Raw genomic sequence first — 62,900 nt, forward strand, 5'->3', positions numbered from 1 at the left:
GGCAGCAGAAATCGCCAGGTATCATCTTGATCTGCAACACAACCCGGAGGATTTTGGACAGGGACAGCAACGGGCCCCCCAAACCATGTACTCCGCAGGGGTGGATCAGGATCAGGACCTCATGTCCTCCTAAAGTTTAAAACGGGAGGAGACTGGGAAAATTCAGAAAATGCATTCCTCATTTCAACAACGATTTATAGTGGAGAAGGAGAACTTAGTGAGGAAGGAGAACTGACCCTACTCCCCCAGCACAATAGTATAGCAGCGTAAGACCTTGAGACTGAGACAGGGGGGGTCCGGCGACACTGTGGCCCTAACCGGGGGAGGCCCCGGACAGGTCCCAACAGGCAGGAAATCAATCCACCCACATTGCCAAGCATCAACCAAAGGGACACTGACCAACCGCAACCACCCTGAATGAGGGCTGAGTATTGCCTGCAGAGTACAGCCCATCGAAAGCCAGCTGGTTCCGCAGCTACATGACTTCATTCCCAAAGTAATAGAAAGGTTTGTCCAGAGGAAGAACCGCTGTGCCACCTTTCTCTTCAAGTGAGCCCTCAGCCTTGGTGAGTGAAAGCATATTTTATCATCTTGCCTTTGTGGTGCTGGTCCGTGCATTGGTCATATTTTCGTGCTGGATCGATTGATATAGATGGTGACGAGTGTCAGTGTGTCCATGCTTATCTATTAAGGTTGCTGTCATAGAATGGATCTGTTCCCTAAAAAGCTGTCTTTCCGCTTCGTTGTGGCCTTCAGTGGTGCTCATTGCTGTTCGGGTATGGCCCTGTAGACACATTGGTTCTGAGCTTGGTTGCATTCCTAATTTAGGTTTATAAATGTGACAGTGGTAATTTTACATGTGTGTGAGAGAGAAGGAGAGCAATTACACCAGAAGGTCTCTCTCTCCAATATGTGTACAACACCTGGTAGAAGCAAGCCGCTCTGTCGGTAAAGGTGTTTTGTGGAGCCACGCTGTTTGTTGATGTGTTAAATAAACACATCACTAGCATGAGGGAGTTTTGTAGCTTTACTGGTATGTATCTTCTATTTTGAAATGGTTTGTGCCCCACCAATTTTTTACATATAATAACGCCACTGGCAATCAGGCACATATTCTGAAGAAGATGTATAGCAGTTTTACTGCAGATTTCACACTGCAGATTTATTGCCATTCATTCACCTCCTGGATACACAGACATATTCAGTACATCACCAGACCAATGGACTGTTCCTGTCGGTTTTAAGCTTTCCATTTAATTATTCAATTTCCTGAAACTACCCAGAAACTGTCCTGGCTTGAGAACTACCAACCTGAGTCACTAATCTCAGACGACATCAGGAAAATGTTTGACTGAAATTTGTACCTCAGACATTAACGGTTGTCTTGTGAATCACACTGTTCAATGAAACCACAGTGTTTTAAGATCAGTGTTTCCTATGAAAATCAATATCCCTGACAAAGTGATTTTCTTAACGTTCAGTAAATTATGGCTAATCAAGGGTGTGTCAGTGTCTCAACCATTTACAAGAAGTACTGATGTTGAAATCTTTCAATGACAGCCCATTTGACAGAGTATTTCTTGTCATTTAAATAGCAGGTCCCAGTTGTACGTTACACATTCTTGGATAGGTGGCCTGTCAGCCAGTTCAGTCTGTCAGCCAGTCCAGTCAGTCAGTCCAGTCTGTCGGTGACCCTACTGGGACAATGATAACCTTCCTCATAACAGGTGTCCTCTTGCTCTTCCTTCAATCCATCCTGGGGGCTCCTGGAACAGGTATGTTGTCCCTCTCATTGGTTGATAGATTACACCTGGAACAGATATGTTGTCCTTATGATTGGTTGTTAGATAACACCTGGAACAGATATGTTGTCCTTATGATTGGTTGTTAGATAACACCTGGAACAGATATGTTGTCCTTATGATTGGTTGTTAGATTACACCTGGAACAGATATGTTGTCCTTATGATTGGTTGTTAGATTACACCTGGAACAGATATGTTGTCCTTATGATTGGTTGTTAGATTACACCTGGAACAGATATGTTGTCCTTATGATTGGTTGTTAGATAACACCTGGAACAGGTGAAGATGGTTAAGTTGATCCTACTTCTGAAAGCAGGAAAATAATCCAGCAGCAATGGGAATTGTGAATTACATGGATCATAATTAATGGACATTTTTGTACATAATTATTCATCTTGGGCAAGAAATGAAATATTCTAAATAAACTGTTGCTGTATTTTTTCTTTTGTAGATGGTCCCTTTGTTCTCTACAATACAGGCAGTAAGACATGCTTGGGTCCATGTAACTCAGATACACTGCGCTGGCTGTCAGAGGGACGTCTCTACTACACCAAAGAAGGGAAATGTCTTGGGGTGTCTGGGAAGACAGAGGGCAGTAGTGTGGTATATTTAGACTGTGATGGGAAGAGTGATCTCCAGCAATGGGAGTGTCATAACAACACCCTGCTCACCCTCAAAGGACACAGTTTGTACCTCAACAACAACAACAACAATAAACTGGTGCTGTCTAAAGACACAGGGTCCCGGAGTCTCTGGGTCATCTTTGGAACAACAGAAGGCCCCTGTACAAGGACCCACAGAGGTACAGAACAATTATCACATCTGTCTAGTCTATTTGGTTTTTACACAGTCTCAACAGGCTGCACACCGAATAAGGTTTCCTTTTGCAATATCCAATATAATTATTTCTGTAGATTCTTAGAAATTGACAGGTTTGTTTTAAATTTGTTTCCCTCAGAACTCTATACCATTGTTGTAACACCTGCCTCTGTTTCCTTCAGAACTCTATACCATTGTTGTAACACCTGTCTCTGTTTCCTTCAGAACTATATACCATTGTTGTAACACCTGTTTCTGTTTCTTTCAGAACTGTATACCATTGTTGTAACACCTGTCTCTCTTTCCATCAGAACTCTATACCATTGTTGTAACACCTGCCTCTGTTTCCTTCAGAACTCTATACCATTGTTGTAACACCTGTCTCTGTTTCCTTCAGAACTCTATACCATTGTTGTAACACCTGTCTCTGTTTCCTTCAGAACTCTATACCATTGTTGTAACACCTGTCTCTGTTTCCTTCAGAACTCTATACCATTGTTGTAACACCTGTCTCTGTTTCCTTCAGAACTCTATACCATTGTTGTAACACCTGCCTCTGTTTCCTTCAGAACTCTATACCATTGTTGTAACACCTGTCTCTGTTTCCTTCAGAACTCTATACCATTGTTGTAACACCTGTCTCTGTTTCCTTCAGAACTCTATACCATTGTTGTAACACCTGCCTCTGTTTCCTTCAGAACTCTATACCATTGTTGTAACACCTGTCTCTGTTTCCTTCAGAACTCTATACCATTGTTGTAACACCTGTCTCTGTTTCCTTCAGAACTCTATACCATTGACGGTAATGCATTTGGACGTCCCTGTCAGTTTCCCTTTCGGTACAAAGACAAATGGTATGTGGATTGTACCACCATAGACTCCTCTGTCAAACGCCTCTGGTGTGCAATAGAAACAAACTACCAAGACAATGAACTGTGGGGCTACTGTCCAACCACAAGTGAGTATTAAATCAATTACTGGATGTGGGTCAATATATTCTAGTCTTAGACAACACCTAATAGATGTGCTCCCTCACCTCTTACTTTATCTCTTTCTTTTATCAATCTCTTTATTCTGTCTTCATCTCTCTTTCATCCCTCTCTTTCTCCATCCTTCTCTTTATTTATTGTCTTTACCTCTCCTTCATCCCTGTCTTCCTCCCATCCTTCTGCAGCCACTGAACATTGGCATAAGAACCCGGTCACTGGTTCATTTTACCAGTTGAACCTCCACTCTGCCCTGACCTGGCACCAGGCTCGGACCAGCTGTCAACAGCAGGGAGCAGACCTTGCCTCCATCACTGAACCCCACCAACAGACTTACATATCAGGTAAAATGTTCTGCTAACAACACTCAGAAACACACTATCGTAGCTGGAAACGACTGATTTTCAAAGGAATATAGGAGTACAGAGGCCCATTATCAGCAACCATCAGTCCTGTGTCCCAAAGGCACTTTGTGTTTGCTAATCCAAGTTCATCATTTTAAAAGGCTAATTGATCATTAGAAAACCTTTGTGATAATGTTAGCATAGCTGAAATCTCTTGTACTGATTGAAGAAGCAGTAAAACTGACCTTCTTTAGACTAGTTCAATATCTTCAGCATTTGTGGCGTTTCAATTACAGGCTCAGAACTTTCTTCAGATTTTTAGGGTTGGGTAGGTTACTTTGTAAATGTAATCCGTTACAGTTACAATTACCTGTCCACATATGTAGCTAGTTATGTGACTTTTAGATTACTCAAACTCAGTAATGTATGCCGATTACTTTTAGATTACTTTAATATGAAGAGGCATTAGAAAACACATAGAACACATTTTGCGGCAACAGTGAATGTTAGAGTTTACATAGCTGGACAAAAACTGACTTTGCTTTCACTTGCTGCACTAAATCTGCAGTAGTCTGATGTTTTCCTCCACAACCACAAAGTCGTCAAGACGTGTCAAAAGCCCCAGGCACGTGAATGCACGTTTGCAATCGCGAACACCCGCAGATAAATGCATTTTACCCGCGCGAACGTAACCAGTGATTATTAGGGCCACCAGCGATGGATTTTCAAAACGCAAATGAAAGAAATAAACTGTGATTATACACCTGCACGCTTGAATTCAATGCGGTCAGCAGCCACAATTTTCTGAGGTGCAAATCAAAACCAGGATCACAGTGCCTACCTGTATGGACCGAGTTGAGGTGGCTGCGTCAAATGCAAATCATCATCCTTTGGAAAAGTGCTTCCCAACACATTTTCTTCTCAAATGTCGTGATAAATTCCTTTTAATGTTATTTCCTTGAAGGTAGTTACATGTTACCAACTCTGCTTGTTTTGAGAATTGAAGGCTATTCCATGTGAGAAATTGCCAAGAGACTGAAGATCTCGTACAACAAAGTGTAGTACTCCTTTTACAAAAAAGCACAACCAGAATAGAAACCAGAAAGAGTAGTGGGAGGTTGCACTGGAACACAGGAGTGATGGTTGGGAGGTTGCAATGGAACACAGGAGTGATGGTTGGGGGGTTGCAATGGAACACAGGAGTGATGGTTGGGGGGTTGCACTGGAACACAGGAGTGATGGTTGGGAGGTTGCACTGGAACACAGGAGTGATGGTTGGGAGGTTGCAATGGAACACAGGAGTGATGGTTGGGGGGTTGCACTGGAACACAGGAGTGATGATTGGGAGGTTGCACTGGAACACAGGAGTGATGGTTGGGGGGTTGCACTGGAACACAGGAGTGATGGTTGGGGGGTTGCACTGGAACACAGGAGTGATGGTTGGGGGGTTGCACTGGAACACAGGAGTGATGGTTGGGAGGTTGCACTGGAACACAGGAGTGATGGTTGGGGGGTTGCACTGGAACACAGGAGTGATGGTTGGGGGGTTGCACTGGAACACAGGAGTGATGGTTGGGAGGTTGCACTGGAACACAGGAGTGATGGTTGGGGGGTTGCACTGGAACACAGGAGTGATGGTTGGGGGGTTGCACTGGAACACAGGAGTGATGGTTGGGAGGTTGCACTGGAACACAGGAGTGATGGTTGGGAGGTTGCACTGGAACACAGGAGTGATGGTTGGGGGGTTGCACTGGAACACAGGAGTGATGATTGGGGGGTTGCACTGGAACACAGGAGTGATGGTTGGGGGGTTGCACTGGAACACAGGAGTGATGGTTGGGGGGTTGCACTGGAACACAGGAGTGATGGTTGGGAGGTTGCACTGGAACACAGGAGTGATGGTTGGGAGGTTGCACTGGAACACAGGAGTGATGGTTGCTGAGAGTGAGCCTGTTTCCAGCTACTATAGTTTACAACATTAACAATGTCTACAAGGTTTTATACATTTTATGGTTAATTTAATGGACAAATAATGAGCTTTTCTTTCAAAATCGTTAGTTTAAATATACCAAAACTTACCTTCTCTTGGGTTTTAGTTATTTATTCATTACTTTTAGTAATGGTGCAATTAGATGGGTCATGTCTTACATAAATATTAGTATTTTAAATATAAATGTTCTATAACCTTCCTGTTTTCTCTCTCCCTTCCTCTTTGTTCCACACAGGCCTCTTTGGTAAAGCTCATGTGTCGGTGTGGACGGGTCTGAACGCTCTGGAAGAGGACGGTCTCTGGCAGTGGATCAGTGGGAAGCCTTTCCCCTACTTCCGCTGGGACTCTGGTCAGTCCTCACTGTTACACTTATACCCATTTAATGTCCCGTTACCAGGGTTTATAGGAGGGTTAACACTGTGTTTATCTGTAGGTCACCCTCTCCGTGATCCTGGTCAGGTCTGTGGAATGGTGGACTCATCACAGCAGTCCTTCTGGCAGAGCTCCCTGTGTTCCAAGACACGAGGCTACATCTGTCAGAAAGACCCACCTGCAACCCACACTGTTCACCCAGGTAGGTCTGTCAGAAAGACCCACCTACAACCCTCACTGGTCACCCAGGTAGGTCTGTCAGAAAGACCCACCTACAACCCTCACTGGTCACCCAGGTAGGTCTGTCAGAGACCCACCTACAACCCCTACTGGTCACCCAGGTAGGTCTGTCCAAAAGACCCACCTGCAACCCACACTGTTCACTCAGGTAGGTCTGTCCAAAAGACCCACCTACAACCCCCACTGGTCACCCAGGTAGGTCTGTCAGAGACCCACCTACAACCCCCACTGGTCACCCAGGTAGGTCTGTCAGAGACCCACCTACAACCCCCACTGGTCACACAGGTAGGTCTGTCAGAGACCCACCTACAACCCTCACTGGTCACCCAGGTAGTGATCAGACCTCCATGTACATATGGGTTTGAGAAGGTTTGGTCAGACAGGCATGGCTGGTTCATTTGGGTCAATGCATGTGTCAAGACCCCAAACATTTTTCATTTCTCTTTGTCCTCATCTATCATCTCTCATAGTCAGAACATAATGTGTAGAGGTGTTATAAGTTGGACAAGTTACCATCACACAGTATTTTAGATGCTGTTTCTCTGTGTGATGAACAGAAGAGTCTGGGTTTTGCTCCCATCCGTGGATTCATTATGCTGGTAGGTGCTACCGCATCGAACACACAAAGAAGACCTGGACTGAAGGTCAGACAGAATGTCGTAAAGACGGAGGAGACCTGGCCAGCATCCACAACATTGAACAGCAGAGCTTTGTGATGTCCCAGCTGGGATATGGTTAGTGAAACACTGATACACTACAACTCCCATGATAGACAGTGAGTGACAGTGCTAACTTTCTCTTTCTCTTTCCTCTGTCCCAGTGGCCACTGAAGAGTTGTGGATTGGGCTGAATGACGTCAAGACACCACTACTGTTTGAGTGGAGCGACCAATCTGCTGTCACCTTCACCAGCTGGGACTCAACCATGCCAGCAGGGGGCAACTGTGTCCTGGTCAGGGGAGAGGTACAGTAAATAACCCTTCAACTCTGACCTTTACCCCTTAACCCTAACCCCACCCTGTCACTAACCCCCTCCACCATCACCCCTCCACCCTGTCACTAACCCCCTCCACCCTGTCACTAACCCCCTCCACCCTGTCTCTAACCCCCTCCACCCTGTCTCTAACCCCCTCCACCATCACCGCTCCACCCTGTCACTAACCCCCTCCACCCTGTCTCTAACCCCCTCCACCATCACCCCTCCACCCTGTCACTAACCCCCTCCACCCTGTCACTAACCCCCTCCACCCTGTCTCTAACCCCCTCCACCCTGTCTCTAACCCCCTCCACCATCACCGCTCCACCCTGTCACTAACCCCCTCCACCCTGTCTCTAACCCCCTCCACCATCACCCCTCCACCCTGTCACTAACCCCCTCCACCCTGTCACTAACCCCCTCCACCCTGTCACTAACCCCCTCCACCCTGTCTCTAACCCCCTCCACCATCACCGCTCCACCCTGTCACTAACCCCCTCCACCCTGTCTCTAACCCCCTCCACCATCACCGCTCCACCCTGTCACTAACCCCCTCCACCCTGTCTCTAACCCCCTCCACCATCACCCCTCCACCCTGTCACTAACCCCCTCCACCATCACCCCTCCACCCTGTCACTAACCCCCTCCACCATCACCCCTCCACCCTGTCACTAACCCCCTCCACCATCACCACCTCCACCCAGTCACTAAACCCCTCCACCATCCTCCTTCCTCCCTGTCATTAACTCCCTCCACCGTCAGTTCCTCCACCCAGTCACTAACCCCCTCCATCCTTACTCCACCTGGACATTGTCCTGTCTGTCATGCAGAAGGTCAGATGGTCTACCCAGGAGTGTGAGAAGCAGTATGGTTTCATCTGTATGAAGAGGTCTTCCTCCCAACCCTCAGGACCCCAGGTGGACACCAACCCAGGCTGCAAACCAGTGAGTTAACAGAGAGGGGTTCAATCTATTCAATCTATTTTATTTTTCTAACTGGTCTAACATCATCATCCTTCTCAGTGAGTCTTCTTCTTGTTCTTCTATAAAGTCTTATCTTCTCTTCTTTTTTAAGTGTCTTATTATTTAATAAAAATGTGTGTCTTTCTGAAGCATTGGATCAGATATGGCTCCTACTGCTACTTTGTGGGACAGGAGACCAAGACCTTTGATGAAGCCAATGAGAACTGCAGGAGCTTACAGTCAAATCTGGTGGATGTTTCTAGCGGGTGAGACATTAATAGTAGATTTAAATTGTGTTAAGATAATGGGTCCCAATAATGTTTAATAGTTATGTTAACAGGGTGGACAATGTTCCATTTCATGTTCATCAATATTTATTTAACTGGTCTTACTTTCTTTGAATGATTAGTGAAAGCACACCGTTTGGTTGCAGATAAGTAACACATGTTTAAAAAATACTTTATTCATATAATAAAAGACATATTTATAACATGTCCAAGATGAATGTATTAAAGTGCAATATCTACGATTTGTCTAACTTCATAAATTGCTTGTAATTGTTGGATTGTCTCTCTACAAATGCTACTCCATCATACAGAGAGAGTAGGTGTGAGCTAGCAGGAGTACAATGTCATCTGGTTATACAGCTACGGAAATAATTCAGAAAGAAAAAGGTGCAGCGGTCTAAATTTTTTTTCCGGAGCTGTATTTGTATACTGCAACTACTATGATTTATTTTTTTTACTTTGTGAAATAACAATTATATGCAGGAGAAATAAATGCTCTCACACAGCAAAAACACAACATTGGCAAACAACATTCGATTGTGATATTTATCATATACATTTTAATGTGAAGAATGATGGTTTTAAATTTGACATTTTCTAACATGTCCTCCATATAATGAGATGTCTTTCCACTGTGCATAATGTCTTGATGATAATGTGTCAATGATGTTTGGTTCAGGTTTAATAATGCCCTAATCACAATGTGTCCAGGGTGGATAATGCATTCCTGATTAGCCTGGTTGGCTACAGGCCTGAGAAGCACTTCTGGATCGGTCTCTCCAACCAGAAACACATTGACATCTTCACCTGGACCAATGGAAACCGGGTCAAGTACACCCACTGGAATGCACAGATGCCAGGTAGGAAACAATCAGTCAATCAATAAATAAACCAAGCCTGCAGATAATCAGTTTTGCAACATATAGACAGAAATAAAAAGTTCGATAATAGAGTGATATTGACATTCAGATTCGTCTTTACAATTTCAAAGTTCATGAGTGTTTGAGTCAGGGGGTCATGTTGATATGCATTGTCTCACCTCAGATGCATAAAGCTGTCATTCCATTTCCATTCATCTCAGAATGGTTGATGGGATAGTTTGAAAGTAGTTTGACCTGTGGTCAGTAAATTAGAAAATATGACATAGATTAAGCATCTGCTAAGCCCCATTTCTGCCTCAAAACCATCTGGATTAAGCTAATCTAAAAACGATGTATATCAATGATTTCATGTTTTCAACTAAACGTGTTTTCAGACAAGAATAATGTTAGCCTGATTTCTGATAAAATGTTTCCAAACATTCAGTAAGGTTAACAATACAGGTGTAAAATTATATGACATGTTAAGTTGTTGTGAACTTCAGATTTCACAAACCTTTATGTGAATGCTTTATTGTAATTAATTCAAAATAACTTACTGATACATCATTAAGAGAGAATTTCTGATTAATTTGCAGCAAGATTATTATATTGTCAACATAAAAAAAAAATTCTACTGTAACATTGGCAGCAAATGCAAAGATCAGTAATGTGTCCTATTGGAAGCGTTGCTTTTACCAAACTGAAAATTTGATCCTAATGTCACTAGCAAGTAGTCAGAATTCTTTGGTGTTATGAAGAACCATCAGGTGTTAAGAAGAATTCTCAGTTTTTTGAAGAATCTTGAGGTGTTTTTAAGAATTCTCTGGTGTTTTGAAGACCCCTTAGGTCAGGGGAGGGCAAACCTTTTGGCTCAGGGGCCACTTCAGGAATTAGAAATTAAATGGAGGGCCCCATTTTTGTTTGTAATTTGTTAATCAAATGATTTGCAGGTCAGAAAAGGGCAATCATTTAAATGTTTAGGCAGTGCAATAGGTCCATTATAATGTCTAAATAATGTACATTCTGATTCAGTTGTATAAGAATGGGCTGAAGAGTTTTTGTTTTATTTCCCCTCAAAACTATTTTATTACCTACCGCGGGCCTGAGTTTGCCCACTCCTGCCTTAGGTATTTTGAAGAACCAGGTGATTGATGACGTTCGGATGTCACGAAACCATCTAATGGGTTTTTTAAAGACATGGTGCTTTCCAACCATGCTTTAAAACATATGAAACTAAATTAGTCTAGAGCCTTATTATCAAGAACCAATGGAATTCATAAGCTGGTGAATGTCAAAACATTTCTGCTACACATTCATCATTAATAACAAACGGTTAGGCCCAATACCACAGACGGTTAGCACTGTCCACCTGGTTGATGGCTCAATGGGTAGAGCTGTGGACGGTTATGCAGTTACTTTACAAAGCCCTGGTTCAAGCCCCAATTATTACTTTCTAATACATGGTTTGGTAACAGCAAGACAAACTTCATTTGCAATTCCTACATAACGTCTGGAATATTTGCTCGTCTTTTTTTAAAATCACATCTTAAATCAAGCATTGGATCCACTATATTTTATGAATGTTTTAACTCCAGCATTAATAGAAGCCTGCATTTTCAGGGTCAGTGCAGCTTACGGTATGTTCTTAACCCGGTTACATAATGAAGAAACATTATAAACTGTTTAACAATTAATTATTTATCACCCTCAGCCACTAGCATGTCGATTTACATGTATTTGTCCTGTTGAAATGTCTCTAAAGTGTTAGCTTTATTCAACCAAGTTATGTTTAACTGAATGTCATTGACCATATTAATAGGTTCTCTTAGTAATATTTAACTGAATGTAATTGATCAATTTAATAGGTTCTCCTAGTTATATTTAACTGAATGTCAGTGAACATTTTAATAGGTTCCCCTAGTTTTATTTAACTGAATGCCTGTGAACATGCTAATTGGTTCTCCTAGTTGTATTTATCTGAATGTCACTGAACATGCTAGCAGTTTCTCCTAGTGGTAAAACAGGAGTATTTGTGTTCTATCTCTGCATCACTGTGAATATAGGTATTTCACAAGGATGTGTAGCCATGACAACAGGGATTCTAGCAGGATTATGGGATGTGCTGAGCTGCACCAATCAGGAGAAGTATATCTGTAAACACCAGGCAGAAGGGGTTGTGCCAACACAGGAACCTGTCACACCAGTCCTTCCCAGCTGCCCTGAAGACTGGGATCCTGTGGGTTCTCGAAACTACTGCTTCAAGGTAGACAATTTATATAACTCATACTTCTGCTTCTAGGTAGACATTATACACTCACCAAAAGGATTATTAGGAACACCTGTTCAATTTCTCATTAATGCAATTATCTAATCAACCAATCACATGGCAGTTGCTTCAATGCATTTAGGGGTGTGGTCCTGGTCAAGACAATCTCCTGAACTCGCAAACTGAATGTCAGAATGGGAAAGAAAGGTGATTTAAGCCATTTTGAGCGTGGACATTATATAGTCTAAACTACTGCTTCTATGTAGACATTATATATAGTCTAAACTACTGCTTCTAGGTAGACATTATATATAGTCTAAACTACTGCTTCTAGGTAGACATTATATATAGTCTAAACTACTGCTTCTAGGTAAACATTATATATAGTCTAAACTACTTCTTCTAGGTAGACATTATATATAGTCTAAACTACTGCTTCTAGGTAGACATTATATATAGACTAAACTACTGCTTCTAGGTAGACATTATATATAGTCTAAACTACTGCTTCTAGGTAGACATTATATATAGTCTAAACTACTGCTTCTAGGTAGACATTATATATAGTCTAAACTACTGCTTCTAGTTAGACATTATATATAGACTAAACTACTGCTTCTAGGTAGACATTATATATAGTCTAAACTACTGCTTCTAGGTAGACATTATATATAGTATAAAGTACTGCTTCTAGTTAGACATTATATATAGTATAAACTACTGCTTCTAGGTAGACATTATATATAGTCTAAACTACTGCTTCTAGTTAGACATTATATATAGACTAAACTACTGCTTCTAGGTAGACATTATATATAGTCTAAACTACTGCTTCTAGGTAGACATTATATATAGTCTAAACTACTGCTTCTAGGTAGACATTATATATAGTCTAAACTACTGCTTCTAGGTAGACAGCTTCTAGTTAGACATTATATATAGCCTAAACTACTGCTTCTAGTTAGACATTATATATAGTCTAAACTACTGCCTCCCATGGGAGCACATGACTGGAGAAACACGACGGTGCATGGACGCCACGAGCTTGCGGAAGTATTCTGTAGTCAACACCATACTGCCTGCAGAGTGGTCCACAATTCCGTTGTATTCCGAGGTGTAGGATTTCTGTGTTCCACAGCGGTTTGATTGGCATCCCAGATGTGTTCAATAACGTTGAGATCTAGTGACTTAGGTGGGAATGGCAAGACCCCAAACTCAGATGAGTGTGTCTCTAACCATCGTTTGGTGTGTCTAGACTTGTGTGGTGGTGCATTGTCCTGTTGGAAGAGGCCAAACCCATCAGAATGAACGCAGGACATGAACGGGTGTAACATGTCAGAAAGGATCCACACAGTGTTCACCTGTCAGAGATGTTTGTAGATGTACCAGGGGTCCCATTGAATACCAGCTAAACAAACCCCATACCATGATAGAGCCCCCACCAGCCTGTACAATGCCCTGTTGACATGGAGCCCCCACCAGCCTGTATAATACCCTGTTTACATGGAGCCCCCACCAGCCTGTACAATACTGTGTTTACATGGAGCCCCCACCAGCCTGTACAATACTGTGTTTACATGGAGCCCCCACCAGCCTGTACAATACTGTGTTTACATGGAGCCCCCACCAGCCTGTACAATGCCATGTTGACATGGAGCCCCCACCAGCCTGTACAATGCCATGTTGACATGGAGCCCCCACCAGCCTGTACAATGCCCTGTTGACATGGAGCCCCCACCAGCCTGTATAATGCCCTGTTGACATGGAGCCCCCACCAGCCTGTACAATGCCCTGTTGACATGGAGCCCCCACCAGCCTGTACAATGCCATGTTGACATGGAGCCCCCACCAGCCTGTACAATACTGTGTTTACATGGAGCCCCCACCAGCCTGTACAATACTGTGTTTACATGGAGCCCCCACCAGCCTGTACAATGCCCTGTTGACATGGAGCCCCCACCAGCCTGTATAATACCCTGTTGACATGGAGCCCCCACCAGCCTGTACAATGCCCTGTTGACATGGAGCCCCCACCAGCCTGTACAATGCCATGTTGACATGGAGCCCCCACCAGCCTGTACAATGCCATGTTGACATGGAGCCCCCACCAGCCTGTACAATGCCATGTTGACATGGAGCCCCCACCAGCCTGTATAATACCCTGTTGACATGGAGCCCCCACCAGCCTGTACAATACTGTGTTGACATGGAGCCCCCACCAGCCTGTACAATACTGTGTTTACATGGAGCCCCCACCAGCCTGTACAATGCCCTGTTGACATGGAGCCCCCACCAGCCTGTATAATACCCTGTTGACATGGAGCCCCCACCAGCCTGTATAATACCCTGTTGACATGGAGCCCCCACCAGCCTGTATAATACCCTGTTGACATGGAGCACCCACCAGCCTGTACAATGCCATGTTGACATGCTGGATCCATGGAAACGTGACTTGTCAGACCAGGCTACTTGTTTCCAGTCATCAAGTGTTGAGTGGTGGTGTTCCCGAGCCCAGGCGAGGCGCATCCCTGTGTGTCCAATATTCATCAGGGGTACTCGAGTTGGGCGTCGACTCCTAAAGCCCATTTCCCGGAGGGAACGTTGCACAGTCCTCAGGCTGATGTTTGTTGAGGGCCCAGCATGGAATGCAGATTTATTCATTTGTTATTTGAGGCTCATGCCTATCACGTGAACCGGTTCTTGCCAGCCGACACTGGTCACGTTCTCTCACAGTCTTTTTACAGCCACACTGCTGTCGTAAGTTAGATGTTTTGCCAGAATTCTTGTATTCACGGTAAACCCTTGAAATGGTAGTACGTAAAAATCCAAACTGCTCCTCTGCCTCCGAAATGCTATGACCCATCTCACAAGCTCCAACTATTAAACCGGGTTGAAACTTGGCATCCTCATGGCGGAAGCCGTTCTAGATGCTTCTACAGATGTCTATCACATATATGCACTGGCAGACACAACCAATGACATGCATAGGTGGAGTTGCTATATATTTTGTTTGGGCTCGTCTGTACCAGTTTTTCTGGCACTTCAGTGTGTATAGTCTAAATTCACTAGACATTATACACTGCTCAAAAGAATTAAGGGAACACATAATCATCACAGTATAACACCAAGTCAGTGAAACTTCAGGGATGTCGATCTGTCCAGTTAGGAAGCATAAGCGATTGTGAATCACTGTCACCTGTTTTGGTGCAAATGAAAGTGACAACATGTGCACTGGAGAGGCACCATCAAAACAACCCCCAAAAAGGGAATGGTTTTGAAGGTGGTGGCCACAGACAATTGCTCTCTCCTTGTCCTTCCTGACTGATTCTTCACTAGTTTAGCATTTTGCTAGTTTCCTTGTCACTACTGGTAGCATGAGGCGTTACCTGCAGCCCATTCAAGTTGCACAGGTAGTCCAGCTCTTCCAGGATGGCAAATCCATACATGCCTTCGCAAGAAGGTTTGCTGTATCTCCCAGTACAGTCTCAAGAGCATGGAGGAGACACCAGGAGACCAGCCATTTCATGAGTAGAGCTGGACAGGGCATCACCCAGCAGCAGGGCCAGTTTCTACTCCTTTGTGCGAGGAGGAACAGGAGAATCACTGCCAGAGCCCAACAAAATGACCTCCAGCAGGCTACTGGTCAGAATCAGAATAAGAAAGGGTTTTATTGCCAAAAAAGTTTCACAACAAATAAGTAATTTGTTCTGGCTGTTGGTGCAACAATCAATACAAAAGGAAATAAAAACAAATAAGAACTGTGGATTGAGCATTAAAAAAGTAGACTGTATTAATAAATTACTAAAAATAAACTGAAAGTCTATGTAAGGTGCCAGATTTTGGTGTGCATGTTTCTGACCAAACTGTCAGAAACAGACTCCATGAGGGTGTCATCAGAACCAGACGTCCTCTAGTGGGACCTGTGCTCACAGCCCAGCACCATGCAGGAGGCATATCTTTGGAGGGTCGCACAGACCTCCACATGCTAGCCAATGGTACCCTGACTGCTGTACCAGGATGAAATCCTCAGACCCGTTGTCACACCTTATGCTGGTGCAGTGGGCCCTGGGTTCCTCCTGGTTCAGTAGCGCTAGAGACTGTCCAGGAGCTCAATGATGCCCTGATCCAGGTCTGGGAGGAGATCCCCCAGGATGCCATCAACCGCCTCATCAGGATCATGCCCAGACGTTGTCAGGAGTGCATACAGGCACATGGGGGTCATACACACTACTGAGTCACATTGGAACAGGCTGTGATTTCAATTGTTTACATAGATTTTTGGGGTGAGTTTGAATCCGCCCTCAGTCGGTTGGTGATTTTGGTTTCCATTGATCGTTGTTACATAATTTTGTTTGCAACGAATTACACAATGTACAGTAAAGTTTTTGATCTTTAATGTATTTTGTTCATCGAGACCCAATGTGTGATTTGAGTGTTCCCTTAATTATTTTGAGCAGTGTATATAGTCTATACTTCTGCTTGAAGTTGGACGCTATTTATAATCTAAACTTCAGCTTCAAGGTAGACATCATTTGTAGTCTTGTAACAGGATCCATGGGGTTTAAGTCAGAACTACTGTATTATATATCTGTGTGGTCCAGTTCTTCACAGGGCCTCGCAAAGATGAGAAGACCTGGTTTGAGGCTCGGGAATTCTGCAAGGCGATTGGAGGAGACCTACTCAGCATCCACAGCGCAACTGACCTTCAGTCTTTAAGTCTTGTGTAAGACCTTTAAACAACCGCCAGGCTGTGCATAAACACTCAGATATTCCAAAACACATCTTTATTGCCAAGCATTATGGATGTTTCTCTGGTATTATTCTGAAATCCAAACAATGTTCATTCAAAAAGTTATTTTTCCTACAACAAAGTATGTTTGGACATACTTTCTATTTTATTGTTTTGCCACAGAGGCAATAATTTAATACTCCCCTAGATGCTGCACCATAAATATTATAAATGTTAAAATTGTTCACCTAAAGGTTTAAAATAGATTAAACCATACATAACACATTGTGTTGTATTCTTCGTTAGCCTTTTTTTGTTAATACGTAATGTGTATCAGAATGATTTGCATAATTAGAAATAATTCACCCTAACAAAGTATCTCTTCTACTGTTGAAGCTAAAAATACCTAATATAATTAATTTCATATGTCTGGGATAACTTACAATTCTTAATATTTTATCAGTTTTAACAATCACCATAAATGTATCCTGAGACAGTGTTTACTGAACAGTTCAAGCTACAGAGACCAAAGTAGGTTTATTTCACTTGTTTAGGCTGTTCCAACGTAAAACTCTTAAACATGTATTGTATATGATTATGTTAATTACTGAAATGTTAAAAATAATGAACTTGAATTAACACTAAAACAGTACCTTTTGAACTGTACGAGCTAGTTAGACTTGGTTTGGGTATCCCAATATAAAATTATGGCATGTTTATTGTCTATAACTACATTATTGAGAGTAATTTCCATAATTAGCATTAATTAACCCTAAAACACTGTTACACCATACAAGCTACAGAGTTCAAATTAACTTTGTATCCCATGTGTATGATTTCCCAACTTAAAAGGATTTAATATTTATCAATTATACTAATAGGATAAAAAAGCGTTGAAGAGTAAGACTAACAGTACTAAAACCCTGAGTCTACAGAAGACCAACAGTACTTAAACCATGAGTCTACAGAAGACCAACAGTACTAAAACGATGAGTCTACAGAAGACCAACAGTACTTAAACCATGAGTCTACAGAAGACTAACAGTACTTAAACCATGAGTCTACAGAAGACCAACAGTACTTAAACCATGAGTCTACAGAAGACTAACAGTACGTAAACCATGAGTCTACCGAAGACCAACAGTACTTAAACCATGAGTCAACAGAAGACCAACAGTACTTAAACCATGAGTCTACAGAAGACCAACAGTACTTAAACCATGAGTCTACAGAAGACCAACAGTACTTAAACCATGAGTCTACAGAAGACTAACAGTACGTAAACCATAGTCTACCGAAAACCAACAGTACTTAAACCATGAGTCTACAGAAGACCAACAGTACTAAAACGATGAGTCTACAGAAGACCAACAGTACTTAAACCATGAGTCTACAGAAGACCAACAGTACTTAAACCATGAGTCTACAGAAGACCAACAGTACTAAAACGATGAGTCTACAGAAGACCAACAGTACTTAAACCATGAGTCTACAGAAGACTAACAGTACTTAAACCATGAGTCTACAGAAGACCAACAGTACTTAAACCATGAGTCTACAGAAGACTAACAGTACGTAAACCATGAGTCTACCGAAGACCAACAGTACTTAAACCATGAGTCTACAGAAGACCAACAGTACTTAAACCATGAGTCTACAGAAGACCAACAGTACTAAAACGATGAGTCTACAGAAGACCAACAGTACTTAAACCATGAGTCTACAGAAGACCAACAGTACTAAAACGATGAGTCTACAGAAGACCAACAGTACTTAAACCATGAGTCTACAGAAGACTAACAGTACTTAAACCATGAGTCTACAGAAGACCAACAGTACTAAAACGATGAGTCTACAGAAGACCAACAGTACTTAAACCATGAGTCTACAGAAGACCAACAGTACTAAAACGATGAGTCTACAGACGACCAACAGTACTTAAACCATGAGTCTACAGAAGACTAACAGTACTTAAACCATGAGTCTACAGAAGACCAACAGTACTTAAACCATGAGTCTACAGAAGACTAACAGTACGTAAACCATGAGTCTACCGAAGACCAACAGTACTTAAACCATGAGTCTACAGAAGACCAACCGTACTTAAACCATGAGTCTACAGAAGACCAACAGTACTCAAACCATGAGTCTACAGAAGACCAACAGTACTTAAACCATGAGTCTACAGAAGACTAACAGTACGTAAACCATGAGTCTACCGAAGACCAACAGTACTTAAACCATGAGTCTACAGAAGACCAACAGTACTAAAACCATGAGTCTACAGAAGACCAACAGTACTAAAACGATGAGTCTACAGAAGACCAACAGTACTTAAACCATGAGTCTACAGAAGACTAACAGTACTTAAACCATGAGTCTACAGAAGACCAACCGTACTTAAACCATGAGTCTACAGATGAGAAGTAGAGGATACCTAGTCTGAGAGGATTATAATGGACTTGGTGGAAGGGGCATGATAACACTTTCATAAGCATACAGACATATGTCCTGAGTCATGTCCCCACAGCTGGACTTCCAGGTACTGAGTCATGTTCTCACAGCTGGACTTCCTGGTCCTGAGTCATGTTCTCACAGCTGGACTTCCTGGTCCTGAGTCATGTCCTCATAGCTGGATGGCTTTTTACTGGATAATGGGTTACCTGCTAGTAAAAATGTTGATTGATTGTATAGATGCATTTCGATTTTTATATTTGATTAAATTAATTAAAAGAAATTCTTCAATAAATTGGTTTTTTAAAATGTTTGAATATAACTACATATCAGATTAAGAATCCACAGGGATGATTATGAATAAAATGACTTGTAGAGACATTTAGCACACTTTGGTGATAACTTAATATTTTAGCCATAGTAATAATATAATATAATTTTAAATACTGTATCCATGGGGATAATATATTATTATTCTGGATATCGTAGCCGTGGTGATAATACATTAATTCTTTGATACTTTAGCCGCAGAGGAAAGGCTTGGATCGGCCTGAGTGCTCAGGACCCAAATGCTGGCTACGTCTGGACTGATGGGTCACCAGTGAGTTATATTTAAATATAAATAACAATTATAATATCTTTGGTATTGATCATAAAAACCTTAAACTTAGGTAACTTCCGTCTCTATTTTGTCCATGAGGGATAATTAATTTTGTCATGGTGGTCTGTAATGTCTTTCAATTATTATTTATCAGTAGTTCACCTCATGGTAAAGTTTCTCTCTGGATGGCTTTGTCATCAGCTGTACTTCCAAAACTGGAAGAATGGTGAACCCAACAATTACAATGGAGTGGAGTCCTGTGCTGAGATGTATTTCAGTTACAGTCATTACCGGCAGCCTGGAGGATCCTGGAATGATGCACACTGTGAAAGTTACAACGACTGGATGTGTGAGATCCGTAAAGGTACTGAATTCAGAACCAGACTAATTATAATCCCTTCATAGTACATTACTCTAGACCAGGGTTCTATTCCCTTCATAGTACACTACTTTAGACCAGGGTTCTATTCCCTTCATAGTACACTACTTTAGACCAGGGGTCTATTCCCTTCATAGTACACTACTTTAGACCAGGGGTCTGTTCCCTTCATATTACACTACTTTAGACCAGGGGTCTATTCCCTTCATAGTACACTACTTTAGACCAGGGGTCTGTTCCCTTCATATTACACTACTTTAGACCAGGGGTCTATTCCCTTCATAGTACACTACTTTAGACCAGGGGTCTATTCCCTTCATATTACACTACTTTAGACCAGGGGTCTATTCCCTTCATAGTACACTACTTTAGACCAGGGGTCTATTCCCTTCATATTACACTACTTTAGACCAGGGGTCTATTCCCTTCATAGTACACTACTTTAGACCAGGGGTCTATTCCCTTCATATTACACTACTTTAGACCAGGGGTCTAATACCTTCATAGTAAACTACTTTAGACCAGGGGTCTGTTCCCTTCATAGTACACTACTTTAGACCAGGGGTCTGTTCCCTTCATAGTACACTACTTTAGACCAGGGGTCTATTCCCTTCATAGTACACTACTTTAGACCAGGGATCTATTCCCCTTCATAGTACACTACTTTAGACCAGGGGTCAAAGGGGATACTGGGCCATTCAGGATGTAGAGTCTCTGTCTGTGGAACTCACTACATGATGAGTAACTTTACCACATCTGCTGGTCTCTTTATTCTTCTCCTCTCTCAACCCCTCTTTCCACACATATCCTCTGTCTTTACTCTTTGTCTCTTTCGTCCTCCTTTTCTTCTTCTATGCTCTTCTCTCGTTTCTCCACCTCACTGTCTCTCCTCTAATCTTATGTGTTACAGGAGTGACCCCACTACCTCCTCCCCAAAACACTGTTCCTGGTAAGTCCTCATCTCTCACGCATGTTGCTGATCCACACTAGTTGTTGGTCCTCACAGGTCTTCACTGTAGTCACACATTCCAGACTAGCTCCTAGTCTTCACAGTTCTTCACTGTAGTCACACATTCCAGACTAGCTCCTAGTCTTCACAGGTCTTCACTGTAGTCACACATTCCAGACTAGCTCCTAGTCTTCACAGTTCTTCACTGTAGTCACATATTCCACACTAGCTCCTAGTCTTCACAGGTCTTCACATTCCAAACTAGGTCTGTCAAATGTTCATCTTTTGAAGCTGAGATTACAAAGATTAAGTGTTGTCTCCTTCTTGTTTAGAGTACAATGTGACAGAGGATGGTTGGCTGGAATATGGAGGCTCCCAGTATTACTTCAATAGTCATGTGATGGCCATGGAGGACGCCAGAGACTTCTGTCGCCAGAGACATGCGGACCTGGCAGTTATCAACACACTCACAGAAAATACATTCCTGTGGAAAAAGGTAAGGGTCACTGGGCCATACTTGTTTCTTTTTGCGGGAAATGTGGAATAAACAAAGCTTTGTCTTGAGAAAAATTTTATGTAACATCAACCTCCTCACTCACTACGGCTGCATATTCAGTGAGAACAATCAGGGTTTTCTCAGAACTATTTCTATTCTACTTGTGGAGAGCAAGTCTACAAGAGGTGGACAGTGTGACAACAAAGAAGGTAGAAGAAACTATGCTTCACTAATGTCTGGTGGGAGTCGCTTTCGCACATTACTTTGCGTTTGCAAATCAAAATACATTTTAATTTTTAAAGCCCGTTATATATCGCCAGTTGTCACAAAGTGCTTTTACAGATACCAAATTTTGGAGTCTCTGTGGGAATTTGTGCTCATTCAGCCAAAAGAACCTTTGTGAGGTCAAGCATTGATGTTGGACGAGAAGGCCTGGCTCGTAATCGCCTTTCCAACTCTTTCTTAAAGCATTCAGTGGAGTTGAGGTCAGGGCTCTGTGCAGGCCACTCAAGTACCTCCACACCAACCTCGTTGGACCATGTCTTTAAGGATCCCACTTTGTGCGTAGTCATGCTGGAACAGGAAAGGGCCTCAAAGCTAGAAGCACCCAATTGTCTAAAATGTCTTTGTGTCTTGTAGCATTAAGATGACCATTCACAGAAACTAAGGGGCTTAGCCAAAACCCTGAACCACAGCCCCATACCATTACCCCTTCCATACCATAACTTTACATCAGGCACTATACATTCCAGTAGGTAGTGTTCTCCTTGCATCCACTGCATCCAGATTCCTCCATCAGACTGCCAGATAGTGAAGCATGATTCATCACTCCAGAGAACACGTCTCCACTGCTTCAGAGACCAGTCGCGGTGTGCTTTACACCAGTCCATTCGACCCTTGGCATTGCACATGTTGATGTGAGTCTTGCATACAGCAGCTCGGCCATTAACACATATTTCCTGGAGCTCCCAAGACAGTGCTTTTGCTGATGTTGCTTCCAGAGGCAGTTTGGAACTGTGTGGTGAGTAGGTGATGTTTACATGCTATGTGCTTCAGCACTCGGCGACTCCACTCTGAGTTTATATGGTTTATATGGTTTATATGGTTTATATGGTTTATATGGTCTACCACATTATGGCTGGGATGTTGCTTCTAGATGCTTGCACTGTAAGTTCTTCACATTTATAGCACTTACAGTTGACCGGGGCAGATTTAGTAGAGCAGAAATGTCACAAACTGACTTGTGGCAAAGGTGGCATCCTGTGTCAGTGCCACGGCTAAAGTCACTGAGCTGTGTCCAGAGTCTATCAACAGAATCCATCAGAATCCATCAGTGGTCGATGGTCGTGATTAAAGTTAACTCCCTCCCATATGTGTACTGGAAGTTGTTGTGTTCGGCTTTGCTGAGTATTCTCGAGGCGAAAGCAATAGGTTTTTCCTCTCCATTTGGGAAAATGTGTGTAAGGACTGCGCCCAGATGCCAGTCTAATGCCTAGCATTAGAAAGGTCCACTTTCCTGAAATGTTGTCCGCTGGCTCATGATACAAAAAGATCTGTGATGCATAGAATGGAATAACTATCCACACAGAGGGCTTGGTTTACTGTGACTTTAAAGTCACCACAGAGTCTCACTGAGCTATCCATCTTGAGGACTGGAACAACGGGTGTAGCCTATTCACTGCACTTTACTGGTAATGACATGTTAGTCTTTGTTAAACGTGTCAAAGCAGCATCCACCTTGGGTTGCATTGCATATGGAATGACACTTTAGTGTGTTTGGCTTTTAGTTGCACTGTGGCTTCAATGCATTTCATTGTCCCAAGCTACTTAGTAAAACTTGCAGAATTTCTCATTAATACACTCTCCAGTGTGTCCCAGTGCACTTGTATTTTCTTTATTTCCTGTCAGTTCAACTGGAATTTCTTTAGCCATTGTCTGCCAAACAGTGGTGGCGCATTACATTTTACCACATACAAAGGGAGCAGGGCGGTTTGTTCAATTGTACTGTTACTTTGGTAAACCTCCTTCTGGTTTGATAGCTTCCCCTGTGTAAGTCTTTAGTATGATGTCAGTTGGTTGCAAGAGGCAAATGCATCAGCATCTATTCATGTTACTCCAGTGAAGTCAATGACACTGCTGCACCCATATCTGATTCTTTTTCTATTAAATGTCCTCCATTTTGCTTTTGAACTTGTCTGACACGTCCTCTTCCCTCAACACATGCAGTCAAACTTATTTTCTGTATCAGAACCATCTGACTCACTAGTCTGGTTTTGCGCACTTACTCCGTCTCAATTTGTTTGTAGTTGTAGCATGGTTTGCCTTTAAGTCTTTTCCTACAGTACTTTGTATTTAAGATGTGGCCTTTTTCCCCGACAATTATAGCACTCTTGATCTTTGTACCAGCAAGTATTATTACTGTGATTTGTTTTTCCACAATGCATTGCCACTTGCGCAGGGAATATTAACCATTCCTAGTGTCAAGCCACTCCAGAACCAGATACCACGTCAGAAGTGTCTTACCTGGGCGAAGGAGAAAAATAATTGGACCGTTGCTCATTTCATCTGGAAATCAAGGTCCCCGAGTCTCGAGGAAGAGTGGAGAGGCGCAGTATCCAGTGTGACGTTTCCACAATTAGTGTTGATTTGGGTGCCATGTCATCTGCTGGTGTTGGTCCAATTTATCAAGTCCAGAGTCAATGCTGCTGTCTACCAGGAGATTTTATGGCACCTCATGCTTCCGTCTTCTTGGAGATGCTGATTTCCTTTTCCAGCAGGACTTGGAACCTGCCCACAGTGCCAAAATGACTGGTAACTGGTTGGCTGCCCATGGTATTACTGTGCTTGATTGGCACAGTCCCTGTGCTTGATTGAGAATCTATGGGGTATTGTCAAAAGGACAATGACATACACCAGACTCAACAACACAAACGAGGTGAAGGCCACTATCAAAGCAACCTGGGCTTCTAACACCTCAGTAGTGCCACAGGCTGATTACCTCCATGCAACGCTGCATTGATGCATTCATTTGTGCAAACGGAGCCCCGACCAAGTATTGAGTACATAAATTAACACACTTAGGATACATTTTCAGTTTTTTTAGTTAATTAGCAGATTAGAGCTCTTCTCGGGTCGACATTTCTGTATTATGATTTAATTTTTTTGAGATACTGGATTTTTTATTTCCATGAGCTGTAAGCTGTAATCACCAAGATTGAAACAAATAAGTCTTGAAATGTTTTACTTTACGTGTAATGAATATATTATATATGGTATCACTTTTTGATTAGAATTACGGGGAAAAATAAACTTTTCCAGAATATTCAAATTTTTGGAGATGCACCTGTATATATGCTGACACCATTGGACTCATTTTAGCTTTGCTTTATTCAAGGAACAATGAGGAAGTTCACATCTAACATATCTCACTGCACCACCTAGCATGCAATAACTACAGTACACATTACACATACTGAAAACAATAACTAGGTCGCTACAATATCACAGACAGATACAATGTCAAGTCGCTTCAATATCACAGATACAATATTAGGTGGCTACAGTATCACAGACAGATACAATATCAGATCGCTTCAATTTCACAGAAAGATACAATATCAGGTTGCTACAATATAACAGACAGATACTATACAGTTTCAGGTTGCTACAATATTACAGACTGATGTACATCTAAGAACTTAGAGAAGTGTTAGTTATAAAATACACATAATTGACTGATTTTCATCTGCTCAAATGTTTTGATGGAAACTATAGCATGTTGGACTGTATAGTACAGGTAACACCAACCAGTTTATAATTGCAATAATGCACCTAGAAGTTTTGTAGTATGAAGTAAAACATACAATGGCCAAGGCACTAAAACACATGATGCCTAAGAACAGACCATGGCCATTGTATATGATCGATATCCCAATATAGTCATTCCCAGTGGCTGAGGGAGAGTGCCTGCTCACCAGAGGAAATCTAGGCTTTAATGTCAATTGTTATTTTTCAGATAAAGAAAGAGGGTTTTGGATCACATTACATTGGACTAACAGTTGATCTTGACAAGTCGTTTGGGTGAGTATAAAAAATACATCATCAACCTAAATTAAACATGTAAATATTTACCAATCAAAGGCAGATAAACATTAATATGTGTAATAAATATTTGATGCGCAAATAAATACATGCATTGAGTAATAGCTTTGCCAACTCTCCAGTCACCTGTACCAGTTGATCTTTTTTGACTGACACAGAATATTGGTTGTGTCTGTATTGCTATGGACAGTAGATAACATACAGTATATCTGAATAACATCCATATTGGATGTGTAAGTCTGTGTTGCTATGGACAGTAGATATCGTACAGTATATCTGAATGACATCCATATTGGATGTGTAAGTCTGTGTTGCTATGGACAGTAGATATCGTACAGTATATCTGAATGACATCCATATTGGATGTGTAAGTCTGTGTTGCTATGGACTGTAGATAACATACAGTATATCTGAATGACATCCATAGGATTATCAGACTTGGATAGAGTGTGTTTAGACCCCTTTGTCCACATGTTTTGTTAAAGACTTAATTTAAAATTGATTAAATTACAGTTTTTGACATCGAGCTATACACAAATGACAGAGCAAAAGGACACGTATAGGAATTTGTGACAATTTATTGCATATTGTTATGGGTTAGAGACAAAGGAAATGGACAGCCTAGGGTTTCTCTCTCTTTCCCACTCCTGCCTCACAGGTGTTTCTCTGCCAGATTGTCATGGCCTGGAAATTTTATGACAGTCTACCAAAATGAATTGTTAGGTTTTGTAGACAAGGCCATACAAAATACTACGTTTTGTTAGTTGTATTTCTGAACATTCCAATATGTCTTGAATGAAGCAACTTTCTGTGTTCTGTCTGTTTTATATGTGATCTCTGTTCTGTGTTTTGAGGTATTGTGTTCTATGTTCTGTCCAGGTGGATGGACGGTTCTCCAGTAGTGTTCCAGAGATGGGATGAAAACCAACCAGACTTCAAAAACAACGATGAGAACTGTGTAGTCATGACAAGCTATTTGGGTGAGTTAAAGACAAGATCAGGCCTTATTGTACGTTTTCAGTATCTGTTGCTATTTGTATTTCATAAACCATAAACTGCAGCCCATTCAGGTTGCACAGGTAGTCCAGCTCCTCCAGGATGGCACATCCATATGTGCCGTCGCAAGAAGATTTGCTGTGTCTCCCAGTAGAGTCTCAAGAGCATGGAGGAGATTCCAGCAGATGGGCCGTTACACGAAGAAAGCTGGACTGGGCCGTAGAAGGGCATCAACCCAGCAGCAGGGCCGGTATCTGCTCCTTTGTGCGAGGAGGAACAGGAGGAGCACTGCCAGAGTCCTACAAAATTTACCTCCACCGGGCAGCTGGTGTGCATGTTTCTGACCAAACTATCAGAAACAGACTCAATGAAGGTGGCATGAGGGCCTGACATCCTCTAGTGGGACCTATGCTCACAGCCCAGCACTGTGCAGCTCAATTGGCATTCGCTAGAGAACATCAGAATTGGCACCCATTTCTCTACATAGATGAGAGCAGGTTCATACTGAGCACATGACAGATGTGAAAGAGCCTGGAAACGCCATGCTGAAAGTTATACTGCCTGCAACATCACCCAGCATGACCGGTTTGGCTGTGGGTCAGTGATCGTCTGGGAAGGCATAGCATTGGAGGGTCACACAGACCTCCATGTGCTAGTCAACGATACCATGACTGCTGTTAGGTACCGTGAAGAAATCCTCAGACCCGTCGTCTGACCTTACGCTGATGCAGTGAGCCCTGGGTTCCTCATGTGGCCAGAGTGTGTAGGCAGTCCCTGGATAATGAAGGCATCGATACCATTGACTGGCCCTCATGTTCCCCAGACCACTGGGACGTTATGTATCAGTGCATCCGACACCGTAGCGCCACAGACTGTCCAGTAGTTCACTGATGCCCTGATCCAGGTCTGGGAGGAGATCCCCCAGTACACCATCCACCGTCTCCTCAGGAGCATGGCCAGACGTTGTTGGGGAGTGCATACAGGCATATGGGGGCCATACACACTACTGAATCACATTGTTTTGCCGTGATGAAATTCACTTAAGTTGGAACAGCCTGTGATTTCAAATCTTTACTTGTGAGTTTGAATCCAGCCCTCAATTGGTTGGTGATTTTGGTTTCCATTTACCGTTGTTACATCATTTTGTTCTCAAAAAAGTACACAATGTACAATAAAGACCTTGATCTATAATATATTTAGTTCATTGTGACCCGATGCACGATTGAAATGTTCTCTTAATTCTTTTGAGTAGTGTACTGTATCTATCGTCTAGCTTTTTGACTAGACCGACATAACTATATGTGTTTTAAACTATATGTATATTTTATTTACAGGTTTTACATTAACGGTATATGTGACTGTATTTCCAGGTTTCTGGCATGATTATAACTGTGGTACTGAAATGAGATCCATCTGTAAGAGGAGTGTCTCTCATCCACCAAACAGCACAGTGGCTCCTACTGTTCCCCCAACTGGAGGTTGTCCCCCAGATTGGACCCAGTACCAGTCAAAGGTCAGTATGCAGAGAGGACATGAACCCAGTACCAGTCAAACATCAGTATGAGGAGAAAACATGAACCCAGTACCAGTCAAATGTCAGTATGAGGAGAAAACATGAGCCCAGTACCAGTCAAAGGTCAGTATGAGGAGAAAACATGAGCCCAGTACCAGTCAAATGTCAGTAAGAGGAGAAAACATGAGCCTAGTACCAAACAAATGTCAGTATGAGGAGAAAACATGAGCCCAGTACCAAACAAATGTCAGTAAGAGGAGAAAACATGAGCCCAGTACCAAACAAATGTCAGAAAGAGGAGAAAACATGAGCCTAGTACCAAACAAATGTCAGTATGAGGAGAAAACATGAGCCCAGTACCAAACAAATGTCAGTAAGAGGAGAAAACATGAGCCCAGTACCAGGTGAAGGTCAGAGATAAAAGGTGGCAGAACTGGATTTTCACCCGTTTTATAGATGATTCCTAGGATTATACTAATTAATGTAACAGATTAATTGAATAAGTAAAGAGAGTATTACTTGAATTACAAGCATCAAAGACAGCAATACTTATCACAGTTAACGAGGTAGGACAGAGTTATAAAAATACATTCCTTTAAAATGAGGCAAGCAAAACAAGAGTAGTACAACCACAACAAAATGCACACAAGGCATTTATAATGACCCACACCGCGGTGTGGACAAATCCAACTTAAATGGGTTCCCCAATTAGAGGCAACGATGTACAGCTGCCTCTAATTGGGGAGAACAAAAACACAGAAGCTGTTTGACACGTCGGTCCAAAACCTCCCAATTGGGTTGAGATCTGGTGACTGTGAAGTCTGGGTTGAGAACTGGTGACTGTGAAGTCTGGGTTGAGAACTGGTGACTGTGAAGTCTGGGTTGAGAACTGGTGACTGTGAAGTCTGGGTTGAGATCTGGTGACTGTGAAGTCTGGGTTGAGAACTGGTGACTGTGAAGTCTGGGTTGAGAACTGGTGACTGTGAAGTCTGGGTTGAGAACTGGTGACTGTGAAGTCTGGGTTGAGAAATGGTAACTGTGAAGTCTGGGTTGAGAACTGGTGACTGTGAAGGCCACAGCATATGATTCACATGATTTTCATACTCATCAAACCATTTAGTAACCTCTTGAGCACTGTGGATGAGGGCTTTTTAAACTGGAAGAGACCAAATAATGAACCTTCTTTGAAAGGCACTTAGATCCTTCCCTCTTGCCTTCTTTATCCAAAATGGAGGTCATCTGGGCCAGCTCAGCATGTTCATACATTCATTGCATTTTGATGTGTCCACAGTGTTACAAGTTGATTGGATACCGGTCACCAAGTACCTGGCTGGAGGCCAGAAAGCAGTGTCAATCAGTGGGAGCAAACCTGGCGTCCATCGCCAATAGGGGAGAACAAGGTTGGTAAGATGTTTTTTGCCTGCAGTGTTTCTGATCAGTCCTCTGTGGTCTGGTCTGGGGTGGTCTGGTGGTCTGGGGTAGTGAGTCTAGTGGTCTGGGGTGGTCTGGTGGTCTGGGGTGGTCTGGTGGTCTGGGGTGGTCTGGTGGTCTGGGTTAGTGAGTCTAGTGGTCTGGGGTGGTCTGGTGGTCTGGGGTGGTCTGGGGTGGTCTAGTGGTCTAAACTGTTGAGTCTGGAGGTGTAAAATGGATCAGGTCGGTGGGTTTAAATCTGTCCCAGTGATCTTTTATCACATCCTCTCTCCTGTTCTTCACCTCTGCCTTTAGTTATCCTAAAACATACAAAACACAGACGGATATTATTTTTCTCATCAGTACTGTATATACTGTGTATTGTATGTATTAACTTTCATCAGTTAGCTAGATGGTGAATGCCCACAGACCTCAAAAATATGAATCGTTAAATAAATCAAAGACACCAAAACACCCCACAAATACTACTTATATCACTTGGACCCTGCTTGTCAGAGGGTTGTTAAGTCGTATTAAATAATAAACAGAAACGTTGTTGTAAAATAACAGAACAGCTAGTCAGTTTTGATAGAAGTTGTCTTCTGCTCAACAATTGTCTCTCCTCTCAGTTCTACATCCTCACCATCACCTTTTGTGAAGTAATGCTTGCAATTATGAAAATGTTTTCTCTTCTATTATGGAATTGGTTGATGGCAAATTCATTGAGAAAGGTGTACTTACTATTACTGGGTTTTGTCCCATGTAGCTACTGCATCTTAAAATGAATGCACCATAAGTTGCTCTAGATAGGAATGTCTAATAAATGATGGAAATGTAAATAACTCCACTTGGAAAGAAGCTGTTTTGGCTTTGCCATATCCATTCAGGGCTTTGCACCGTTTCAAAGTTGCCCATTAGGTGGATTATTGTGGCTGGAATGATCAGCCGACGATTGTCTTCTTCGGCCTGTGGCTGTTTGAAAACACTTCATTTTTATCCTATTTAAAATGGTGATAGCCCTTTAAAGGTTTGTCAATACAGTCCCAGAATCCACTTTGACAGTTATAAATGAGTCTTCTTTCTACCACTATGTTTGCCTGCAGTGTTTCTGACCACCCAGATGGGTCCTGGTGCTACTGACCTGTGGATTGGACTGAACTCCTTAGAGCGTTCATCCTTGGTTTGGACCGATGGCCGGGCAAGGAAGTACTTCAACTGGGTTCCCAATTGGGTATGCATGTAAACACTGATTTACTTGGAAGGCATATGTGTGTATGTGGTTGTCTATAGGGGACAGACAGGGGTGTATGTGGTTGTCTATAGGGGACAGACAGGGGTGTATGTGGTTGTCTATAGGGGACAGACAGGGGTGTATGTGGTTGTCTATAGGGGACAGACAGGGGTGTATGTGGTTGTCTATAGGGGACAGACAGGGGTGTATGTGGTTATCTATAGGGGACGGACATGGGTGTATGTAGTTGTCTATAGGGGACATACATGGATGTATCTGGTTGTTAAAAGTTGACAGACAGGGTGTATGGGATTGTCTATAGGGAACAGACAGGGGTGTATGTGGTTGTCTATAGGGAACAGACAGGGGTGTATGTGGTTGTCTGTAGGGAACAGACATGGGTGTGTGTGGTTGTCTAGAGGAAACAGTCAAGGCTGAATGTGGTTATCTATAGGGGACGGACATGGGTGTATGTAGTTGTCTATAGGGGACATACATGGATGTATCTGGTTGTTAAAAGTTGACAGACAGGGTGTGTGTGGTTGTCTATAGGAAACAGACAGGGGTGAATGTGGTTGTCTATTGGGAACAGACAATATTTCCTAAATAAACCCTTAATTCTTAAACAATTTCAGTCTGTGCTCCAGCCTTTTGGGGGCGTCTCTCCCCTAGTGTTTGGGGGCCTTAAGTGACCACTAGTGTTGCTGATGCCTGGAACCGACCCTGTTTGCAATAAGATTTGATCATTAAACCAATAATGAATTGAATGAACATTGCTAATATATAACACAATATTCCTCCAATATTGTTTCATAATAACACTAATGCATACAATTTTTTGCTCTCATTTAAGGATTCTCGCTATCGTGATATTCCTAATTTATTTTGGGTAAGTACCATTTGACCTTTACAGTTGTGCTCAAAAGTTTGCATACCCTTGGAGAATTGGTAATGAGTAAGCAGGCAAAACACATCTTATATTTGTTATGGGATTCACATTCAATGTAGGTCATAACAGAATGGCACAATAATAAAACAAAACATGGCAACAAAGAAAAAAATGAAATGACCCCTGTTCCAAATTCTGCATACCCTTAGTTCTTAATACTGTGTATTGCCCCTTTAGCATCAATGACTGCATGTAGTCTTTTGTAATAGTTGTCTATGAGGCCCTGAATTCTTGCAGGTGGTATAGCTGCCCATTCGTCTTGGCAAAATGCCTCCAGGTCATGCAAAGTCTTTGGTGGTCTGCACGTTTGAGATCTCCCCAGAGTGGCTCGATCAGGAGACTGTGATGGCCACCCCAGAACCTTCACCTTTTTCTGCTGTAACCACTGGAGGGTCAACTTGGCCTTGTGCTTAGAGTCATTGTCATGGTGAAAAGTCCAAGAGCTTTCCATGCGCAGCTTTCATGCAGAAGAATGCAAATTGTCTGCCAGTATTTTCGGATAATATGCTGCATTCATCTTGCCATGAATTTTCACATGATTCCCCGTGCCTTTAGAGTTCACACACCCCCAAATTATCAGTGAGCCAGTAGCATACTTCACAGTGGGGATGGTATTCTGTTCACTAACGCCTCCAGGTCAGAGGGAATTCCGGCCGGATTTCACTACTTGGACATTTTGGATCCTAGATTCATTTCTGTAAAAGATACAACCTATTATGATGTATCCTGGTAATCAAAACCCCCTTGGCTACAATAAAAAAAACATAAAAACATACTTTTGGGTCACCATTAAGAAAACTGACCTATTGGAAAGGCAAACAAATATTTTTCAGAAAAAAATTCTGCCATTCAGCATAATGTTTTTTTTTTTAAAGCATCATAATGTTTTGTGTCAATGGTATTCACTCATATTTCTATGCCTTTACTGTCAAATGACACTGTATTGGGTTGAAACTAATAAAAAAAAATAATACTTGAAGGTAAAAAATATAGGCACCCCAAAAAAATGTGGTTCTTCTACCTAGAAATAAAACAATAAAATAAATAACAATGAATGTATATCACTTCTTTTTGCGTGTAATGACGCAGAATGGCCACCAGATCGCTAGTGAAGTTTGGACTTCTATAATTTATAAACTCAGAAAAATTACCAACTTCTTTATATCATATTTATTATACAAACGATGTATTACGGTTCAATACATCATATATAGTGATGTACACCCTTGTAATCCCTATAGTCTTGTCTACACATTAGCCTTTCTAAGTTGCCTGGTCAATGTCGTTGCCTGGTGAAAAGTTTTCTTCCTGCAGGCTGTGGTTCCCATAGCAACCCAAACTATACACAGATAACCCAAGTTATACACGGAATGCTTCATGAAGGTGGCTACATAAAATATATTATTGAAATGGACGATTGTGGCGATTCAATTATCATGACTATTTATGCAAATGAGCACAGAGCGCTCCGTCCGCGGATCTGCGGATTGAGACCTGGGAAGCCTAATGGCCTTGTTGACCCCTCTCCAAACATTGCACTTATGCTTGAGACCATAAAGCTCTATTTTGGTCTCGTCACTCCAAATTACAGTGTGCCAGAAGCTGTGAGCCGTGTCAAGGTGTTGTCCGGCATATTGTAACTGGGATTTCTTGTGGCATTTTGTGGCACAGTAAAGGCTTCTTTCTGGCAACTTGACCATGCAGCTCATTATTGTTCAAGTATTGTTGTATTGTGCTCCTTGAAACAACCACACCATCTTGTATTTCTCCAGAGGTTACCTGTGGGTTTTTCTTTGTATCCCGAACAATTTGTCTGGCAGTTTTGGCTGAATCTGAGGTTCAGGAGGAACAGTGTGGTTTTCGTCCGTTGAACACTGGACCAGCTCTATACCTTCTACGGGGTGTTGGAGGGTTCATGGGAGTTTGCCCAACCAATCCACATGTGTTTTGTGGATTTGGAGAAGGCATTCGACTGTGTCCCTCGCGGCATCCTGTGGAGAGTGCTTTGGGAATATGGGGTCCTGGGTCCTTTGCTAAGGGCTGTCAGGTCCCTGTACGACCGAAGCAGGAGCTTGGACCTCATTGCCGGCAGTAAGTCAGACTTGTTCCCAGGGCTTGTTGGACTCTGGCAGGGCTGCCCTTTGTCGCCGGTTCTGTTCATAATTTTTATGGACAGAATTTCTAGGCGCAGCCAGGGGCCGGAGGGTGCCAGGTTTGGGGACCACACGATTTCGTCTGTGCTTTTAAAAGATTATGTTGTCGTGTTGGCCCCTTCAAGCCAGGACCTTCAGCATGTATCCAGGGTGGACAGGATCAAGCCTACCGGTCACCTTCACCTTATAAACCGTGCTGTAGAGATGAGTTTTTAGTAGACTCTTGAAAGTTTGCACTGAGTTTGCATTTCTAACCTTAATTGGCAGATCATCCCACAGGAGTAGAGCTCTATGAGAAAAGGTCCTGCCGCCAACTGTTTGTTTAGAAATTCTAGGTACAATTAAAAGGCCTGCATCTTGCGATCTAAGGTTACATGTAGGTATGTATGGCTGGATCATTTCAGCAAGGTAAGTAGGAGCAAGTCCATGTATTGATTTATAGGTTAACAGTAAAACCTTAAAATCAGCCCTAACCCTAACAGGCAGCCAGTGTAAGGACGCCAGGACAGGAGTAATGTGTTCAAATTTTTTTGTTCTAGTTAGGATTCTAGCAGCCGTGTGCAGCACTAATTGAAGTTTATTTATTAATTTGTCTGGATAACCAGAGAGAAGAGCATTGCAGTAATCTAGTCTAGAAGTAACGAAAGCATGGATACATTTTTCTGCATCAGTTTTTGATAGAAAGTTTCACATTTTTTGCAATGTTTCGAAGATGAAAATAAGCAACTCTTGAGACATATTTTATATGTTCTTCAAAGGAGAGGTCAGGGTCAAGGGTAACGCCAAGGTTTTTTACAGTTTTTTGGGATACGACCATGCAGCCGTCGAGGTTCACAGTGAGATCTGCTAACAACGCTCTTTGTTTTTTGGGTCCTAAAACAAGCATTTCTGTTTTATTTGAGTTTAAGAGCAAGAAATTCACTTTCATCCACTTCCTAATATCTGAAATGCATGCTTCCAAAATAGCTAATTTAGGGGCTTCTCCATGCTTTACTGAAATATATAACTGTGTGTCATCAGCATAACAGTGAAAGTTAATATTGTGATTTTGGATTACATCGCCCAGAGGGAGCATATATAGTGAGAAAATAATGGGCCCAGAACCGAGCCTTGAGGAACTCCAAAGCATACCTTTGACTTATACACGGAACGCTTCATGAAGGTGGCTACATAAAATATATTATTGAAATGGACGATTGTGGCGATTCAATTATCATGACTATTTATGCAAATGAGCACAGAGCGCTCCGAGGATTTGCCATCCACACTAACGAACCGGTCCAGTGAGTGCTGAAGGTCACAGACCGTTGATGCCATCAGGACCACATCATCCACAAAAAGCAGCGAGGAGTTCCCCAGACCACCGAACTGCAACCCCTCCCCATCCCGACTGCGCCTCGATAAATTTACAAATAGGATTGGTGACAAAGCGCAGCCCTGGCGGAGTCCAACCCCCACCTGGAACGAGTCTGACTTACTACTGAGAACCCGAACACAGCTCTCACTTTGGACTTACAGGGACTGGATAGTCCTTAGAAGGGACCTCCTCACCCCATACTCCCGCAGCACCTCCCACAGTATCTCCCAGGGGACCTGGTCATACGCCTTCTCCAGATCCACAAAACACATGTAGTGTGGATGGGCATATTCCCCCGCCCCCTCCAGGATCCTTGCAAGAGTAAAGAGCTGTTCGGAATCCAGGAAGGAATCCGCATTGTTCCTCTTCAATCTGAGGTTCGACTATCTGCCGAATCCTCCTTTCCAGTACTTTTGAGTAAACTAGATTAGACCCCTGTAATTGGCACACACCCTCTGGTCCCCGTTTTTGAACAGGGGAACCACCAACCCCAGTCTGCCACTCCTTTGGCACTGTCCCAGACTCCCACGCAATGTTGAAGAGGCGTGTTATCCAAGACATCCCCTCCACACCCAAAGCTTTCAACATTTCTGGACGGATCTTGTCAATTCCCAGAGCTTTGCCACTGTGGAATTGTTTGACTATCTCAGTGTCTTCTGCCATGGAGATTGATGATGCTTCCCCATCAGCCTCCAGCTCTGCTTCCACTATAGAGGGCGTGTAGGTGGGATTTAGGAGTTCCTCAAAGTGTTCCTTCCATCGCCCAATTTGCTCCTCAGTTGAGGTCAACAGTGTCCCATCCTTACTGTACACAGCTTGGATAGTTCCCTGTTTTCCCCTCCTGACGTGGCGGACGGTTTTCCAGAAGCACCGTGGTGCCGACCGAAAGTCCTTCTCCATGGCTTCCCCAAACTCCTCCCACACCCGCTGTTTTGCCTCTTTCATAGCAGAGGTCGCAACCCTTCGAGTCCGTCGGTACACTACAACCGTCTCGGAAGGCCTCCTTCTTCAGTTGGACAGCTTCCCTGACCACCGGTGTCCACCAGGGTGTTCGAGGGTTACCGCCCCTTGATGCACCTAAGACCACAGCTCCCCGCCGCAGCTTCGGCACTCAGGTTCAATGCCCCCAACCTCCACAGGGATGCCAGAAAAGCTCTGCCGGAGGTGTGAGTTGAAGATCTTTCGGACGGGGGCCTCCTCCAGACGTTCCCAGTTCACCCGCACTACCCGTTTGGGTTTTCCCAGTCTGTCCAGAGTCTTCCCCCACCCCCTGACCCAACTCACCACCTGATGGTGATTGGTTGACTGCTCCGCTCGTCTCTTTACCCGAGTGTCCAGATCCGATGACACGATCACAAAATCAATCATCGAACTTCGGCCTAGGGTGCTCTGGTACCACGTACACTTATGAGCATCCTTATGTTTGAACATGGTGTTCGTTATATATAATCCATGACTAGCACAGAACTCTAACAACAAACGACCACTCCAGTTCAGATCAGGGAGGCCGTTCCTCCCTATCACACCTCTCCAGGTGTCTCCATCATTGCCCATGTGTGTGTTGAAGTCCCCCAGCAGAATTATACAGGCCCCATACATGACTCTATTCAGGGTCTCCAAGAAGCCCAAATACTGCTTTTCGGGGCAAATGCACAAACAACAGTCAGAGATTCCCCCCCACAACCCGTAGGCGTAGGGAGGCGACCCTCTCATCCACTGGGGTAAACTCCAACATAGCGGCACTCAGCCGGGGGCTTGTGATTATCCCAGCCCCCGCCCGGCACCTCACACCCTGGGCGACTCCAGAGAAGAATAGAGTCCATCCCCTATCCAGGAGTATGGTTCCAGAACCAGGACTGTGCGTAGATGTAAGGCTCACCAGATCTAACTGATAGCGCTCCACCTCCCCCACAAGTTCCGGCTCTTTCGTCCACAGAGAGGTGACATTCCACGTCCCCAGAGCCAGCTCCTGCCACCCAGGTCTGGTCCGTTGAGGCCCCTGGCCTTTACTGCCACCCATTTGGCAGCACACCCGACCCAAGCGGTTCCTCCCATGAGTGGTGGGCCCATTGGATAATCAGTCATATTTTCAAAATCAATGCCAAAATGTTTGCAATTTCTGCCAGGGAATGGAAACTCATGAGCACAACTGTAACTAAGAATGTTATTTATAGAACACATTGACACATGAACAATAGAAACATATGCTACACATGTAATTGACATATATCTGTACACACACATCCACTTTGTGATTGTAGAGGTGGTTACAGCGATATTAACTACCATTAACATTTATTTTTTAATTGTAGAGGCGGATGAGGCCGTTGAATAATCTGCATGAGGTAAGGTCAATTTAATGATTTAGAATTACTAACAAGTCAAATATAATAATCTTAATTATAATACTCTCTTTAAATCTATCATGAATCATATTTGGGGTAGAATTACCCTAACCTGGTGTTGTTTATAATTTATGTTTATACCTATATAATATACATATTTGTGTGAATATATTCATGAGCCAAGCAGGTGAAGCGAATAACGCTGATCATCTCCTAACAAGGGCACATGTCAAGGTCTGAGTAGATTAGATGGTAAGAGAATAATCGTGTGTTGGATGCAGGAGAAATAGGCAGGAGTAGAGACCTGAGTGACTTTGACAAAGGCCAAATTGTCATATCCAGACCAGTCTGTCAGAGCATCTTTGAAACAGTAAGGTTTGTGGGGTGCTCTCGGTCAGTGAGTACCTACCGACAGTGGTCCGAGGAGGGACAAACCAAACCATCTTTAACTCGATTATAAAGAGAAGTGGGAGGACCCAGTGTACAACTGAGCAAGAGGACAAATACATTAGAGTATCTAGTTTGAGAAACAGACGCCTCATAGGTCCTCAACCTGCAGCTTCATTAAATAGTACCCACAAAACACCAGTCTCAATGTCAACAGTGAAGAGGTGACTCCGGGATACTGCCCTTCTAGGCAGAGTTGCAAAGAAAAAGCCATAACTCAGGCTGGCCAGGTGCACCCCCAGACCATCACATTGGCACTCATTTATCATTCTTGCGTAGAAACGGGCGTATATGTTGGTGTAAGATTTTGCATACACTCCTCTCACCGCCTGATTTATGAAGCTGTGCGTACCTTTAAAATCCAGGTGTACGCAATACCTGCCCTTGATAAATGCCGCGGCTGAAAACGATCGTCATTAGAATAACACGCCCCTATATATTCAAGTCTCCACTTCCCCCACGCCCTCATTTTACGCCATGGACACACAGAAGACGGCAAAAAAGAGAAACTTCTCTGACGTGGATTGTTTTATTTGGCAGTAATAAAAGATGATGATGTGATGTGGAGTACCATTCATTCATATAATTGCATGACAATTTGTAATATTCGTCTTATTATTTTATGATATTTATTATTAATGACGTTTATTGTTATTTAGAAGAAGAATGTCGTTATTATTATTATTTCTATTATTATTATTTAAAAGAAGAAGAATGTCATTTTTATTATTTTGTCAGTCTGAATTATATTTTGGTCATTAAAAGTATTTTATTACTGAACCCAGTCCGTGCGCAACTGCCGGGCCTAACCCTGAAACGTCATGTAAAGCGCACAGGCTCGCATCTGAAGGAATACATATAAATCAAATGCTTTGGTAAAGTCACACAAATTAATCATTGAAGTCCATGTTGCACAAAAAGAAACACTGAAGTTTGTAATTATTATGTTGTTGTTTTTTTACAGTTGGTCATAATATATCATATCTTTTAGTTTGTCAGTGCGTTCAGATTTTTTTTTCTGCGCATTAACTCAAAACGTGCATCTACTGAGCTGGCGTAGGATTTGAGAGTGCAGTACGCCAACGTCCATATTGATAAATCTCAAAGTCATCGTGGTTTTGGGTGTACGCTGGAAATCTGGTGTACGCACTTTTGATAAATGAGGGCCATTGTCTCCACCATGCTTGACAGATGGTGTCAAGCACTCCTCCAGCATCTTTTCATATGGTCTGTGTCTGGCGAATGTCATTCTTTATAAAACTTAAATTTGTCTGTCCATAAGACTTTTTTTCCAATCTTCCTCTGTCCAGTATCTGTGATCTTAATCTTTTCTTTTAATTGGCCAGCCTGAGTGGTAAAGTGAGAGATTCGTACAGTGTAAAAGGGATCTTGAGGAAGGAAGGCTATCACTCCATTTTTCAACGCTATGCCACAACCTGTGGGCAGCACTTGGAGACAATTTTCTCCTACAACAGGACAATGACTCTGTTGAAAACAATAATACAATTAATGAGCATTCCTAATGTAAAACATGATGTTCCTAAACCCATATTGTTACTTTACAAACAGCAATAATGCATAAAACATTTTTATTTAATTTTAGGAATCTCATTATGTTCCTGAATATATTCTATTGTTGTTCATTAACACATGAACAACAATAGAAACATACACTCACCTAAAGGATTATTAGGAACACCTGTTCAATTTCCCATTAATGCAATTATCTAATCAACCAATCACATGGAAGTTGCTTCAATGCATTTAGGGGTGTGGTCCTGGTCAAGACAATCTCCTGAACTCCAAACTGAATGTCAGAATGGGAAAGAAAGGAGATTTAAGCAATTTTGAGCGTGGCATGGTTGTTGGTGCCAGATGGGCCGGTCTGAGTATTTCACAATCTGCTCAGTTACTGGGATTTTCACGCACAACCATTTCTAGGGTTTACAAAGAATGGTGTGAAAAGGGAAAAACATCCAGTATGCGGCAGTGCTGTGGGCGAAAATGCCTTGTTGATGCTAGAGTTCAGAGGAGAATGGGCCGACTGATTCAAGCTGATAGAAGAGCAACTTTGACTGAAATAACCACTCGTTACAACCGAGGTATGCAGCAAAGCATTTGTGAAGCCACAACACGCACAACCTAGAGGCGGATGGGCTACAACAGCGGAAGACCCCACCGGGTACCACTCATCTCCACTACAAATAGGAAAAAGAAGCTACAATTTGCACGAGCTCACCAAAATTGGAAAGTTGAAGACTGGAAGAATGTTGCCTGGTCTGATGAGTCTCGATTTCTGTTGAGACATTCAGATGATAGAGTCAGAATTTGGCGTAAACAGAATGAGAACATGGATCCATCATGCCTTGTTACCACTGTGCAGGCTGGTGGTGGTGTAATGGTGTGGGGGATGTTTTCTTGGCACACTTTAGGCCCCTTAGTGCCAATTGGGCATCGTTTAAATGCCACGGCCTACCTGAGCATTGTTTCTGACCATGTCCATCCCTTTATGACCACCATGTACCCATCCTCTGATGGCTACTTCCAGCAGGATAATGCACCTTGTCACAAAGCTCGAATCATTTCAAATTAGTTTCTTGAACATGACAATGAGTTCACTGTACTGAAATGGCCCCCGCAGTCACCAGATCTCAACCCAATAGAGCATCTTTGGGATGTGGTGGAACGGGAGCTTGGTGCCCTGGATGTGCATCCCACAAATTTCCATCAACTGCAAGATGCAATCCTATCAATATGGGCCAACAGTTCTAAAGAATGCTTTCAGCACCTTGTTGAATCAATGCCACATAGAATTAAGGCAGTTCTGAAGGCGAAAGGGGGTCAAACACAGTATTACTATGGTGTTCCTAATAATCCTTTAGGTGAGTGTATTCTACACATGTAATTTACATTTATCTTTACTCACACAGATACGCACATACCTAACACACAACCACTTTGTGATTGTAGAGGTGATAACAGTAATATTAAATACCATTAACATTTGTTTTTTTTATTGTAGTGGTGGATGTGGCAGTATAATAACCAGAATAAGGTAAGGTTAATTTAATTACTAACAAGTCAAATATAATATTAATTATTATTCCCTCTTTAAATAGTTTGACTTGAATCATATTTGGTTTAAAATTACCTTAACCTGGTGTTGTTTATAATTGATGTTTATACATATGTTTATCTCGACGGACCTGCCAATTCTCAGTCAGGAAGGATATCAGTCAGGAAGGATATCAGTCAGGAAGGAGAGAGCAATTGTTTGCGGCCACCATCTGCAAAACCATTGCCTTTTTGGGGGTTGACTTGCCGTTGCCTCTCCAGTGCACCTGGTGTCACTATTTGCACCTGTAGTTTAGTTGACCTGGTGTAATCCAGTGATGAGTACGTGTTCCCTTACATTCTTTGTGTGTACTTCAAACCGTCGGGGTTCACCATGAGATCTGCCAACAAAAATGAGTTTTTTGAGTTTTAATGCAAAACGTTCTTTCATCTATTTCCTAATATTTGAAATGCATGCTTCCAAAATAGCTAATTTGGGGGCTTCTTTATGTTTCATGAAAATATAAAATGGTGTGTCATCAGCATAAGTGAAAATGGACCTTGTGGTTCCGGATGACATCACCCAGTGGTGGGATGAACAGCTCTGGAACAAATGAAGAGACCGCTGCAAAATTATCAGTTTCTCTGGTTCTCAGGAACGCTACCAACTTGTTTTATCTCGTGTGTGACGTCATTCCGAGTTCTTTGGAACTGGAAAGCGCCATTAGGGGTCATGTGTGTTTTTTTGGCTGAACCCATGACATTGGCATTGGTGTGGGGTTTTCACGGGGAGGTATTACAGAGATATGAGAGAGATGAAAGAAATACACAGAAAACATAAATAAAATACAGTTCTGATTCATCTGAATATTGGTAGGGACTATTAGACATGTCCCTACCTAAAGCTACGCCTATGAGCCTGGTGAACTTTAATGCGTAAAACTTCAAAAGAATGAAAACCAGTGATGTGTTTAAGAGTAAAATTATACTTACTGTCATAAATATTAGCAACACCCCCCTTTTCAGGATATAGGGGGATATGATCACTAGTGTAGCCAGGAGGTGAGGCCTTATTTAGGGCAATAAATTGATCAGGCTTTAGCCATGTTTCACACAGGCCAATTATATCTGGTTTTTATCAGTGATTATTTCATTAACTATAATTGCCTTTGGAGCAAGGGATCTAACATTAAGTAGCCCCATATTAAGATGTGAGGTAATACAGTCATTTTTATTCATGACCAAGATGGAGGAAAGCTTTGTCTTAATAAGGTTGCTATTTTTAGCACTGTTTAACATTTCTCAGCCAGGAATGAGACATAATCTCAATATGCTAACTGCTCTGGCTATGCTATCAACAGACTCCACTATGCAAGCAGGCTAGCTAACAGCCTGCGGTCTGTCCTGCACCTCATGGTGAGGCTATAGGAGTGAGACTCTTGTCAATGTTCCTAGATAAAAGATGAACACCACTCCAGCTAGGATGGAGTCCATCGCTCCTCAGCAGATCCGGCCTGGCCCTATTTCTGGCTGAGTCCCAAAATGAGAGCCAGTTATTTACAAACTCTACCTCCTGCGACGGGCAGAACTCCGTTTTCAGCAGCGATTGAGTTGCGCAAGTCTGCTGTAGAGCTCGTCACCACCCCTAGCTGGGAGGGGGCCAGAGACAATTACTCGATGCCGACACATCTTTCTAGCTAATTTACACGCTGATGCTATGTTCTGCTTCGTAACCTCTGACTGTTTCATCCTAACGTCATTGGTGCCAACGTGAATAACAATATCTCTGTACTCTCTATACTTGCCAGTTTTAGACTTCGCTAGCACCAACCCCAGATTTGTGGCTACATCGGTGGCTCTGCCCCCCAGTAAACAGTGTACGATGGCCAGCCAATACTTTAAACCTTTGTTGGCTCTAGTAGTGACCCAGATTTAACTGGTCGTGGCATTTCTTCCCAGTGACCAAGAGGTGAAAGTTCTTGCCCAGCTGCAGGCTCTGCCGGGGGGCTAACAAAACTGTTGTTTCTTCCTGGTGGATCAGACGCTGTTTTTTCTGTTTCTACACTAATGTAATCCTTGACTGACATTTGCATCTAAAGCCGTGCCTCAAACTTTGTTATCTTTACCTGAAGATGATAGTTTTCCTTCATGTTGAAATGACAACAACTGCAATGATTAGGGACACTTAGCTTTAGGTGTGCTAAAGGCTAACTGTTAAAGACGATTTAGCTGCTGTGTAATTTCATCACACAGAAAATTATCAATAAACACTGAGTCTAATCCTTCTCAACTCCTGAGGAGTCACAATGTCTGGACCATTGACAGATAGACACTAAAGGGATACTGATTTACGAGTAACCCTCTAATCCGCTGGTGCCGGTCAAGGATGTCCCCTAGGCAAACACCAGATCCCTCTCTGCATCTTTAACTAGTATCCCATTTATTCATGTATATGACGACCAAGTGCAAGAATTTCCACAACAACCCTTTCTGACCAATCAAGTGTTCCTTGTGTGCCATCTGTTTTGGCCCTAACTACTATCATAGAGGACTGGATTACAAAAGGGATAGTTCACCTTAAATCTCTATTAATCTCTAATATCTCCTAGTGTGCTGTGATGTCAAGCACCCACTCCATCTTGGGAAAATGGAAACTCATATCCTGCAATGACACACACGGCTTCATTTGTCAACGCAAAGTTGGTGAGAAGATTATTATTCTCCATATTCTTATTGTAATACATGTCTCCTTCTGGTTCTTTCTTCTTCATATTATTATTGTAATACATGTCTCCTTCTGGTTCTTTCTTCCTCATATTCTTATTGTAATACATGTCTCCTTCTGGTTCTTTCTTCTTCATATTTGTCTTCATTTTATTATTGTAATTCATGTCTCCTTCTGGTTCTTCATATTTGTCTTCATATTCTTATTGTAATACATGTCTCCTTCTGTTTCTTTCTTCTTCATATTTGTCTTCATATTCTTATTGTAATTCATGTCTCCTTCTGGTTCTTCATATTTGTCTTCATATTCTTATTGTAATACATGTCTCCTTCTGGTTCTTTCTTCTTCATATTATTATTGTAATACATGTCTCCTTCTGGTTCTTTCTTCTTCATATTTGTCTTCATATTCTTATTGTAATACATGTCTCCTTCTGGTTCTTTCTTCTTCATATTTGTCTTCATATTCTTATTGTAATTCATGTCTCCTTCTGGTTCTTCATATTTGTCTTCATATTCTTATTGTAATACATGTCTCCTTCTGGTTCTTTCTTCTTCATATTCTTATTGTAATACATGTCTCCTTCTGGTTCTTTCTTCTTCATATTATTATTGTAATACATGTCTCCTTCTGGTTCTTTCTTCTTCATATTTGTCTTCATATTCTTATTGTAATACATGTCTCCTTCTGGTTCTTATTTCTTCGTATTTGTCTTCATATTCATTCTGTCTTCCATTTATTCCTATTTATCTTTGTGGACTTCATATTCTTATTTTCATTTGGATTCCACTTCATGGTCTTCTCATTATTCTTCTTATTTTTATTATTGAGTTGTGATGTGTCTCTTTTTCTCTGCCCTCCTAGACCCTGGCATCCCAGTCCCAGCCCCAACTGTGTTTCCCAGAAGCTGGATGAAGGTCGGCAATGACTCCTACAAGGTACCAGAGACACATTCTGCACTTAGAGAGTTGGACAAGTTCTACATCTGTGAATAGTGTTCTAATTCTAGACAGTGTATAACAAAGCAACAATTTACTATTGATATAATGTTGTAAATGTACAAATGTAATATTATGTAAATGTATGATAATGCAGCAACATCAATGTCCCATCTCACTAATGATATGACTCTACAAGGTCCTGCTACAGAACATGACATGGTCGGAGGCCCGGGTCCAGTGTGAGACTGAGCAGGGCCAGCTGGCCAGCACCCTGGATGAACTGTCAGCAGCCTACCTGGAGCTGCAGGCTCTGAAGCTGGAGACACCAGTGTGGATTGGACTCAATAAGGATGAGGTACAGAACCAGATGACTAATCAGGTTTAACCAGTGTGGATTGGACTCAATAAGGATGAGGTACAGAACCAGCTTTCTAATCAGTTTTAACCAGTGTGGATTGGACTCAATAAGGATGAGGTAAAGAACCAGATGACTAATTAGGTTTGACCAGTGTGTATTGGACTTGTCAGGTTCAAAATCACTAGTCAGAGGTTGTAAGGCTCTGACATATTAGTTTTAAATCAAAAGAACCAACTGGAAACAGTGAACTGGTCTTAAGCGTTTATTCGGAGAGCTCTGATATAATTTGGAAAACACATACATTTTCTACTTGTCAGTAGACAAATCTGAATACTTCCTTGTCCCGCCCTGTCCTATTTCTCTTCCTTCGTATTGGTTACACATGTGCTAAGACTGTTTTAGTGTGACATCTGGGGTTGTCCTTTGTCTGACCTATTTCTACTTGACAAAATACATCGAAAACCGGAAACACATGTGAATGAAACAAGAACAAGTATATGCAATTGTTATCACCCTTAACCACAGCTCTATGTTCATCAGACAGTTCGTCAGACAGTTAGTTCATCAGACAGTCCGTCTGGTCATTTCTACTCTTAGTAACCTTTTTGCTAAGAGCAAATAATAGGAAACAACATCAGCATTTAGTAAATGTCAGTTCTTACACAAACCTTTATATATTGGTGACATTAAGGTCCTCACAAAGGTTAATCAAAGATTAGTCATGTAAGCACAATTCTCTATTTAATATTGATAAATGCATACTATATTACAAATTTACCCAACAGGACTCAATAAAGATGAGGGAAAAGGTAGCTGACTAATCAGGTTTAACCAGTATGGATTGGACTCAATAAGGATGAGGTACAGAACCAAGTTTCTAATCAGGTTAAACCAGTGGATCAGCTGACTACAGTGGAAAAACATGTAGAGAAATATATTGACAGCAGTGGAAATGTTACTTAATTCAACACTAATGTTGATAAGCACTTTTTACCCACCTGTTGATTTACCACTAAATCACTTGGTGAAACAGACTCCTCTTAACCAACACTGTTACTGTAGATAGAGGGACTGGGTTTAAACCAGGACACTGTTACTGTAGATAGAGGGACTGGGTTTAAACCAGGACACTGTTACTGTAGATAGAGGGACTGGGTTTAAACCAGGACACTGTTACTGTAGATAGAGGGACTGGTTTTAAACCAGGACACTGTTACTGTAGATAGAGGGACTGGGTTTAAACCAGAACACTGTTACTGTAGATAGAGGGACTGACTGGGTTTAAACCAGAACACTGTTACTAGAGATAGTGGGACTGACTGGTTTTAAATCAGGACACTGTTACTATAGATAGAGGGACTGACTGGGTTTAAACCAGGACACTGTTACTATAGATAGTGGGACTGACTGGGTTTAAACCAGGACACTGTAACTATAGATAGAGGGACTGACTGGGTATAAACCAGGACACTGTTACTATAGATAGAGGGACTGACTGGGTATAAACCAGGACACTGTAACTACAGATAGAGGGACTGACTGGGTTGTTTAGGGAATCACACCACAAACTGTTAACCCTTTAATCTTTTGTTTCTGATTTGTTTTTGCAGGGTGACATGAATCTTTTTCAGACTCTCAGGAAAGACTAGTGTTCTCTGTCAGTTACAGGAGCCAGCTGACAGGTTTTCTACTTTTTCTTGTTCCAGACACAAGGCTACTTCAGGTGGATCGACGGCTGGCACCTGAACATGGTTCAATGGGCCAAGAATGAGCCCAGCAGAGACCGACCCTGTGTCTACCTGGATGTAGACGGCACCTGGAAGACATCCCTCTGTAACCACACCTACCCCAGTGTGTGTAAACAGTCAACAGGTGAGACAGTCAGCTACCCCAGTGTGTGTAAACAGTCAACAGGTGAGACAGTCACCTACCCCAGTGTGTTTAAACAGTCAACAGGTGAGACAGTCACCTACCCCAGTGTGTGTAAACAGTCAACAGGTGAGACAGTCACCTACCCCAGTGTGTGTAAACAGTCAACAGGTGAGACAGTCAGCTACCCCAGTGTGTTTAAACAGTCAACAGGTGAGACAGTCACCTACCCCAGTGTGTGTAAACAGTCAACAGGTGAGACAGTCACCTACCCCAGTGTGTGTAAACAGTCAACAGGTGAGACAGTCACCTACCCCAGTGTGTGTAAACAGTCAACAGGTGAGACAGTCACCTACCCCAGTGTGTGTAAACAGTCAACAGGTGAGACAGTCACCTACCCCAGTGTGTTTAAACAGTCAACAGGTGAGACAGTCACCTACCCCAGTGTGTTTAAACAGTCAACAGGTGAGACAGTCACCTACCCCAGTGTGTGTAAACAGTCAACAGGTGAGACAGTCACCTACCCCAGTGTGTTTAAACAGTCAACAGGTGAGACAGTCACCTACCCCAGTGTGTGTAAACAGTCAACAGGTGAGACAGTCACCTACCCCAGTGTGTGTAAACAGTCAACAGGTGAGACAGTCACCTACCCCAGTGTGTGTAAACAGTCAACAGGTGAGACAGTCACCTACCCCAGTGTGGGATTTACAGTGAAAAGGATGGGTGTAGTTTTTCAATCCATCTAGCTGCTTCCTCATAGAGAGGTCATCCTATTGGTTGATCACTGTCCATTACTGTAATCGTATTGGTCGGTTCTCCCCAACAGACATCCCGCCCACCCCCCCACCCCAGTACCCAGGGGAGTGTTACCAGGACGATGATGAGACCGGTTGGTTGCCCTTCAGAGGACACTGTTACAGCTTTTTCACTGACGACATGGTGTGGACGGATGCCTCCACCAGCTGTTTGAGGAAAGGTAGGAACTTCAGACCAACGCTGTGAAACAGGGACTTTTTGTTTTGTTTTGACGGGGAGAATTTAAAATGAAAAACAGCTATAATAAAAATGTTGTATTTGTGTGTTCAAAGGGGCGACCCTGGTGAGCATTGAAGACCCTGTAGAACTTAACTTCATAATGAAAAACCTGGAGTTTCTGAAAGACAGCCACCCCTCCTTCTGGATAGGACTGTACAAAACACACCTAGGTAACTATTAATCCTTCTATATACCTGTACAAAACACACCTAGGTAACTATTAATCCTTCTATATACCTGTACAAAACACACCTAGGTAACTATTAATCCTTCTATTGTTCTGTACAAAACACACTTAGGTAACTATTAATCCGTTCTATAGACCTGTACAAAACACACCTAGGTAACAATTAATCCTTCTATAGGCCTGTACAAAACACACCTAGGTAACTATTAATCCTTCTATATACCTATACAACATTCACCTACCAATCCTGAATAATATAGTGTATCATATATATATATATTTATATATATACAGTATCTCACAAAAGTGAGTACACCTCTCACATTTTTGCTAATATTTGATTTTATCTTTTCATGTGACAACTCTGAAGAAATGCCACTTTGCTACTATGTAAAGTAGTGAGTGTACAGCTTGTATAACAGTGTAAATTTGCTGTCCCTCAAAATAACTCAACACACAGCCATGAATGTCTATACCGCTGGCAACAAAAGTGAGTACACCCCTAAGTGAATATTTCCAAATTCGGCCCAAAGTGTCAATATTTTGTCAATATTTTCCAGCACTGCCTTAACCACCTTGGGCATGGAGTTCACCAGAGCTTCCAATTGCCTTCTTCCCACAGATGCTGAATATGGTTTAGGTCTGGAGAAATGCTTGGCCAGTCCATCACCTTTACCCTCAGCTTCTTTAGCAAGGCAATGGTTGTCTTGGAGGTGTGTTTGGTGTTATTATCATGTTGGAATACTGCCCTGCAGCCCAGTCTCTGAAGGGAGGGGATCATGCTCTGCTTCAGTATGTCACAGTACATGTTGGCACTCATGGTTCCCTCAATGAACTGTAGCTCCCCAGTGCTGGCAGCACTCATGCAGCCCCAGACCATGACACTCCCACCACCATGCTTGACTGTAGGCAAGACACACTTGTCTTTGTACTCCTCACCTGGTTTCCGCCACACACGCTTGACATCATCTGAACAAAATAAGTTTATCTTGGTCTCATCAGACCACAGGACATGGTTCCCAAAGACAACCTCTGGATATGACGCTGAGCACGTGCACTCAACTTCTTTGGTCGACCACGGTGAGGCCTGTTCAGAGTGGAACCTGTCCTGTTAAACCGCTGTATGGTCTTGGCCATCTTTGAGGGTCTTGGCAATCTTCTTATAGCCTATGCCATCTTTATGTAGAGCAACAATTCTTTTTTTCAGATCCTCAGAGAGTTATTTGCCATGAGGTGCCATGTTGTACTTCCAGTGACCAGTATGAGGGAGTGTGAGAGCGATAACACCAAATTTAACACACCAGCTCCCCATTCACACCTGGGACCTTGTAACACTAACAAGTTACATTGAGACCGGGGAGGGAAAATGGCTAATTGGGCCCAACTTGGACACTTTCTCTTAGGGGTGTACTCACTTTTGTTGCCAGTGGTTTAAATATTACTCTTCAACTGTGAGTAAAACAAAAATCCAGAAAATCACATTGTATGATATTTTAGTAATTAATTTGCATTTTATTGCATGACATGAGTATTTGATATATCAGAAAAGCATAACTTCATATTTGGTACAGAAACCTTTGTTTGCAATTACAGAGATCATAGGTTTCCTGTAGTTCTTGACCAGGTTTGCACACACTGAAGCAGGGATTTTGGCCCACTCCTCCATACAGACCTTCTCCAGATCCTTCAGGTTTCGGGCTGTTGCTGGGCAATACGGACTTTCAGCTCCCTCCAAAGATTTTCTATTGGGTTCAGGTCTGGAGACTGGCCAGGACCTTGAGATGCTTCTTACGGAGCCACTCTTTAGTTGCCCTGGCTGTATGTTTCGTGTCATTGCCAGGCTGGAAGACCCAGCCACGACCCATCTTCAGTGTTCTTACTGAAGGAAGGAAGATGTTGGCCAAGATCTCGTGATACATGGCCCCATCCATCCTCCTCTCAATACGGTGCAGTCGTCCTGTCCCCTTTAAAAAAGGCATCCCCAAAGAATGATGTTTCCACCTCCATGCTTCACGGTTGAGATGGTGTTCTTGGGGTTTTACTCATCCTTCTTCTTCCGCCAAACACGGCGAGTGAAGTTTATATCAAAAAGCTAAATGTTTGTCTCATCAGACCACATGACCTTCTCCCATTTCTCCTCTGGATCATCCAGATGGTCACTGGCAAACTTCAGACGGGCCTGGACATGCGCTGGCTTGAGCAGGGGGATCTTGCGTGCGCTGCAGGATTTTAATCCATGACGGCGTAGTGTGTTACTAATGGTTTTCTTTGAGGCTGTGGTCCCAGCTCTCTTCAATTAATTGACCAGGTCCTGCCATGTATTTCTGGGCTTATCCCTCACCTTCCTGTTGATCATTAATGCCCCACGATGTGAGATCTTGCATGGAGCCCCAGACCGAGGGAGATTGACCGTCATCTTGAACATCTTCCATTTTCAAATAATCGCGCACAGTTGTTGCCTTCTCACCAAGCTGCTTGCCTATTGTCCTGTAGCCCATCCCAGCCTTGTGCAGGTCTACAATTTTATCCCTTATGTCCTTACACAACTCTCAAGTCTTGGCCATTGTGGAGAGGTTGGAGTCTGTTTGATTGAATGTGTGGACAGGTATCACACCGATGAACGGGTGGGGACCCAAATGCGGACACAGAGGCAGAGGAGGGCGGTCCAAAGTATTTATTGAACAACCAGGCAGTGGGCAGGCTCGTAGTGGTGGACAGGCAGGGTTCGTAATCGGGCGTTCAGATGGTCGAAAGTACAGGAGTGGGCAGGCAGGCTCGTGGTGGGGGACAGGCAGGGTTTGTTGTCGGGCGGTCAGATGGTCGAAGGTACAGGAGAGGGCAGGCAGGCTCGTAATCCGGAAAACAGGCAAGGGTCGTAACCGGGGAATAGAAGGACAGGTAGACTGGCTGATGAACACATAGAACGCTGGAAACGACTGTACGGGACAAGACGATCTGGCAACTGCCAAACAGAGAACAGGGTTTAAATACACGGGGCTAATAGGGAACCGGGAACACCTGGTGAGGGGCGGGGACAAAACAACAGGTGAAACACATCAGGGTGTGACAACAGGTGTCTTTTATACAGGTAACGAGTTCAAACAGGTACAGTTAATACAGGTAATGAGTGGAGAACAGGAGGGCTTCTTAAAGAATAACTAACAGGTCTGTGAGAGCCGGAATTCCTACTGGTTGGTAGGTGATTAAATACCAATGTCATGCAATATAATGCAAATTAATTATAAAAAAATCATACAATGTGATTTTCTGGATTTTTGTTTTAGATTCGGTCTCTCACAGGTGAAGTGTACCTATGCTAAAAATTACAGACCTCTACATGCTTTGTAAGTAGGAAAACCTGCTAAATCGGCAGTGTATCAAATATATATATATATATAATAAGTGTATATATATATAATATGTATATATATATAATGTGTGTGTGTATATATATATATATATATATATATATATAATAAGTGTATATATATATAATATGTATATATATATTGTGTGTGTGTATATATATATATATATATAATATGTCACCTCGCATCTCAAAATGGGACTCCTAAATGTTAGATCCCTTGCTCCAAAGTTGCAGTAAATGAATTCATCTCTGATCATAAACTAGATGTTATTGGTTTATGTGAAGCGTGGCTAAAGCCTAATGAATTCATTGCCTTAAATGAGTCCCAAAAAGACCAAGAGAAGCTCATCCATGCTTTTATCTCTAGTAGGGTTGACTACTATAATGGCCTCTTAACTGGACTCCCCAAAAAGACAGTAAAACAACTGTAGCTCATTCAGAATGCTGCTGCTAGAATGTTAACAAGGACCAAGACAACAGAGCACATCACTCCAGTTCTTAAATCTTTGCACTGGCTTCCAGTCAGTTACAGAATAGATTTCAAAAGGGTGCTTTTAGTTTATAAATCTCTGAATGGTTTAGGACCCGAATACATTTCTGATATGTTTGCAGAATATAAACCGAGCAGGGCTCTTAGATCCATGAACACAGGTCAGCTAATAGAGCCCAGAGTCCAAACTAAACATGGAGAAGCTGCGTTTAGCACTTATGCTGTACAAAACTAGAATAAACTACCAGAAGATCCTGGACGTGCCCCAAAACTATCCATTTTTAAATCCAGGTAAAAAACACTTCTCTTCTCACGTGCCTGTGACTGAGCACTTAAACTTAACCACACTGTTTAGCCTCATAGCTTCCCACTTTTAATCGTTATATGTTTTCTTATTGTATTTTTTCCTTATTATGATGTGTTAATTTGCTTTGATGTTTTCATTTGAGTATTTGTTTTTATGTTATTGTACTGTCATATATTTTTCTTTGTAAAGCACATTGAATTGCTTCGATGTATGAATTGTGCTATATAAACTTGCTTTTCTATAAAATAGCTGGTGCCTGTCAGGTTTGCCATCCAAGAGTGGGCGGAGCCTGGGAGGAGGCAGGAGGATCTGAATTTCTGTGTCAAACAGATAGGCAACAGATAGATCTAGGAAGATAAGAACAGATAACATTTATTTTTGAATGTAAGTAACTACAGAGCAAACAACAGAGGTGTCCTCTACTGCAGGTCAGTGGAAGTGGCTGGATGAAAGCGTGCTGGACTATACTAATTGGGCTGAAGGAGAACCTCGGAACTCTTCCAGAAACATCTATGGATATGGAAGGATTCTCTCTTCTGATGGGACCTGGAGCACTGGAACAAGCTGGAGTGACAAACCATACATCTGCAAGAGACCCAAAAGTAAGAGTTCAAATATGATAGAATTATCCTCTGATTTATGTCTGTCTGCCAGGAACCACATCTGTCTTAACAATGTCTAAATAAGTTGATCTGATGCAGACAGTGGTGAATTGAAATCACAGTCAAAACCTATGATCTAACATAGTGGATATCCAGCAAATCTGTCTTGTTTTATATACTGAAATTAGATTACATTGAGGTTACTTTTGTCAGATTGGGATATACATTGGGGAGAACAATTTTGCAGGTCTGTAATTTTTATCATAGTTACACATCAACTGTGAGAGATCCAGAACATCACATTGTATAATTTGTAAATAATTAATTAGCATTTTATTGCATAAGTATTTGATCACCTACCAACCAATTCCGGCTCTCACTGACCTGTTTGAACTTGTTACCTGTATAAAAGACACCTGTCCACACACTCAATCAAACAGAATCCAACCTCATCAATGATCATGAGGAAGGTGAGGGATAAGCCCAGAACTACACGGCAGGACCTGGTCAATGACCTGAAGAGAGCTGGAACCACAGTCTCGAAGAAAACCATTAGTAACACACTACGCCGTCATGGATTAAATTCCTGCAGCGCACGCAATGTCCCCCTGCTCAAGCCAGCGCATGTCCAGGCCCGTCTGAGGTTTGCCAGTGACCATCTGGATGATCCAGAGGAGGAATGGGAGAAGGTCATGTGGTCTGATGAGACAAACATTTAGCTTTTTGATATAAACTCCACTCGCCGTGTTTGGCGGAAGAAGAAGGATGAGTAAAACCCCAAGAACATCATCCCAACCGTTAAGCATGGAGGTGGAAACATCATTCTTTGGGGATGCCTTTCTTTAAAGGGGACAGGACGACTGCACCGTATTGAGAGGAGGATGGATGGGGCCATGTATCACGAGATCTTGGCCAACATCTTCCTTCCTTCAGTAAGAACACTGAAGATGGGTCGTGGCTGGGTCTTCCAGCCTGGCAATGACACGAAACACACAGCCAGGGCAACTAAAGAGTGGCTCCGTAAGAAGCATCTCAAGGTCCTGGCCAGTCTCCAGACCTGAACCCAATAGAAAATCTTTGGAGGGAGCTGAAAGTCCGTATTGCCCAGAGACAGCCCCGAAACCTGAAGGATCTGGAGAAGGTCTGTATGGAGGAGTGGGCCAAAATCCCTGCTGCAGTGTGTGCAAACCTGGTCAAGAACTACAGGAAACATTTGATCTCTGTAATTGCAAACAAAGGTTTCTGTACCAAATATGAAGTTATGCTTTTCTGATGTATCAAATACTTATTTTAAGCAATAAAATGCAATCTAATTACTTAAAAATCATACAATGTGATTTTCTTGATTTTTGTTTTAGATTTCATCACTCACAGTTGAAGAGTACCTATGATAAAAATTACAGACTTTTACATGCTTTGTAAGTGGGAAAACTTGCAAAATCTTTTTTTTTCTGACAGCCGTCTTTTAAATTACTGTAGCGGTCTCTGAACGGGCGTGTTTCTTTAACAATAATAGTTTTGTATATATCACAAAATCTACTTGATAAAGATATTATTTCCTTTTCATATTTCAACACAATTTTCCAAATGCAAACAAAGGTAATGGGTAAAAAGTTCACGCAGATGGGGGACAACATGTCAGATACTAAGGAAATGTCTGCATTATCCACAGTCGTTCTTATCCATCCGAAGAGAACATATCCATGGCAATAAAAATATATGAAAAGAAAACATATTGAAATGATGTAAACAATTGACTCCTTTACTGATAACCTTTATTTAATCCTCTCTTTTCCTCCAGTTTTACCAGAAACACAACCAACTCATGGTAAGTTTTGAAAAGTTGTCAATCAAATAATCAGTTTAGTAATAAAACCATTCTGTCATGGTTGTGGTAGGTGTAGGACACGGGCGCAGAGTCGAGGAAAAGAGTATAATCCATGTTTTAATGAAACAAAAGACTCAAAACAAACAGCAGCAACCAGTGACATGGGGTATTCCATACAGAGGAGAAAGCAAAATGAACCACACTGGTGTGGCAAAACAGGGAACTTAAATACGCTTCCCAATTGGAGGCAACGACCAACGCCTGCCTCCAATTGGGGAGACCAAAAGGATTGGAGGTGGCTAGAGGCACCACCTCCTGTCCTGTCCTGACTATGCCCCCAGCCCAGCGCAGAGATGACTAGTGGCATAGCCAGGACATGACACATTCATTCATCCATTCATTCATCCATAGAGTATTATCACTCAATTAATATTGTCAGTCAAACCACATACATTTCAATGTTTCCACATATACATAATAATCAGTCTATTAACCAATCAGTTAACCAATCAGCTCATCTCCTTTTTGTACAATGTATCCCTGTCATCCAGGAACCTATCAGAAATTAGGTCAGAAGCGTGTGTATTATGGTCTGGCTGTGGTGGTGGTGATGGCTGCATTCTGTCTGATGGGACTCACAGCTGCATGTCTCTACAAGAACACCGGTCGTCCCCTGCCCTCCTTCAGTAAACCCCTGGTCTTCCACCCAGGATGGAGAGCCTTCAACAACCCCCTTTACAGTGAGCCGGTCAACAAGGACGACCTGGTCAACACCAACACAGTCGACAGTAGCCAACTGGTTGACCACATGGAGGAGGAGCCACAGTCTATGATTACTCTGTGATAGGAGGATGGTGATGACATAAGGGAGGAGCCACAGTCTATGATTACTCTGTGATAGGAGGATGGTGATGACATAAGGGAGGAGCCACAGTCTATGATTACTCTGTGATAGGAGGATGGTGATGACATAAGGGAGGAGCCACAGTCTATGATTACTCTGTGATAGGAGGATGGTGATGACATAAGGGAGGAGCCACAGTCTATGATTACTCTGTGATAGGAGGATGGTGATGACTAGAGTGTTCACAGTGTTGTTTGACTAATTGACTATATTGTATGAACATTGGACTTTATAATCTTCATTTATAATTATAGAAGTGCATATTTCACTTTCAATACTTCTAGATACATGTTCTCCAATAATATATGTAAGCAATATGTTACGTGGGGGTGTGGTATATGGCCAATATAGCACAGTAAAGGGCAGTTCTTGGACACAGCTCTCAGTCATGTTATATTGGGGATATATCACAAAGCCCACCAGATGCCATAGGGTAACTGACACCATGTCTAAGTGTTCAGGCATGCTATGGTTTATCGGTCGTATACAACACCCCCCATGCCTTATTACCTGAATATATAGCTCCAGAACAAAATTTTACCACTGCACCTCTTTCTTTCCTTTCCAAAAAAGTTGAAAAGGAAGGTTTTGAGTGAGAAACTGAAGCATTGCAGTGATCTTTTAATTTTAACCCTTCTGTTCCTCACAAAATTAATAAAACAACTAAATGGTAATGCCAGTTGACAGATGAGCCTAACACCAGCACAGTTTAACAGATTGGAACTTAGAAAGAAATGTAGAGAGGAACTAGACTCTGAACGGTGGCCAGTCCTCTTCTGACTTTGCCGGGTGAGGACTTTGGACACTGACAGATACAAGTCTTGAGCCTTGTAGTCCTGTAGCTCATGTCCTCCTAAACATAACTGGACCGGCACCGTAAAACCTCGGGGCTGAGACAGGAGGGTCCAGAGACACTTTTGACGATAAACCCAGACAGGGCTCCACAGGCAGGAAAGTTATCATATCTTCTTGTGAAATGTGCCCACTGCAATCCTTCCACTTCACTTAGCCAGAATTGTATTATTGGTAGAATCACAGTTGGGTAATGTAGCAATTGGGTAATATTTGGGTTTCAGGCGAACAAAAATGCAACCACAGATTTTAATGACCCACCCAGCAGAGAACAGAGGAAAGAGGAACTGTGTGATACAGTCATGAATCAGTGAAGCAGCTACGTTCTTACTCTCATGTTTGCCATCTTGTGTATTTGGCTTTGCTCCTCAAGAAATGTGAGAAACTAATGAAAAGATTCTGCATGGTCCCGTCTTATATCATATTTATAAAGTGCTACTTTTCACTTTAGTGTTCCACACAGTTCAGCTCTTGGACCCCTGGTGTTTTCTGTATACTGTAGATGTTAACAAGGAAATACATGCCACAATGTAAATAACCATAACCATTTTGAAATCACTCTCAAAGTTTTGAGCTACAGTGCCTATAGAAAGTCACAAATACGTGCTACTTATGCCGTATAATGAATTGTCCATAATCATTATAAAATGACTGTGAAAGGGTTGTTATGGACATTTTGAACTACGGTGCATTTGAGAAACGTCTGTCTTTCTATTGGCTGGTATGTAAATCTGTACTTTGATTGTGACACACATGTCTGTATAATATCAGAGGATTATTAGGTATTTGGGCCATGCCCTCCTGCCTAGAAGAAGGATGTATTCTTTGTCGTCATATACATGTATGAATGAGTTACTAGTTAAAGATAACCGAGAGGGGTCTGGTGTTTGAATAGGAGACATCCTTGACCGGCACCGGTGGATTAGAGGGTTACTCGTAAATCTGTATAACTCTTTAGTGTCTCTGTTGATTATCCAGACATTGTGTCTCCTCAGGAGTTGAGAAGGATAAGGTGGGGGGACAGCCCGCCCTTTGGGTAAACAGATGGCAGCATCTTAACACACCTTTTCTATGTAATATATACGGATTGTTCAAGTATGGAGTTAGAGACTCCTCAGACGATTATGCGTGTGTAAGCGGTGGACGCGTCTCTCTCATTTGCAAATGATTTAATAAACATGTGAAATTGTGCCAAGAGAACTTGGTCTCTGTTTCTTACTCCTTTAAGAATGTCGATACATGGAATTTCCATCACAGGGTACCTACAGCACCAATAGAAAGTCTGCAAGCCCTTTTTCAAATGTTATAATTTCATGCATTTAAACCAGTCTATACACCACACTCCTCCAATGTTTATTATTATATATATATATTATATATTAAACTTGTTTTTTTTGTCCTAAATTAGCATAGGTGTTACCAATCACCTTCAAAATCCCACAGCAATTAAATTGACCTTCAGTTGTGTCAAATGTATGTAGTTCTGTCTGTTTCTGAGGGTTTCCATAGTTGGGATGGGAATTTCAAAGCAAGCACTTATTATGATGAGTAATGACTGGAACTGGCTTGTAGAGTTGGGTTTGAGAGTTCTATTACAGGTTTTTTACAATCACTTTGGCACTAACCTTGATGTCATTTTCTAAAACTCTACACACAAAACTCACAACCAATGATCAAAATGCAAATCTTTCAAAACTCTTAACACTTTTTTCAATTGCTTGGATACAATACACATAAAACTAAGATAATTTGTTCATTTAACAAAAATCACCTGTTCAGTATGACACAACTTAACATCAAAGTACTACTATTTCAAAAGGCAATTCACACATTACATTTCAGAGTGTCTGTTCATTTCATTACAATGATCCAACTATCCAACTGCTCAAAATGATCAGTAACTATTGCATTACACTTAATGCATAGTTGTATGGAAACAGACAAACAATATTCCATGTTTAGATCATGAAAGTTTCAAGATAACGAGATTAATTGTCACCAATTTGCATGGAGCATGAACCAATTAGACTACATTATCTATGGATGTAATATTTAATCATCATTCTTAATCAGACACCGTTTCTATGGTCCCATGTACCACCTTTTCAGACTATTTACAGTATTGACAGTACTGCACTGTATGGATGCAGGCCCTTCTAATTGCTTGTCCAATCCTGCCAACTCGTTATTGATGACTGAGTTCACATTGTGGAATGAGTATATAAACAATTGATTGGGATCCACTTGCAACAACATAGTGATACGTAACATGGAGCCGGCAGGTGATCCAGGTCACAATAGAGGTCAAGCAGTGGTGGGAGGAAGACGAGGAAGACGTGTTGGGGAAAGGAACGGCAGGGGACAAGCACCCCTTCTGAGAGGTGGTCGTGGGCCTCGTTTTAGAGGTGTGGGGGAACGTGGTAGAGGACAAGGCCACGGACCAAGACAGCAGCAGCAACAGCAAAGAGTGTCCAATAAAAACCAAGCAATAGTTGTTGACCATGTCATAAATCATGGCATGACAATGACTGAGGTGCCTACAATGATAAAACCAAACCTCAGAAGGTCAACCGTGGCCTCAATGATCAGAACTTTCCTCAATAAGAACCGGTAAGTCCTCAGCATGCACTAAACATCATGCTACTCTCAATTGTCAAATGACAGCATACCAATGTGTATCACAGAGTAGGTGATGTGACCAAAACTGTCTTCTTACTGTAATGTTCCCTGTAGAATTGAGACTAGGCCAAATAGGGGTATTCTGACTCACCAACAAGAGCAGGTTGTGGTCGATTTGGTTCGGACCAGGAATGATATTCGCCTTACAGAAATTCGCCAGCATATTTTGGACAATGAAGACATGTTTAACAATGTGGAATCCACAAGTTTGCCGACTATTGCACGCATGCTGAAAAGGCACCAGGTGTCTTTAAAACAACTATATCATGTGCCTTTTGAAAAAAATGCAGACAGAGTGAAGCAAATGAGGACTGAGTATGCTCAGGTATGTTTCAAGATGGGTGTAGTTATATAATTCTACATTGCACAGTAATCAGTGAATCTCTTTCCAAAATGTATTTTTAGAGGGTGATGGAGCTGGATGCTGACGATAACCATCACAAATTCTTATATTTGGATGAGGCAGGCTTTTACCTGGCCTACACAAGGAGAAGAGGTCCGAATTTCATTGGCCAGCGGGCAACTTTCCAAGTACCTGGACAACGTGGGGCCAACTCAACCATGTGTGCGGCTATGTCAGAAGATGGTGTGGTGGGACACAGACCTCGTATTGGATCATATAATGCAGCTCTCCTTGTAACCTTCCTTGATGAGCTCGATCAGGTCTGTAGAGCTGATGGTGTGACCCATGTCACTGTGTGAGATAATTTCAGGTTCCACCATGTAGAGCTGATGGTGTGACCCATGTCACTGTGTGAGATAATTTCAGGTTCCACCATGTAGAGCTGATGGTGTGACCTATGTCACTGTGTGAGATAATGTCACGTTCCACCGTGTAGAGCTGATGGTGTGACTTATGTCACTGTGTGAGATAATGTCAGGTTCCACCATGTAGAGCTGATGGTGTGACCTATGTCACTGTGTGAGATAATGTCAGGTTCCACCATGTAGAGCTGATGGTGTGACCTATGTCACTGTGTGGGATAATGTCAGGTTCCACCATGTAGAGTGTTGTGGAAATTTCTATATACAATGTATTCTCTCTGAGTAAAGGATTGAGTCCCACTGTTAAGATAGGTACAGGAATGTGTGGGACCTGGTATTTGCATAGGGGACATCTATTGTCTGTCCAGATGCAGATCAATGGGTTTTAGGACAGGGTAGGAGAAGATACAGCAAGGGGGCAGTAAGGTCAATTGGCCCCTTTGGGTAAACACTACAGAAAACATTATGGCAGGAAGGATAAGGTGGGGGAAGATAGCATTTGACGTGTGTGATAGAACAAAGGGAAAGGTGTTTGATTGACATGAAACAGATGGCAGCATCTTACCACACCCCTTTTTCCTATGTAATAAATACTGTCGAAATGATGTTTTTATTTAGAAACTATTCACCGTTACCTTGTAACCTGCATACTTTCTCCTTGCAAGCAAGATTAAAACCGTTTATTGCGCAATTGATTTCTCCTGTCTTACCTACCATTTTCATAGAACTTTGGATTTTAGAAATTGCCATCACAAGAGCTGATGGCGTGACCTATGTCACTGTGTGGGGTAATGTCAGGTTCCACCATGTAGAGCTGATGGTGTGACCCATGTCACTGTGTGAGATAATGTCAGGTTCCACCATGTAGAGCTGATGGTGTGACCTATGTCACTGTGTGGGATAATGTCAGGTTCCACCATGTAGAGCTGATGGCGTGACCCATGTCATTGTGTGGGATAATGTCAGGTTCCACCATGTAGAGCTGATGGCATGACCTATGTCATTGTGTGGGATAATGTCAGGTTCCACCATGTAGAGCTGATGGTGTGATGTCACTGTGTGAGATAATGTCAGGTTCCACCATGTAGAGCTGATGGTGTGACCTACGTCATTGTGTGGGATAATGTCAGGTTCCACCATGTAGAGCTGATGGTGTGATGTCACTGTGTGAGATAATGTCATGTTCCACCATGTAGAGCTGATGGTGTGATGTCACTGTGTGGGATAATGTCAGGTTCCACCATCTAGAGCCTTTTAGGGGCATGCTGTGACAGTGTTTTGGTTTGCCTTTATGTGAGCCATCCCCGTCTGGGGAACCGTTTTTGAGTTTTCAATGTTTGAGGATTTCCAGGAACACAAAAGACCCGAGAGAACTGTGATTTGACTCTTTTCCATTTTCCTCCTTCCTTCTCCTTCCTTCTTTTGCCTAATGGTACTGACCGCCTGTGGTCCTGCATCAGGGCATAAGTGAGCTCCTGGACAGTCTGTGGGGCTACTTGGCGGCATCAGATGCACCGATACATTACGTCCCAGAGGTTCTCAAATAGATTCAGATCTGGGGAGCGTGAGGGTCAGTCAATGGCATCAGTGCCTTCGTCGTCCAGAAACTGCCTACACACTCTGGCCACATGAGACCAGGCATTTTCCTGCACCAGGAGGAACCCAGGGCCCACTGCACCAGTTTGGGTCTGATGATGGATCTGAGAATTTCATCCTGGTACCTAACAGCAGTCAAGGTACTGTTGGTTAGCACATGGAGGTCTGTGATTGGTTAGCACATGGAGGTCTGTGGTTGGTTAGCACATGGAGGTCTGTGGTTGGTTAGCACATGGAGGTCTGTGGTTGGTTAGCACATGGAGGTCTGTGGTTGGTTAGCACATGGAGGTCTGTGGTTGGCTAATTAGTACATGGAGGTCTGTGGTTGGTTATCACAAGGCTGCTGCCTCTAATTGGGGACAATCAACAAACTGTGCGCAGAGATACGCAGTTCCGTGCGATTACCTTCCACTACAACCCTGGTCATAACTTAAAGATGGCAGTGCATTGATGGTCCCCAAGGAGCTTGAAAGAGATTGAACAGATTGTAAAGAGGAGAGCTTAACTATTGCCAAATGTAGCTGTGCAATTACTGTCATATGGGTTTTCACTAAGTATTGGCATGGTGGAGAGTTATACAATTATAACAAATCCCAATTATAACAAATCATAATCTTATAACAAATCCTATGCATTTAATGGCTCCTAAATCCTCTACATGACAAAACGTTCAAAGAGGTCAAGGGGAACTAGATGTTCTAAAGCTTTTAGTTTTTTTGGTTTCGTCTGTCACCCAGTGAGTCCCTGTGAATCACATCCTCTCTATTCACCCATCCCTCTCTCTGTCCTCAGGGGTCAATTAGAGTCAGCGTGATTTTCTAATAATAAACTTGTCTGTCTCACTCAAAGGAGTGTGTGTGTGTGGTCAGCTGTGATCGGTTTAATCTGCTGCAATATCACATATAAGTGTTATCAAGCTTTAGACTGCTGTAAGATAAATGGCTTACATTCCCAGATGCATGTATTAACTTGCTGATCATCTGAACAAGTAAAAAATTGACAAGGCCCTCGGCGTCTGGTTCCTCTCTAGGTGAGTTTTTCCTAGCCACTGTGCATCAACCTTTTTTGCTTGCTCTTTAGGGTTTCAGGTTGGGTATCTGTAAAAGCATTTTGCTGCTGTAAAAAGAGCTTTTAAAAATAAAAATGTAGGCCCCTGACCTGGGAATGTTGGCGTGCTTCCCCCCCACCACTCCTGCACCCCCCAAAAAAGACTGACATGTCCTCTTAAAAGTCAACACAAATTCAGTTTGATTACATTTTAACACACGTTAAAAGTGAAAGAGTGAAGTGGAAAGGTTTTAAAAATGTTTAAAAAGGACAGAG

General features: G+C 42.4%; 1 protein-coding gene across 2 annotated transcripts; it reads left to right on the plus strand.

The window, feature by feature from the left end:
• The first annotated feature begins 1,641 nt into the window (after positions 1 to 1,641).
• LOC105009318 (macrophage mannose receptor 1) lies at positions 1,642 to 57,263 on the plus strand. Of its 2 annotated transcripts, XM_034288885.1 has the most exons (35): positions 1,642 to 1,775; positions 2,256 to 2,606; positions 3,408 to 3,581; positions 3,798 to 3,953; positions 6,179 to 6,292; positions 6,377 to 6,517; positions 7,113 to 7,289; positions 7,376 to 7,518; positions 8,361 to 8,474; positions 8,643 to 8,758; positions 9,491 to 9,639; positions 11,703 to 11,902; positions 16,507 to 16,628; positions 19,614 to 19,689; positions 19,891 to 20,053; positions 20,979 to 21,017; positions 21,350 to 21,513; positions 25,529 to 25,593; positions 26,494 to 26,594; positions 27,981 to 28,123; positions 29,415 to 29,523; positions 30,637 to 30,764; positions 31,618 to 31,653; positions 37,536 to 37,568; positions 41,038 to 41,070; positions 43,679 to 43,772; positions 44,659 to 44,732; positions 44,932 to 45,090; positions 46,800 to 46,965; positions 47,789 to 47,938; positions 48,051 to 48,167; positions 52,780 to 52,953; positions 54,755 to 54,781; positions 55,333 to 55,635; positions 55,690 to 57,263. In XM_034288885.1, exons 1-34 carry the CDS (start codon positions 1,706 to 1,708, stop codon positions 55,623 to 55,625), a joined length of 4,371 nt encoding a protein of 1,456 aa, XP_034144776.1. In that variant the 5' UTR covers positions 1,642 to 1,705; the 3' UTR covers positions 55,626 to 55,635; positions 55,690 to 57,263. The 2 variants fall into 2 exon arrangements, with proteins under 2 accessions (XP_034144776.1, XP_034144769.1); XM_034288878.1 differs by having other exon boundaries at positions 55,333 to 57,263.
• Positions 57,264 to 62,900: the final 5,637 nt, after the last annotated feature.

The sequence above is a fragment of the Esox lucius genome, chromosome 3 (genome assembly GCF_011004845.1).
Source record: "Esox lucius isolate fEsoLuc1 chromosome 3, fEsoLuc1.pri, whole genome shotgun sequence".
Taxonomy (NCBI): Eukaryota; Metazoa; Chordata; class Actinopteri; order Esociformes; family Esocidae; genus Esox; species Esox lucius.

What these genes read in the sequence shown, in the direction of transcription:
- LOC105009318 (XM_034288878.1), top strand. Translation starts at nt 1,706, where the DNA reads ATGATAACCTTCCTCATAACAGGTGTCCTCTTGCTCTTCCTTCAATCC. An exon ending in CTTCAGTCTTTAAGTCTTGT is followed by an intron (nt 16,629 to 19,613) that starts GTAAGACCTTTA and finishes TTGATACTTTAG; the next exon opens with CCGCAGAGGAAAGGCTTGGA. An exon ending in TGTGTGTAAACAGTCAACAG is followed by an intron (nt 46,966 to 47,788) that starts GTGAGACAGTCA and finishes TCTCCCCAACAG; the next exon opens with ACATCCCGCCCACCCCCCCA.